At 40.8% G+C, this 72,089-nt stretch overlaps 1 protein-coding gene and 1 long non-coding RNA gene across 3 annotated transcripts in view; both read left to right on the top strand.

The window, feature by feature from the left end:
* The window catches only part of TNFSF15 (TNF superfamily member 15), a 20,014-nt gene extending 2,523 nt beyond the window's left edge, over positions 1 to 17,491 (top strand). Inside the window, exons 2-5 of one of the 2 annotated variants that reach the window (XM_082400880.1) lie at positions 7,373 to 7,415; positions 8,371 to 8,418; positions 11,892 to 12,139; positions 13,841 to 17,491. In XM_082400880.1, coding sequence (XP_082257006.1) covers positions 7,373 to 7,415; positions 8,371 to 8,418; positions 11,892 to 12,139; positions 13,841 to 13,933 — 432 coding nt within the window. In that variant the 3' untranslated portion in view covers positions 13,934 to 17,491. Of the gene's footprint in view, positions 1 to 7,372; positions 7,416 to 8,370; positions 8,419 to 11,891 lie in introns of both variants that reach the window. The other variant, XM_082400879.1, reaches the window with a different exon arrangement.
* Positions 17,492 to 44,538: 27,047 nt separating this feature from the next.
* Positions 44,539 to 70,328, top strand: LOC309633347. The gene is made up of 2 exons (XR_014247450.1): positions 44,539 to 56,194; positions 69,161 to 70,328. It is a non-coding gene; the product is annotated as an uncharacterized lncRNA (long non-coding RNA).
* Positions 70,329 to 72,089: the final 1,761 nt, after the last annotated feature.

The raw sequence follows: 72,089 nt of genomic DNA, 5'->3' as shown, positions 1-72,089 counted from the left end.
CAAGTGGGAAAACCAGGTCACCGGGACAGCTTGGGGACATAACAATGAAATGGCAGGACTCTGAGTCACCTGAGTTTGACCTCCAGCTGTGTAAATAAGCATATGGCTTCTTTTTTTTTTTTTTTTTTTTTTTGGAGTCTGTTTCTCTTTCTACCAAAAAAAGATACTAACATAAGTACTCTGACAGCACTAATAAGGTATGTGCAGGAGCAGTTTATATGTTGGGAATGTGGGGAGAGCTACAAGTACGCGGTAACAGGACTCGACAGCACCATTTGTCACGCAGAGTTCATCCAAACTTCTCCTTGTAATTGAAGTGACCATCTGTGTTAGGTAATTGGCTTTCTCCAGAGGAAAAACCAACTTCTAATTTCTTTATGATAGTTTTGCAACTTGGAGCAAGGTGCCCACCTAAATTAGGCACCTGTCTTCCTACAGAAACTGGGAGATGGGGGCATTACCTCTCCTGATGTTTACATTTCAGAGAGATTCTCCCAGGTCATGGGGGTGGGGGGGAGCAGGAAGAAAAGGCCTATCTGTTCTTCAAAAGGATTTATATACATTTCAAAGCAAGAAGAAAGTACTTACAAGTTTTCTAACCTAAATGCTCTAGGAAAAAGGAAGGGAAAGAAATCTCGTCCCTTATTTTCAACAGGGGGAACTAAGCCTCTTATTTTTCATTTGCACTTGTCCTTATGATCTAGATCCCACAGTTAGTAAGACCTAGATCCAGAACTCAAACTCAGATCTGTCTCCCTCAAAGCCTGGAACATTCCACAAGCCCTGCAAATACAAAGCCCCACTATGAACTGCCCGAGTGGACTCCCCCAGACTCACCTAGGGGCCAATAACCACCTTCGCCGCCACCCACACCCGCTTCCCCTCTGTGTCCCAGCCTTGCTCCCTCCTCCTCTTCCCCTCCCGCACGCAGCCCCACAGTCCTCCTCTTCTGCCCACAGCCTTCAGGAGATCCATGGAATCTGAGATTGTTTATGGAATGAGTTTTCCATTCCCACAGTGGCCAGGCAAAAGGCAATTCAATTCTAACACAAGAAGAATTGAGCGAGGAGGGTCTCACAGACCTTCAGATACATTCACAGGCCTGAAGAGAAGGCTCAGCAGCAGCAGAGGATAAGCTGATGATAATAATGACAGTAGGGGCTTCCCTGGTGGCGCAGTGGTTGAGAATCTACCTGCCAATGCAGGGGACACGGGTTCGAGCCCTGGTCTGGGAGGATCCCACATGCCGCGGAGCAACTAGGCCCGTAAGCCACAACTACTGAGCCTGCGCGTCTGGAGCCTGTGCTCCGCAACAAGAGAGGCCGCAATGGTGAGAGGCCCGTGCACCGCGATGAAGAGTGGTCCCCACTTGCCACAACTAGAGAAAGCCCTCGCGCAGAAACGAAGACTCAACACAGTCATAAATAAATAAATAAATAAATAAATAAATAAATAAATAAATAAATAAATAAAAGAACGTGAATTAAAAAAAAAAAAAAAAAAAAGAGTCATGTACCACAATGTTCACTGCAGCACTATTTACAATAGCCAAGACATGGAAGCAACCTAAATGTCCATTGACAGATGAATGGATAAAGAAGATGTGGCACATATATACAATGGAATAATACTCAGCCATAAAAAGGAATGAAATTGGGTTATTTGTAGTGAGGTGGATGGACCTAGAGTCCGTCATACACAGTGAAGTCAGAAAGAAAAACAAATACCGTATGCTAATGTATATATGTGGAATCTATAAAAACGGTACTGATGAACCTCGTGGCAGGGCAGGAATAAGGACAGATGTAGAGAATGGACTTGAGGACATGGGGGCGAAGGGGAAGCTGGGATGAAGTGAGAGAGTAGCATTGACATATATACACTACCAAATGGAAAATGGATGGCTAGTGAGAAGCAGCCGCATAGCACAGGGAGATCAGCTCGGTGCTTTGTGACCACCTAGAGGGGTGGGATAGGGAGGGTGGGAGGGAGGCTCAAGAGGGAGGGGATATGGGGATATATGTATACATATAGCTGATTCACTTTGTTGTACAGCAGAAACTAACACAACATTGTAAAGCAATTGTACTCCAATAAAGATGTGGGGGGAAAAAAAACCACACCGTCCAGTGCACCTTAGAGGAGGATGAAATGAAACAACCTTGGAATCAAACAGGTCCAGGTTGGATTTATCCTTGTGCAAGTACAAACAGGAAATTGCAAGAGAAAAAGGCAAAGGCAAATGTCTGTGTATTTCTCCTAGAAGTGCTGGGAGGATGTTATGGATCATAAAACATTTATGCCTTTGCAATTGTGGCATTTATGATGGCAAGAAATAGATATCTCTTCCTGTTTATGAATATACTAGAGAGTGAGTACAGAATATGGGAGAAAGGCTAAATGGGTCATTAGTTAAAATACTGGGGAAATGCCAATAAGAGAATCTCAAAGACCACATCGCTTCAGGCTCATCCATTATGTAGTCAGCTAATGTTTATGGGGCTCCTGATATGTGCCAGTCTGTACTTGGTCTAAAGGTTTAGCTCCCAGGCCTTTCATGTACTCTTTGCCTTTGGCTTACAAAGACTGTAATCAGGTGATAAGCTCTTTTAAGTGCAGCTGGAGTACTTACTAGATGAGGAGCACACATAAACACCAGTAGGACCTGGCCCCGGGAAACCCTCAGCTAGACAGTAGTCTCCTCCTTCCCTCCATCCTTCTTTCTTCCCTGTTGGAAGTATTAGAGAATTCCCAAAATGCTTAAAGTAATAGGTCATGGTTAGTTTGAGTTGGGGTTTACCAATCTATATGCAGCCCCCACCCCAAAAAAAAAGCCAGAAGAAAAAAGGAAATAAAATCAAGTGAGAGTGAAAATTCCCTGACCTATAAGAAGTAAGGGGTGAAAAGCACCAGCTTACTTTGCTCGGGGTTAATAAATACCAGGGCGGCAGGCAACCCACTCTCCCACTAATATGTATGCCCATCGGCAGACACATTTGCCTTTTCTGGCTCTGATCCTGGCCAACTGTCACAACTCGCAACAAACCTTTCTAGAGCCATGGCTATGCTCCAAGCAGAGCCTGATGAAAAACTTTGGAGGCCCCAGTACTAAAAGATTATGGCTACCCACCTCTACATAATCAAGTTTTTTAATTTAAACAAAAACCCAAAACTTTGCATGTATTCTTTTTTTTTTTTTTTTTATAAATAGGTATTTTTTATAGTGGGTAATGTGAAGACTTCAGATGAAATAGATTGAGAAACTGATTGGAAATTGAATGCAAACTAAGACCACTTGACTGTTACTGAAATGAATAGCCCAGTTTGCTTTTTTTTTTTAAAGAAATTCACGTTCTTTTATTTATTTATTTATGACTGTGTTGAGTCTTCGTTTCTGTGTGAGGGCTTTCTCTAGTTGCGGCAAGTGGGGACCACTCTTCATCGCGGTGCGCGGGCCTCTCACCATCGCGGCCTCTCTTGTCGCGGAGCACAGGCTCCAGACGCGCAGGCTCAGTAATTGTGGCTCACGGGCCCAGTTGCTCCGTGGCATGTGGGATCTTCCCAGACCAGGGCTCGAACCCGTGTCCCCTGCATTGGCAGGCAGATTCTCAACCACTGCGCCACCAGGGAAGCCCTGCATGTATTCTAAAATGAAAGGGTCTCTTTCCTAGTTTTTTTAATTGTAAAACTCTGGCTGAAGTCACTGAAGCTGAATCTTACTCCATCTTCTGCTCTGTTTTCTGCCTGTCTTACTGGTGCCTGGGCATCAGTGTATTTTGACAATTGGATAATCCAGTGGGAGTGCCAGGCACAGTCTAAGGTGCTACAAATATAGTGGTGAGCAAGACAGGCAGAATTCTACAGGCAGCTGGAATTCTGCTAGAGAGAGAAAATCAATAGCATACAAATAAGTCATATCACTTGAGGGAGTAATAAATGCTCCGAAGGGGAAATAAAATTGGACCCTAGTTCTCAGCCAGTGATTTGAGAAGGTATTTAAGGGGAAATAAATCACATCCTTCAGGGGTGTTCTTGGACTCCATGTCTATTCAGATTTGGAAGCTAATGTTGCAGTGACCAGCATCTCTCGGGAGCCATCATCTCCTTGGTATCCCAGAATAATCAGAAGTGATGGAGACGAGTCAGAGTTGGAAGACAGTAAGCCATTTATTGACTTTTTTTTATAAGCAACCATCTTGAGAGCAGGCATTGAGCCAGCTCACATGCATAAACCTTTCCTCAAAGACCTACTAGTTCATCCTCTCAAATCTCCTCTTCATTCATTCCTGCTTCTTATCACAATAATCTTCCTCGCATGATAAACAGAGTGATTATTAAGAGAAACAGCAATGGAAGGCTTTAGATATTGTTCTTGGAAATAGAGTCCCAGCTGATGTTCTTCTTGGAGACTCTTGGAATGTTGTGTTCTTCAAACCTGCCAACAGGCACTATCGTAGCCTCCAGATGTTTAGTAGTATTCTGGTTGGGCCACTTAAAACCCACACACATTCCATCCATATATGAAAATAAAATGTGTGTCCAAGTTACAGAAATCCAGCAGAGCAAATAGGGAAATGTGTTCACTCCCAAATTCTTGCTAATGACAATGGGACTCTGAGCCAAAAGAAATGCTCCAGACTCTTAGCTGAGGGTCTGCTTAGACAAAAAGAAGTAGGATGTTCAAGAAGGTTTCTCAGCAGAGAACTAAATGAAGTAGAAGGTGGCCAACCAGGGCAGCCATTTCCTACACAAGGGGATGCCACCAGGCTCTCCCAAATTCTTTTTGAGAGTTCACCTTCAGTTTTCTGCCTTGCCAAAGGATCGAGTCCTTTGTCAGCTCTGTCAATAGCAAGTAAGGAAACAGCCTACAGAATAAGGCCATTTCTAGGCTGCTTCTCCACCTCCCAAGCTCATCAAAGTGATTGATGCTGGATAAGTAGTCATGTCGATTGGGTTTAGGTTTTCAAAGACTATGGTACTCATGACCCTATGCTAAAAGCGTATAATATATTCACTTGGCAGCAGAAATGCTTGCAGTTTCCCAACTGCTTCTGTGCGCTGTTGGGCCTCCTTACTCTTGCACAAGCTTTTGGCCTTGTCTGGAATGGTCATTATCTTTATTACCTGGTTAATACCTGTGAGTATTATATACCTGTGAGTATATATAAGACGCAGTTCAGGCGTAATTCCCCCTGATTCTCCCACTTCTGGGCCAGGTTCCTGTTTTCTGGTCTCTGTGTTTCCCCCACTGTCACAGTGCATGGAACCACTAGTACTTATCCATCCACCTCAGCAGATGAGGGGCTTGCCTAGAAGTTATAAGGAGCAATGTTTGAGGGCTTGGGATTCTGGAGTCAGTTGACCTGGGTTAAAATCCTGCTCCTCCACTTTCCAGGTATAAGACACTGGGCAAGTTTCTTAATGTCCTAAGCCTAATTTTCAGTATGAGGATATAAATAGCATCCACCGTGGAGAGTCATTGCCAGGCTGAAGGAGATAATGCATGTGAAGGGCTTAGCACAGCCCAGTGCCACTACTCAGAGAATAAACGGTAGCTACATTTACTGCCTTTTTCATGTCCCTTGAATCATTCACTGTGGTTGCCTCTTATGGCTGGAGTACAGAGAACTTGGAGAAGGATAAATAGTAGGTAACAGGACTGGGATGGCGGTTGGGACTCTGAATGCCAACATAAGTATTTGGGACTGTGTTAAAGGTTGTGGGGAGCCATTGAGGGTTTATGAACAGAGACGTGTCTCAAAGTGATGCTTTAGAAAAAGCCCTCTGAAGGCAGGCTAAGGGATGGGTTCAAGAAAAGGAGGAACCAGGTGGAGGAAGTTCTGTTAGGAGCCTATGGGAAGAATCCAGGAGAGCAGCGTGCTGAGGCCTGGAGTAGAGGCATGAATGAGAAAAACCCCAAAATAGAAATGACAGCGTGGGTTTGTGGAAGAAGAAAGAAAGAAATTGCAGGCTTGGTAACTGAGGAGAGGCAGTAGTGCTGCCATCAACAGAATTAGGGAGTGGAAAGAAGAGCACTGGAAAGGGGAGAAAGGCAGTTAGTCATTCAAAGACAAGATCTCTGCCTTCAAGAGGGCTTCCAATAGCGGTTAGGTAACATGTCTTGGAGTAAAAAGAGCCTGGTGGTCTGGGCTCTAATAAGATCACTGTTATCACAGGACTGCTCACAGACCTAGACTCACCAATGACACAGCTGCATCCACACAACCACACATGCATGTAGAGAATCCATGCACACAACACCAGACCATAGATACATGTAGACACACAGATGCAAAAACACATTGACTCATACCCTCTTCCACTGATGACGCTGTCTTCTCTCATACTCACATGGACATACAATTTCGCATTCACAAGTACACACACACACACACTCACACAAACACACATGAATTTTAAGACGTAAAACTGACAAGTGTTCATGGTGACATGAGGATCAGTGGTCTTGGGGGACTGTGTAGTTATGAGGATCAAATCGGAAGACTCTGGGTTGAGTCAAAATTGTACCAGGGAAGAGAACATTGGAAAATGTAAGAGAGTGATGTCACTCCTAAACTAAGAGCTTAGTTTTGCTCCTGAGTTTATATGCAGGTCTTGTGAAGGGTGGTTCTTCATTTTCCACGCATTCTTTGCATTGACTGATACATTTTCTTCATCTCAAATCTGGGAGTTATCTATCGCTGGGGTTGTTATTATTCCCATTTTTCAAATGAAGACACCACAACTCAGAGCGGAAGTGTCTTGCTCAAGATCATATTGTTAATAAATGGTGGAACCAGGATTCAAATTCAGGTCCGTCTACCCCCAAAGCAGTTACTCTTTAACTACCATGTGGTATCTGAAATGGCTCACAAACTAGGGTTGCAAGAATAAAAAAGTCTTCATATATTGCATGGAAACAAAGCAGAATTTTGGAGGTTGATGAGAAAGAGAGCATAGTCGTTATTTATTTTTTGGTATCACTTTTTGCAATAGTTCCAATTTTTAAATTGTGCTGAAGAAAAGAAAATAAAGCAAGTGAGGCTGTTTGTTCAAATAATAGAAGCAATGATAAGATGACAGAGCGCCCTAGAATGGAACAGGAAAAGCTCTCAGGACAAAACTTTAAAGTTGAGCTTCAGAGACAAGCATAGGAGAGAGAAAGGTCATTGGGGTGCTGGAAGATGAAAGAAGAGAGCTTGGGTGCAAGATTCCCATCAACCCAATATTCTCATTCCCATTTCCCTTATCTCTGAGTACCAAGGCTGGGTAGCAGCAGCATATTAAACAGGCCCATAACATGGGCAGCTGCATGGGTGTGGGGTCAAAAGGACCACAAGATAATATGAACCGTATCTTTCTTTCCCAATAGACTCCAAAAGGACAGGAGCTTGGACCTTCACATCAGCGATCTTGTAAGTGTGTTCATATTTTATGCCTTTTCTTGTGGGGAACAAGAACATTTCTCATAGTCTGATACATGGGAAGTTAAGATGCAGACCCAGAGGAAAAGAGAGGCTCCTCCCCAGTCACTAAGAAGGCAAAATGGTGCCATGGCCAAGTGCATGGCCTGTGGAGATGACAGCCTTTAGGCAAATAATTTCACCTTTCTCTGTCTCAGTTTACTCACCAATAAAAGTGGTTATAATAGTACTTACCTCCCAGGGTTAGTGTGGATTAAATTAGTTAATTCCTTTAAAGATATTAGAACAATACCTAGCACATCAAAAGTATGCAATAATTTTTCCTTTTAGCATCAATAACATCATCTTTATCACTGTAGTTAGAACACACTTGTCCAGTATAATCATCTCTGAGAACCAAAAGGAAATGCTGAAGCCTTCTGGAGGACTGATAGGGAAACAGAGGTCCAGAGAGGGAAAGGGATTTGCCAAGGTCATACAGCTACAGAGTAGTCCCCACCTAGTTCTGTTAGGACATCCAGATGGCTCAGTGGATATGGTTAAAGGGACTATGAAGAAGGCAAAAGGCCAACCAGCTCCCACAGAACCAATAGAAGCAAAGGAGAGGCAAGGTGAGCTTTGCTGAACACCAAGCATGTGCCAGGAATCATTCTGAGCATCCATCATCCCTAGTAGGAATTGATGTACCCATGTTAGATGCGAGAAAACAGAGTCTCAGACAGGATGGATAACTTGTCCAAAGTCATGGGACCAAGGTTCATTTGTGTTCAAGATTATTTCTCCTGAGGCTGCCTTGTCCCTGCCCCCCCCCCAAAAAAAGACCTGGACCAAACTGGAGGAGAGGAATGTTTCCCTCCAGCTGCAGGCACCACGCAGCTCACCAAAGGCTGTCTTCACTCCAGTCACCCTCTGACTCATAGAAAGCATTTTTCTCCTTTCCTTACAGACGCACCTCCTGGAGCCGGTGGGGATAAGCCAAGGGCACACCTGACAGGTAATTCTTCCGGGTGTGTTTTCCAGGAGACTATGGGCCCTGGGCCTGAGATTTCTTTCAGTGTTTGCCAAACTCATTCTTGTAGCTTTAAACTGGAAACCACACCCTTTGGTAACAGACCTCTCCTCTCAGTCAGGGTTTTCAGATGTCTTCCTCCCTCGAAGTGTCAAAGCCCCATGTTTCTTGGGCATTTTCGTCCAGATTCTATCAGCTCTCTTCCTTATCTACTGTTTCTCTCTTTCATTCTCACACTCAGTCATTCAGAAATGGCTTTCCTCAGATTCAGAGATTCATGTAATTTTGAATCTAGTCAAAGATGAAAGCTCCCCTAAGCCAATTTATTGAGTCCATTCAAGAAGTTATTGGACACTTACCATTCAGGTAGGTATTTCTAAAGAATTTTCATTGATGTAAAGAGATTATGAGCAATCTCTTAACATCACCAGTTGGCCAGATTCCCAGGTCTAGTGTCAAAATTCCTGACACCTCATATCTGGAGTCACATATACCTCTACGACTCCAGAGAAAAGAGCAAGACAGTGCAGAAATACGTGTTAAAAATCCATTGATACTACATATAAAATAGATAACTAATGAGAACCTACTGTATAGCTCAGGGAACTCTACTCAGTGCTCTGTGGTGACCTAAATGGGAAGGAATCCAACAAAGAGGGGATATATGTATACGTATAGCTGATTCACTTGGCTGTACAGTAGAAACTAACACAATATTGTAAAGCAACTATACTCCAATACAAATTTTAAAATAAATAAATAAACTTTGCTGATTTTTCAAAAAAAAATCCATTGAAAAACTAGAAAGTTAAAAAACAAGCATATTCTTCTGATCTGTAAGAAAATTTGCAACCCACAAGGGGATATCCTTGTGGCCCACAACATTTGTCTTAACGTTTGACCAAGAGGGAACCGTGGTGAGTCCTGAGTGAGGATTAGGGCCAGGGAGATGCCAGTCACTATTACTTACCATTTGCCTATAAGAATGGGAGTTATTGAACAGGCTGGGCACGAAAATCCTAGAAACTGAGTATGGAGATGCCAATCCTCTTCCTACTGAATGGGGGGAGTGGAAATTGGGAAAGGAATCTAGGTTCTACTGAGCTTTTAATATGTACCAAGCACTGTGGTCGGCATTTTACGTCCAGGATCTCTTTTAATCTGCATATAAGCCCAACAGGATGGGGAAACGGAGGCTCAGACAACTAAATTCACTTGTCCCAAGTCACAGGACTAGGAAGGTTGAGGTTTGAGACTGACTCCAACTGTTTCCATTACAAGTACTTCCTACCCAAACTCCTACTTGCTGCTGTGTTAGCCTAATTGCATACCAAGTTAATAGAACTTGCTTTGTCTAGAAAATACATGATTTTTGCTTTTAATCATCTGAGATGAATTTTTTAAATCTATTGCATCACCCACAAAGAAGGAGTAGAGACTATAAGAGGTGACTAATAAAAATGCCCTTTACAGATTTTGCAAAGAAGCAACAGAGCTCTCCAGGGGTCACTTAGTGCAGGGGTCAGGGGATCCACACACATTCTGAACATGTGTCATAATTGCAAAAGAAGCCATAGTCTAGTCAGCAATGGGAAAGACACTTTAGAAAATCCAGGAACCAGGTTTTTGGTCAATTACCAGGTGAGAAGTTTGCTGAACACTTATTTAAATATGACCTATCCCAAAACTATGGCCAGCAGTGCATAATGGTAATTGCTGTGGATTTCAAAAGCGGTTGTAGGAAATTAAAATGTGTTTTAATTTTTTCTGAAAAGTATTAGTTTTATTGCAGGTTATCTTATTTGAAATCAATGGTTTGAATCAATGGTGTGATTCTATTCATTTTTTTCTGCTATAGATATAACCTCATAAAAAGCATTCATTCATATGTTCTATATAACATATACTTGTAAATAATGCAAACATAAAAACATATAAAAATACATAAAATGAAGCAGGCTTATTTTTTAATCTGTCAAAATGAAAGATGTTAGTTTATTTGAGGAAAGAAAATAAATATGTATTGAGTAACACTGTATCCAGCCATCATGATAAATATGTCCATGTCTCTTTCACTCATTTGATCTTCAGAACAAGACTATAAGGGAGCTTTGTCTCCAGTTCACAGACAGGAAAATGAGACTCAGAGAGAAGAACCTACATGATACAGAGGCGGGATTGGAACTGGGCCTACGTGGCCTGGAGCCCCAGTCCCTTTCACTCCACAACTCAATTATATTCTGTCTTACATTTTGGCCCTGTTGATGGGAGAGAAGCATTTGCAAAATCTTCTGGATCTCTGGTGTTCTGCATGCTAATTTTTTATTAACTACTGCCTGTGTTTCATGTGGCTTTGGACCATGCATTGGAAGGGAGTAACAAGGAACATGACTCTCTCTCTCTGCAATGCCCTCTTTCTGTAGCAGAGCATTTCTGAAACCAGAAGCCTAATAAAAGTAAATGTAGTTTAGAGGATATTCCTAATTCCACATTTAAAAAAAAAAATTAACCATCTCTTAATCCTTTCCACAGGTATTATTATCTCCTTTTCCTTTCCTTTTTTTTTTTTTTCTTATTTGTTTGTTTTTTAAGGAAAGGTACGTCAAAAAAACAAATCTTCGCTTAGTGAAGAAATACTTTAAGCAAAAGGATTATCACAAGGCGGGGAGGTAGGGGAGGGAAGGGACTATTGCGGTCAGGGGAACCTCTGACCATAAAGTCTGCAAGTGTCTCAAGAGTTAGGCTAAAAGGGTTTTTCTTTTATAGAGAGGAGGACACAAAGCTGAAAAGAATCAGGTGTGGGGAAGTGGGATGAAAGGTTGGCTTGATAAGCTCAGAGAATGTTTTACCCTGAGGCCAGCCTATTTTCAGGAGGCTGGTTCAGGTTGAGGGTCAGGTTGAGGGTGGGCCGAAGTTCAGGGGCCTGGAGGAAGGAGAGAAACTTACCTAAAGTTTGGTTAAAAAACATTTTGTTCTGATGAATCAGTGAGGATAAAACAGTCCAGCTAATCATTTATGAAGCAAAGAATTGGGAGGGTCTGGTGTCTGGCCTTGGCACAGATAAACAAGGGAGGTCATCCATCAGTTTTATCTAAGTCACTGGGGAAGAGTAGTTCTTTGTTGTAAGCTGTTTTCCAAAACACAAAGGAGTAAGGAGATTTTTTAACCTTAACTCTTTTCCAGGATCACAGGGCTCAGGAAAAATTCCAACTTTTCAAATAAGAAAACTCAGGCTCAGAGAGGCAAAGCGATTTGCTTGAGGTCACCTACCTAAGATGCTACTCTCTGAACAGATGTGTATGTCCACTCACATATCCTCTACTCATTCCTCCTCAAAGAACTTGACAGCTGTTGGTTTTATCCAATCTCTTTACTCTTTGAAACTGATGTAAGACTCTTTTTAGCAAATTCCACAGGTTCTGACACAAGCAAATGAAACCTCCCTCTTGTCTTTGCAGTTGTGAGACAAACTCCCACGCAGTCCTTGAAAAATCAGTTCCCAGCTCTGCATTGGGAACATGAACTTGGCTTGGCCTTCACCAAGAACAGGATGAACTACACCAACAAATTCCTGGTGATTCCAGAGTCAGGAGACTACTTCATTTACTCCCAGGTCACATTCCGAGGGACCACATCCAAGTATGGTGAAATCAGCCAAGGGAGCAGACTAAACAAGCCAGACTCCATCATCGTGGTCATCACCAAGGTAACGGACAGCTACCCTGAGCCGACCCAGCTCCTAATGGGGACCAAGTCAGTGTGTGAAATAGGCAGCAACTGGTTCCAACCCATCTACCTAGGGGCCATGTTCTTCTTGAATGAAGGGGACAAGTTGATGGTTAACGTCAGTGACATCTCTTTGGTGGATTACACAAAAGAAGATAAAACCTTCTTCGGAGCCTTCTTGCTATAGTGGCAAGGCAGATGTCATTGTGTGAAGGTCCTCTGCCTCTTAGCTCCTAATTTTCCTCATTCATATGTAATTATAACTAGAAGGTTTTTTGGGAACATCCATAGAGACAGTGGTTAAGCCATGAAATTTAGGGACCCAAAGTTCACACTTTATGCGCCTTACTGATGAGACTACTAATTGGAAAAAGGCATAAGAGAACAGACCTATTATCATGGTTGCTTGGAAGAGTGGTGAGTTTCTAAACATTAAAACACTGATCACCAAATGAATGGAACATTTCCACGACTTCCTACTACACATTTGTCACTAGAGGGCCCAGATACTGTTCAATTTTATTATGAAGCATTTGCTTCGGTTCAGGAAACTTAAAAACAAAATCTAATGCCCTAGAAAACAGTGTAAACCCTTCAGAGGCAAAATCCTACGTCAGTTCCTCTAAACACATACTTTAATGCCTTACCTAAAAAAATGAAAAGAGAGCTGATATTTCTCATAAATGTTCTCAAAAAAAACATTGATTTTCACGCCATCTATGGCAAGTGAGGAAAAACTACCTTTCTCTTTATTATGTACACATGCATCAAAACAAGCAAGTGTGAGTTCCACATGTATATGTGGAAATACATATAACAATAGCATCTATTCAGAACAGTGTTCTTGAGCACCTTTTATGTGTGTGCTACCTTAACCCAAAAGACACTATGAAGAATGAGACAGACTCTACCCAAATGTATATGAATACCACTAGATGGCTTCTGGTCAAATATCGCTCAACATATTCCAAGGACTAATTCTAAGTCCTAACAAATCAGACACTGTTACAGAGGATTTCTGAAGCTCTCCTGACTATGTAATATAACCAGCTGATTAGGTCACTCAAAAAACTTGAAGACAGAGTTCTAGCTAACAGACCAATTATATAACAAACTTGATTGATGCCAAGAGACAATGGACTTATTCCCTGGGGGGCAAAATATCAGTCACCAAATCTGGAGATGTTAACCGAGATCTGCTTTGAGGTTTGATTCACAACTTTATATGCAGAGTGTTATATGGGTATTTTTCTCTTAAAATATTCAAAGGGATTTAAATGTGGAATTGGCTAATCAGCCCAGCCAAGGCATCTTTCCTGAAGAAGAGGCTGAACATTGAGAAGGTCCTTCCATTGCTTCAATGATTTCATATCCTCTAATCTGTTTGAGTTTCCTGCACTCATATGTCAAGGGTTGGAGAGGCATTTCTGCTCTCTTAGCCTCTGTTGACTTGTCTGTAAAGGAGGAATCCACCAATCTGTTTCCCAGGATCAAATGAGCTCATGGGGATGAAACATGCTAACTTCGAGCATTCTGTGAACTCTGAGAGCGTGTCAGTGTGACATGAGGAGTGATCTCCGGCACCTTGGCCTCTATAATAAAGATTCCCTATTGTGAGAGACCTCACAGGTTGGTCCGAAAGCAAATTTGGCAATGACATCACTCTTACTCTTTTTACCAGGAGACTACAGCAGCAGAGACAAGCATTATGGGGTTCCTGAACATGATGACTGGTGTAGCAGTACTTGATCAATATCTGTTGAGTTATAATTAAATAAAAATTAATTTCTAATTTCTTAGTTGGGAGGTTAAGGCTCTAAAGCCCTCAGCTTCTCAAAACAGTCAGCACAGGCCCAGCATGAGCACAGAGCAGGGTACGGTCACCTCCACCTGGTTCAGAAGTGACTTCACAAGGGAAGTGAAGCCTGAGTGACTCCTGAAAGGAGGTGGGCAGGCAGCGGATGGCCTCAGGGAAAGGGCATCTCAGACAGACTATTACCCTTTGCTTAAAGCAGAAAGGAAAGGTTTCTCAGTAACTACAAACCCAGCTTGATGAGAGAATGTTTCCTCAACCAACTCCTAGAACAATATTTATTGCTAAATCAGGAATGCTTTATCAATGACTCCAGTCTGGCTCCAAGATCAGAACTAACACCCTATTAAGGAAATAAAATGCTCTGCCTGCATCTGCATGAGCGCACCCAGCAACCTGGGATATGGGAGAGGATCTGCATGCATAGAAGGGTCCAGAGTGGCCTACTCACTTTCCCCTCCACTGAAAGGCACCCCTATACCAAGGGCCCTCAAACCTTCCCTCTGTTCCATAGGGAATCTGGTGAATTTGTAAGTTTATCCAACAAATAGGAATTTCCTACTATCCTAGAAGACTTGAGGCTTTGGAAAAATCCCTGCCACGTATTTATTTCGTTCCTGTCATAATCCTGTTTATTGAAGATTGTATTGTGCTCAAGTCTTCACTGCTGAATTTGTTCAATTCTCTCTGATATTTCTTTTACTGTTCAGATAGGCCCAGCCAGACATTCCTAGTGGAACTCAAGTCAGAACTTCTGTTTCCTAGGCATTATGTCCATAGCAAAAATTAGCATACTAGTTGGCAGAATGAGGTGGGAGAGTGCTTTTTAAGAATGTGATGGTCCCCTAAAAGGAGTAAATGGGGTGCATCCAAAGATTTGGAAGGGAAAAAGGAGCATGCTTATGTGCTTTAGAAAATAGTTAATGTAGGGAGAAAATGTTTTACTGATTCAATGTCTCTGAAAAGGCTGAATTCAAATCAATTCCACAAACACTTACTGAGTACCTACTTGCCCTGGGGATACAAAGATAAATTATTTTAGTTTCAGACATATTCATTCTAACTGCTTAGCAGCTCCATTGTCTGCAGATCCTTTAATTTATTTTGGTTGTATTAGCTAATTAATTAGCTAACTTTAGACACATGGATATTTTCTCATTACAAAAATGGGTGCCATTTGATGAAGGATGATCATTAACAAAATGACTTGTGTATACTCTAAGTGGTTTTTTAAATAGCTATTCAAGGATAGTTCTCCATAAATAAAAGGGGAGAAAATAAAGATACTTTCTATGGTAAAATCCATTACTTAAGCCACATGTAGAGAAAGGTTTATTATCTCCTGGACTAGAGTTTGGCCATCAACACCCATGAAAATATTAGAACTTTATGGATAACCCAGATGTCTTGAAAAGCCTGTGTTTCTCAGCCAATACAGGAGCCATGATCAAAATGCATGGGGTCACTAGTATTTTGACCCTGGTTTAGATCTATTTGGAACAAAATTGCTTAAGCTACTAAAATTCCTAGATTTTTTTGACTAACATACTGTAGAATGTGAAAAGGTACACTTTCACATCCTGGAAGGTGTCTGGTTCAGTTCAATAACTAGGCATGCCACAGCCCTTGGCTCTATTTCAGTCTAGGCTATGTCACCCCAGAGGAAATTCCACCTCTGTGATCGTCAATAACCCCTCTGGATTATAAAAGTTCAACTAGCTCACTGTGCACACGGCAGGTCTGTTGCCAAGTTTCTCTTGCAAGGTATTTTCCCAAGTCCTCTCCCAGTCGTGTTTCCATGATTGTGACATTGGGGATTAATTCTTCAGCACAGGACTCTTTACATGCTACACCTTGCAAAACACATGCAGAAGCCACTCGCCTCAAGACTTCTTACTCTCCCAGGACCCAGAGTCCTGGAAGTATTCTGCCATTTTTAGAAGAAATTTTTTAAATGATGTACCGCTGTCCTGGATATTAAGAGCTATTGCATCACACTGGCAGCTGGGACTGGGAAGAATTCAGTGGACTATTAACCCCTGAATGCTTTTGCTCCAGCAGTGAGAGAGTGAGGGTCAGAGTAGTCACATCTATGCCCTGCTCCACTCTGTTAACCATATTTACAACTTTCCAAGCTCTGAGACACATTTGCCCCCTGCCATCCCTTCCATCACCCATTTTAACAAAAAAATACCATACCAGCCCAGACAGAACTTACTTGTTCAGGACCACACAATGAGTTATTGGTGATCTAGAGCTAGGATACTATCCCCCTGAATCATAATCCTAGGCTCACCCAATTACCGTCTGCTCTTATTAAATAAAAATAAATAATAACTGGAGGAGAAGTTGGAGGAAGACACGAGAAATATTATCAAATATCTATGGGGTGATGTAGAAAGGGGGAAGAAATTTCTTCCATGTCTCCCTAGAGGAAAAAGCTAGGGCTAGTAAGTTGAAGTTACAGGGTTACCATTTCTGGCTTGATATCCAAATGAACTTTCCATCCCAAAATAGAATGTTCCCAGATAGTGATTGCTCAGTCCCAGGAGACATTCAAGCAAAGGGCTCATCTCAAGGCTTTTGTAGAAACCATTCCTTCATTGAGGTGAGAGAAAGGATTGAGCCAAAGGATTTCTGAGGTCTTTTCCAAATCTTTGATTTCATGGCCATTTTTCAATTGACTTCTGTGTGTTCTATTTGATCATTAAGAACCTGGCAGGTCTCGTCAGGAGTTCAGGACTTCTAGCCTAGAAGTGGTTGCCATTTCCCACTTGTTCAGAAATTGTCCAACACAAGTGACTCTGAGATCTTGACCAATAGAGCCCGTCATGGAATTTTAGAGCTGACAGGATCTGCAGAGCTTATCTGCTGCAAGTTACATCATTTTAAGGATGAAGGAAGCAAGGCTCAGAAAAGTGACGTAAATGGCCCAATGCCAGACAGTAGCTAGTAGCAATGTGAGGCTAGAATGCATATCTCCTGACACCCAGCCCAGCAATCTTTCCATGTCATCCATGACTCAGTTATTTTCTTGAGCGTACGTCACATGGCAGCACTTGCCTAGATGCTGGAGAGCCAAGGCAAGAGGGAGTATGACAGGCAAGTCCCACTATCATGTTGCATATGCGTTCAGGAGGAAGGAGACACACAATGCTGAGTAAATAAAGTAGCTGAAATTAATCAGATGACTTTATTTGTAAAGTCATTAAAATATGTAACTTCCCCCCTTTTGTTTCAGGGGTGAAAAGATTAAACAAGTATAGGTGTTTATGTGGTTTTAGTGATAAGCCCCATGTGTTTTTATTGATTTTATGTTTTATGTTAAAACATCACAAACCCAAGGTAAATTGCGTATTGTATGTTGTTGGATATGTATTTAACTGATATGCATGCCCTGTCTTCCAGCACTACTGTATGAATTCCAGTCACTGTGAATGAAATGTTGTACGTGTTTAAAGTATTTAATAGATGTAACTTAATAAATTGGCATTGAAAGCTGCAGAATTTTAATAATTAGATCAATTCTTTTGTCCATCTGTTCATTTATCTTTCTTTCTAGATTAAGGTCTAAGGATAACCTCTTGGGGTTTTAAAATGCCTCTAGTTCTCCATGTATTTGAATTCAAAATGGCAACTGATTTTCACAGGTTATAATAAATCCTATGACAAATTGACTATGAAACCCCACAGATAGTGTCACTCTAGTCAGATGAGGGAAAGGAAGAGAAGGAGGGAATATACTTAGTTCCTTTTATGAATTAGGAGACTCTGTGGTTAAGTGGCTTAAACTCACACCAAACAACCCTAAAAAAAGAGAAAGAAAGGCCAGAGAGAGTCATATTAGTACTTGATGGAGCCAGAATTTGGACCCAGGTCTCTCTGAAACTACATGCTGCCACTCATGAAATGGCAATCAGCAAGAATTAAACGGGTTCAACTCATCCATCTCTTTCCATTTCCCAGAGCAGTAGTTGGAGTCACCATTGATGCTCAGCCAATAATAGGGTGGGACCATATTAAATTGCCATTTCTGTGGGTCAAAGAGGGTCACATTGAAATTTCACTTGTTTCCAGCTAATAGCTGTAGGTAAAATGAGACATGGATTAAGGGAGAAGAGGATAACGCTCTCCTCCAAAAACTCAGTCTCAAAATTTCCCCTCCCAGTGGGAAATCTAAGCATATAGTGGTGTCCTTCTGAAATTCAGTTCTCACATTTAGCTTGTACCCAACTCCTGGGAGTGATAAGAACAAAAGATTTTTTACCCTTATGTAAAGAAATGAATTATTTGCCCTGAATTTATTAAAAGCCAAATGTCTACAAAAGTCATAATGCCAGTTCTCCAGATGAAAAATATTGTTCCCCTAATCCAGCTCACCAAACACAACTTTTGCACTCAGTTCTCAAAGGGACTCTTCATCCCTAGGAACTTTAGATCAAGGAGACAAAACTGACCAATTTTTAGATAGTTTGACTACCATCCCTGTTCACATTGCTTCCACTCACCCACATGTACACACCAGAATAATAGTAATAATAATAATAATAATGCTCCAGGGTGGAATTGTAGAAAACACAGTGGATTGGAGTCAACAGATCTTTGTTCCAGGCCCAGGTCTGCCAGCTGGCAAATTCTGAGGCCTTGGGCCAACCACTTCACTTCTATGAATCTCAACGTCCTCCTGTGAGAATCATGAGTAGCAGTGGATAAAGTGAGCTAAAGCCCCTTCCGTTTGTAGTTTAGAAACTGGTCTCAATATTCTATGCTTATAATGCTTGACTTTCAAACGAGCTTCCCTTTTTCAGTGTGTGGGGGGAGAGGAGAGGTTTTCTGCAAGAGAAAGCAAAATTCCCCATGTACTGTACACTTCGTGTATCTTACACTTGGCACACAGGGACTTTTTACCCCTTCGGGGCATGAAACGGAAAGGTAGCTGGAATTGAGACCTAAACTCCAGGGTCGGTGAATGCTGTTCCATGCTGGCAACACTCTCCATGCCCCTCTGCTCCCCCCACCTCTCTGATTCTCCACCGGATTTGGCAGCCCACTCACCATCCCACATAACAGGGATGGCCCCTCACGGGCTGAGGTTGGACTTTAACACTAGTGCTTAGAGCAGGCATTTTTTGTGTTCTTACCTTATGTCAGACATTGAACTCAACTCTTCAGACAGTTCATCTTACTTCCCAATGTGATGAGATTGCACTATTATCCCATTTCCCATATGAGGGAAATGAAGCCTAAAAGATTAAGTTTACCTGCCCAGAATTACTCAGCTAAGTCAACATTTGAACCCAGGCAGGATAAAAGTGCCCAACTCTCAGGGTTTATTGTTAGCAGTAAATAACAATCACTGACATTTAGTGGGCACTTAGATAAGCACTGCATCATCTCATTTAATCCTCAGTCAGAGGCTGATTTCCTAGTCTCAAAACAGTAAAATACATCTGCTCCCACAGAGATTGGCATTCTCAGGAACGGACCTCCAAATCCTCCAGAGATGACTGGGTCTTCCGTTCAGTGTAATACCACTGATTGAACAACCACTCTAACCTGAGAAGGGATCCAAGGATGGCCTCCCTTGCTGAATACCACGTCCCACTTGATGTCCTAATCCTGGTACCTGGAATAGGAACACTGGCAGCAACACTGTCCTGTCAGCCCAAACTTACCCCGGCTGGGACGCCCTAAATCTGGCCACACTCATCCCTCACACCAGCTCCAGCTCACTTGATTTCCTTCTCTACTGGCCCCAGGGTCTTGGCAATATCACCACCTACCACTAGAGCCCCATTTTGCCTTTGTCTTGATTCTCCATTCTGCTTTTGTCAACCCCAGAAAGATTTAAGCACCTACCCAGGGCCAAGCACGACGCTAAGCATGTTGCAAACACAATTTCCTTTTAGCATCACAAAACACTAGAGGGTAGATACTATTACCACTATGGCTAGTTTGTAAATGAGGAATCTGAGGCTCAGTGAAGCACAGTGACTTTCTCAAAGGCACACAGCCAGAGTGATAAATCTGGATTTGGATCCATCAGTCAGTCTAATCCCAACCTCTTATCCACTGTCATGTTCTGCTTCTCTGTTTTCCCCACGTCTCTACCTCTTACCCACTGCGTGGCCTTGGCCAAGCCATCTAACGTCTCTGGGCCACAATGTGAATTTCTAAGTTCACTTGCAGCCTAAGATTCTCGGAATCCCAGCTGAGCAATGCCAGAATTGTCATCTTCCCCATATTATAGATGAGTAAGATCAGGTCTTGCTTTTTTTTTTTTTTTTTCACACACACACACTGTATTTTATTTTACAAGAGATAAATAGACTGACACCAAGCATTGTACATGGATGACCACAACAAAAGCAACAATGATTGCAATTACCAAACATGAAACACACTCATACTATGTCATAATATTGACATTCAGTCCAGTAATCCTCCACTGTAACAGCTCCTTTACTTTGCAGTGAAATTTGATTTGTATATTCTTTGCCTCTGAGTCCTTGTGGGAATTTTTTTTTTTTTAATTCAGACAGAAAGTCACAAAAATTATACTCATCCTCATCAGTTCACTCAGTCCCATGTAATTAATTTTTTTTTTCATCTTGATCTTTTGTTAGCACTTTAATGAGTTCATCAGTTTTTCATTAGAGTTCTGAAAATGCTTATTCATTCAGTTCAGCAGTACAGTCAGTTACCAGAAACCTGTACTTGTCAGAGTCTTTTCCATGAATTTCTTGAAGATGAAACCCTTTTATAGGAACATATTTGCAAAAGCATCAGAGTACACCCAGAACTGTCTGTAAATGACAAAAGACTTAAAAATGACCACGGTTAAAGATTTGATGAAAGTTCATAATAACGCAGTTGACAAGAAAATTAGTTATTTCTGAGATATACATTTTAAAGTAATAACTAGGATTATTACTTGTAACATTATACCAGAACATATAAGATTTTTAGAAATTTCATGTAATGTCTGAAACATTTATATTAACATATTTCCATACATATTTCCATACAAATACAAATATAAGATTTCTAGAAATTTCATGTAATGTCTGAAACATTTTATATTAACATATTTCCATACATATTTCCATACAAATACAAGATTTTTAGAAATTTCATGTAATGTCTGAAACATTTATATTAACATATTTCCATACAAATAACCCAATGAAAGTTTAGTATTAGTTGTTTTGTTTGTTTTTTTATACTGCAGGTTCTTATTAGGCATCAATTTTATACACATCAGTGTATACATGTCAGTAGGTCTTGCTTTTTAAGGGGACATCCTACCCAGAGCCCTCTCCTCTCCAGGTTGTGCGTTCATCCCAGGGGACCATGATGAACCGTCATCAAAGCCTTTCCCAGGGAGCTCTGCCCCCAAGCAAAGCGGCTTGACTGGCTTTGTGTTTATCTCATGCTTTTCAGGGCAATAGTTCTCAATTTTGACTACACTTTGGCCAGAGTTGGGGTGGCGGATGGGGCTAGATTAAAAAACCTGATGTCCAGGCAGTACCCCAGACTGATTAAATCAGAATCTCCAACAATGCAAGACAAGCAACTATTTTTTTAACTCCTAGGTAATTCCAATGTGCAGCCAGAGAGTTGAACCAGAATTTTTGAAGCACTGGCATATGAAGCAAAAAGCAAGGCCCTGAAGCTAGACAGATCTGCCTTATGTTCTCAACTCCACCCTGCTCCAGCTGTGAGACCTCAGACAGATTAGTCTAGCTGAGCCTGACTTTCCTCATCTGCAAAATGAGAATGACGATAGTGCATGCCTCAGGTGCCCTTGTGAAGATAAAATGCGATATTGCCCATGAAGGTGCATGGCCCCTGGTCAGAGCTTAATAAATGGCGACTGTCATTCTGTCAGAAAATGACCTGGAGATTCTGCTCCCTGTATTTCTTTTCTTCCGCATTTAAGGAAGCAAAACCAAATTACGGAAATTATATGATCATAATGAAATGGGGTAAGATAAATGATGAGCTGCAGATTTGGTTATTCATTCATTCAACTGATATTTAATAAGCACCCTCAATGTGTTAGGCTCCTGCTGGGAGTTGTGAGTGAAATCGACATGGCTATTGAGCTCACCAAGCTTCCAAGCTATTGAGTTGAAATTGTGAGGGAGGTACAATAAAGGAATTAAAAAATGATAATACATTCTGATAAGCCATCATCTAAAGGAAACAAACAGGGTGCGAAGATAGAGAACAAGAGGGACCCATGTAGGTGATTCAGTGTGTCTGATTTAGTAACATTTGGACTGATGACTCCACAACACAATTACTGACTGCTAGCAAGCATGACTCACCCAGCGGGTATTGCTAATTACTAGGACTTTCAGGGGCAAAGAACAAGATGACTGAGCCCTGGCCAGCGGCCAGCTGTCCCTGAGCCAAAAGCAAATGAGCTGCACCTTGGACTCTTCTGGCATGGCTGGTAACAACCACCCTACCAATCCCTAGAACTCCATTCCATGCTCTCAGATGGGAAACATTTCTCCTGTACCACTGCATGGGGATCGAGAGCGCTTCTTGGCACTCTCTGCGGTTTTTTAGAAATGACACCCAACTGGACTTTGCTTCCTGTGCTAGGGAACTCTCCCAGTTATTGCCCTGGCACTAAGAAACACAATCTGACACCATAAAAAAAATTAGTGGCATGTATCCCTTCTCCTAAGAGTTCCATGGAGAGGAGAAGAGGGTCTGGATGACAGTAACCATTTTATAGAGAAGTAAACTGAGGCCTAGAGAGGAAACCATCAGGCCCAAGGATTCATAGGAATAAAGGGAGCCATGTCTGGTCAACACCAATACAGTGTTCCCAGCCCCTATAGTGCCTCCCTAGAGGGTGTGGTCCCTGAGCAAAAGGGCCAGACATGTCCCACTCTGGAAGTCTACACAGCAAAATTAAATCCCTGTAAGTGCTTGAGATATGATGCAGGCAGGAACAGAGAAGTAAGGACCAACACACTGGGACCTTCTCACGTCTCCACGACCTTGTCCAGTATTTTCACTGTGAGCATTTCTGCCATAGACATCTTTGCTGCAAGCATTTTTGCCACACAGCCAATTGGTTGTAAGGCAATTTTGCCATAAAAATAAAATAATAAAAAAAGAGGGACATTTAAAAGGACATGACATGTATACACTGATGTGTATAAAATGGATGACTAATAAGAACCTGCTGTGTAAAAAAATAAATAAAATTCAGAAATTCAAAAACACCAAAAAAAGCCTAAAAAAAAAAAAGGACATAATGACTTATTTACAAAACAGAAACAGACTCACAGACTTAGAGAACATACTTATGGTTACCAGAGGGAAGGGTGGGAGGCAGGGAGGTAGATTGGGAGTTTGGGATTGACATGTACACACTGCTATATTTAAAAAGGATAACCAACAAGGACCTACTGTATACCACATGGAACTCTGCTCAATATTCTGTAATAACCTAAATGGGTAAAGAATTTAAAAAAGAACAGATACATGTATATGTATAACTGAATCACTCTGATGCACACCTGAAACTAACAGAGCATTGTTAATCAACTATCCTCCAATATAAAATAAAAATTTCAAAACAACTCAAATCTTAAAAAAGGACATAATGAAACATGAAAAATGAATAACAAAGTTAAAGACTTTATTGCAAAATACAAAATATTTGAATACATTTAAAATGTGCGTAGATTCATGGCAATACTGCACAAAGAACTGATTTTATTTTGTGGGTTGTACCTAAGCACTTGTCTTCCAAGTCTTCCATTCACAGTAATATACATTTTTTGGCTTATTAATTCGTCTCCTCGTTCAGCACATCATACATTTTCCTTTTTGCTAAAATTTCTTCTGTCATTAAGAGAGATTTCCAAATACTAGGATGCATATTTGTAACCGAGCTCTGTATTGTATGGTGAAAGCCTGTTGCTTATTCTTGACATACTGGCACATGTCCGTTGATAGACATCCCATGGGAAAGGTGGGTTCAACTCTGTGCCTTCAAAGCCCTTGGCCCATTTCATCTCCAATGTAGGGTGTTTCAAAATAAGAAACCAACTCTTGGGGCAAACCATCATGCTCTGTCAACTTGATAAAGCCATCAATAACGTCGCTAACTGGGAAGAACGCTATTCATTCCAACCACTTGAAACCAAACTGTCAAGCCAAACTGTCAACCAGTTATTTTATCTTTCACAGCAGAATTGCCTTACCATCAATTTGTTATGCGGCAAAAATATTTTCGGCAAAAAGTCTCATGGCAAAGATGTTTATGGCAAAGAAGCTCACAGCAAAAATACCTAGAACCCCCTAGGATATTCTCCCTGTCCATATATTCATGAGCCCTAGCACTTCAGAGGCACCGCCATCCTCCACCAAGTGTCCAAAAGAAGAAAGAAGGAAGGACGGGAAGGGGGAAGGGGAGGGGAGGGAAAGGGAAGGATATCTGCTATCACTGAGCACCTCCCCTGAGGCAGGCGTGACACAAGGTGCTTTACCCTTGTTAACTCATTTAACCTTACCTAGAAGATAGGTATTAATATTCCCGTTTTACACATGAAGGAACTGAGGCTTAGAAAGCTGTAAGAAAATTGACCACTGCTGTTCACCTCGTAAGTAATAGAACTCAGCTTTCAGAGGCCTTCTTCCTTCCAGGGTTTACATTTCTGACCCGACGCAATCTTCTAACCCGATTTCCCCCACGGTCACTCCCAGGAAATGGCTTAAATAGCAATTGATGGCTCAGCGTTAACTCAAAAGAGTGTGAGCCAGTCAACAGTTGCTCCAGATGGACCAGGCTAATCATTAGGATTATTCAGGAAGACAGAAAAGTAGCCCCCGATTGAATCAGACAGACGCTCTAAGCAATGTTCCATGGCTTTGGTAAATGAAGAAGGAAGCTATGAAGAGAGTACTGAAAAACACTGGACATTTGCCTGTGCTTTCCCCATAGTCCCCCAAAGTGAATCCTGAAAGGTTAAAAGTGGTTTCATCACAAGTGTGCTTGTCAATTTCATAAAACGGGGAAGAAAAAGTCATTCGTGGGGAACTTAAGCCTTCTTTCTGCAAAGGTGAACACCGGGCCCCAATTCATAACCACAGAGGGAAGAAAATGAAGCCCCTTACAGTACAGCATAGAAAAGCAAGAGCAAGAGGCTAGAGACATGGGGTCCCTGTAATGCCCCACCGCATGCCCTTATCCAGGTCACTTAACAAAATTACTGTGCACTCATTCAACCAACATCAGCACCTAGTTCTAAGCACTACCCTGAGAGAACAAAGATAAAGAAGACATTGCGGGGCTTCCCTGGTGGTGCAGTGGTTGAGAATCTGCCTGCCAGTGCAGGGGACGCGGGTTCGAGCCCTGGTCTGGGAAGATCCCACATGCCGCGGAGCAACTGGGCCCGTGAGCCACAGCTACTGAGCCTGCGCGTCTGGAGCCTGTGCTCCGCAACAAGAGAGGCCGCGATAGTGAGAGGCCCGCGCACCGCGATGAAGAGTGGCCCCCGCTCGCCGCAACTAGAGAAAGCCCTCGCACAGAAACGAAGACCCAACACAGCCAAAAATAAATAAATAATAAATAAATTTAAAAAAAAAACAAATATTACTTATACTTGAAAAATACTGAATTAAAAAAAAAGTTGAAAAAAAAAAAAAAGGAGACATTGGGACTTCCAGTTCTAGCCATACAGAGTAATGACTAAAAGACTTCCTGTCATAACAGCTATAAAACTGGACTAAGTATATGAAGCAACTGCTTTTGGGCATTGGACAACATAGGGCTGTGATCTTGAGAGAAAGGAAATATGTGAGATGCGCTCCACATTCATCTCAGCTTCCTGCCTGTGCAGTTTGCAAACAGTGACCCAGGGAAGTGGTGCCCAAAGAGAAAGCAGCAGTCTTACAAAGTAGAGGAAACAGCAGGTTTGGGGACAGCTAGCATTTGTGCGGAAGGATACAGGAAAGAAGGATGTTGTGTAGAGAAGCTGCAGAAATCTTCATGCAGGTCCCTTTGGTTGAATATTAAACTGTGCAAACGCAGAAGCATCACAGCAAACAGCTACAGGGAGCTTAAGAGCTGAATGGAGATTACAGAAGTCACACACTATTGTGATATGATGGAATTCTGACCAACCACAGTAGAGACAGATGACTGTAAGCCCAGGCATTCAGCTGAGACCCTAGAAAGACCACATTTAGGAATAGGATAAATGTTAGTAGACATTAGTCTCATCCTAACAAGCCCTTTGAACATGCCTTGACAGGATCAAGACTTCCAGAAACAAAACAAAACAAAACAAAACAAAACAAAACAAACAAAAGAAAACACAAAAAAGCTCAACATTTTTCAAAGTAAGACAACAAAAATCCAGGCTCTCAACAACCTAGCATCCATAATATCCAGCATACAATAAAAATTACCAGACATGGGCAAAAGTCAGGAAAAATGTGACTTGCAGCCAGAAAGAAAAAAAAAAATCACTGAAACATACCCAGAGATGGCAGAGCTGTTGGAAATAGGGGACAATATCTATTTGATATTACATATATGGTCATTGTTTTAAGTCAAAAGATGGACATGACAAGTAAACATCTGGACTCTCAGTAAATAACTGGAAACTATAAAAACAATCAAAAGAAGATTCTAGCACTGAAAAATACCACATCATAAATTTCAAAATTTGCTGGATGGGTTTAACAGCTTAATGGACATTGCAGAAAAAAAAATATTGGTGAACTCTAAGACAGGTTAATAGAAATTAACCAAATTAAGACAGAAGAAGAAAAAGTACTGAAAATATTAACAGAAACCCAGTGACCTGAGGGACAAAATCAGGTCCAATATATGTTTAATGAGAGTCCCCAAAAGAGAGAAGAAAATTCATTGAAGCAGAAAATATACATGAAATAATAGCAAAATTTTTCCAAATTAGATGGAAAAAAAACAACACATGAACCAAAGAAACTTAAAGCCACCAACAGGATATGTTTTTTAAAAAGAAAGAAAGAACACCAAACGAGGGTTATCATATTCAAATGAATGGAGAAGAGAAAAATCTTAAAGCAGTCAGAGAAAAATACACATTACATTCAGGGAAACAATGATAGGAATGACATCCGATTTCTCAACAGAAACAAGACAATGGAATAACATCTTTAAATTGCTGACGGAAAAAATATATCAACACACAATTCTGTATTCAGTGAAACTCTCCTTCAGAAATGAAGGCAAAATAGAGATTAGATTGCAGCATGGGAGACCCGAGAGAATTTCAGTAGTCTAGGTTTGCCTGTGGATGAAATGAATCGCGACTCTCAAGCTCTGAGGTTAAAATCTCAGGGAATGAAAGAGATGATGATAACTTTACTGACCCACCATGAGAAGGGCAATTTCTTCTAGTTGTTCACCCAGAAATAGCTTTTGACTAGCAAAATTTTTTGAAAACTTTTTCTATGGAAAAAGATTCTTTGGGAACCTTAACAAAAGCCACAAAAAGGCACATTTCTTGGGGGACAATGAATGAAGAGAGACTGCATGGGAAACTTCTCATCATTCAGTGTTCCAGCTTATGGTACAGAGAAAATCTGGACAGGGTTTTTTTCATGGAAACAATGAAGTAAATGTGATACTGCCTCTGTGATCAGAAAGCATTGTGTGAACTGAGTAACTAGGATTCCCTTTTTAAAATACCCCAGAGAATTTCACTAGGGTAATTTTCCTGTGATTGACAACATATCAACAGAAAGGACCTATGGGCTTGATATCGTTTTAGGAGGCCAATGCATTCAGCTCATTCATTCACCCAGTATTTGTTGAGTGCTTACCTTGTACCAGACAGTGTTCTATGTGTCATGACTATAACCATTAACAACATAGGCATGGTCTCTGCTCTCAAGAAGCTAACATTCTAGTAGGGTGGGAGTGGAGAATCTTTTAAAAACACAATTTGGATAGTACACATGCTCTATATGGGCAATAGGAGCCATGGAGAGAGTGATGGAGTTGGGGACAGAGATCTTAAAAAAGGAGATGATGATGATGATTCCGGGGGGTCGGGGAGAGGGATAGATTGGGAGTTTGGGACTGACATGTACACACTGCTATATTTAGAATAGATAACCAACAAGGACCTACTGTAAAAAAATAAATTAAAAATTTAAAACAAAAACAAAAAATAAATAAAATAAATTTTAAAAATCTATCAAATGGAATGGAGGTTAATTGCAAAGATTTACGTGTACTCCTAGAAGTCATCAAGTCTCTCAACTGAAGTAGTTGAGCACCTGGGCCCCAGTGCTAATCCCCCAGGTGAATTGTGGCCTCTTCCTAATTCTATAGGTAATAAAGCCCTAGTTGAAGAATTTTCAAATGCTGAAACACAGAATCTGGACACCTGGAACAAGTTGATCTGGACTTTTTATAGTTGACAGTCTTGGTATTCAGGTACCAGTGGACTCTTCAGAAGCTACCCTAGGTCTTTTGGACCACAATTCCCAGCAGCAGCTCTTTCAGGGCACTGATGAACTAACATTTCAGCAGGTAATACAGCTCAGCTGTAGCAATAGGCAATAGCTCCAGTTCAGCAGCCATACATAGGAACACTTCGAAGCCTGAACGAAAGGCAACTAGATTCCATATGGCTACAAGTAAACTGAAAAGAATCTACTGTTGTCTCAGATGGCCCATAGAGACCATCCTTCTCACCCATGTTTTTATCAGTCATTATTCAAAGTCATCCAATTCATTGATTACCTCATTAGTGAAGATTTCCCTGAAACTCTACATATAGCCCTGCATCTCTTTTGTTTCCTTCATATCACCTTGCATAGTTTATTTTTAAGTGCTTATAAGGCAGAACATCTGCATTTTTACTGCAGAATCCCAGCAGTTAACACAGTGCCCTAACTATAGTGACTATGTAACAAAAATGTGTTGAATGAATACTCAACTGGAAAATAGCTTACTGAAAGGCAGAAATGCAGATATTATACATCTTTAAATATTTACACTAAGTAGTTTTATAGTTTTTAATTATAGCCAGTCTGTAAGATAAAATTTTAAGTTGAAATTGAAGTATAAAGGTATAAACATTCTACAAAGAACGTTAATTCTATTCCTGAGGTATACGAAAACTATGAAACATATAAAAATATTTCAGCTTAAACTTGATCACCAAAAAAAGTCTTTAAAGCCACAATATATCTGCACTTTCTTCTCCTTAATGGAGAGTTCCATATGCTGAATTTTAAGCACACATGAATTTCATTTTGGTAACCTTAAGAATTTGAATTTTCATCTAACTGAATAACTTCAATTGGTTGATAGTTATAAAAAAAGAGTTAAATTGAGAGCAGAGGAATATAATGTTTTTGGAATTAAAGCAGACCTTAGCTTTCACGAAGACTTGATGAAGATGGAGACAACTGAGAGGGTGTAACACAGAAGAAGATCCAGAAAAGAGGAACTCCAGATTTTCTTGACATTTGTAAACTTTTGGGTAGAGGACCAAAACATGCATGCACATACCACACACATACACCTATTTACACACACCTCTTGAGATGTGCATTATCACATAAACAATTGTACCAGCATCATGTTGGAACTAAAGAAAGGAGAAAAATGTATCTAATAAGCAGTGTGAATGCTAATTGGAAATTAATAGTATTGGATATTTTGATGGCCAAGATGGAATATAAATGAGTGATTACAGAATAGAACTACAAATTGCTTCTCATTTCCTTAAAATGTTATTAATATTGTCATTATTTGGTGTACTGCCTTTTTTTTTTTGTCTTTGTGAAAATAAAAATACTTAAATGGGCATAATGGGGACTTCCCTGGCAGTCCAGTGGTTGAGACTTCACCTGCCAGTGTGGGGACAGGGCAGGAGGGTCGATCCCAGGTCAGGGAGCTGGGATCCCACCTGCCTCACACCCAAGGAGCCAAGGCATGGAACAGGAGCGGTATTGTTACAAATTCAGTAGAGACTGTAAAAATGGTCCACATCCAAAAAAAAAGGGGGGAGGGGAATAATGAAGGCAAAATAAACCATTTAAAATATACAGAAACTGAGAATTTATCAGTAGTAGATCTGCACTGAAAGAAATATTAAAGGAATTTCTTCAGGTTTGTGGGAGATGAAACCACAGGAAACAAAGATCTGTGCAAAGAAATGAAAACACCAGAAATGGCAAATATAAGAGGGAATATAAAAGAAATTTTCCCTTATTTGTTAATCTTTTAAAAGACCGTTGACAGCTCAGTGCTCTGTGATGGCCTAGTTGGGTGGGATGGGGAGGGGAGGGAGGTCCAAGAGGGAGGGGGTGTGTGTATGCATATGGATGATTCACTTCGCTGTGAGGCAGAAACTAACACAACATTGTAAAGCAATTATACGCCAATTAAAAAAAAAAAGACAATTGACTTTAAAGTAGAGCTCGTCAAGCTACAACAAGCAGGTCATATCTGGCTTGCTGTCTATTTTTGTACAGCCCACAAGGTAAAATGCCTTGTTAAAGATAAAAATTTTTTAATGTTGCATGGCTGAAAATAAATCAACACAGTAATAACGTTTCACAACATGTGGAAAATTATATGAAATTCAAATTTCACTGTCCATAAAAACACTCACTGCATAGAACACAGCTAAGCTCATTTGCTTAGGCAGCATCTATGGCTGCTTTTGCACAATAATGGCACAGTAGACCAACAGAACCGGTATTTGCCCCTCCCGTCACCTCTCACTGCTGTGTAGTAAACTGCAAATCACAGTAACGCAGTCATAACTTAAGAGCATTTTGAGTTTCATACTTATACCTGTAATGCAACTTTTCTTAATATTACCAATGCAAATCTGTCATGTTAAAAAAAAAAAAGTGGACTTCCGATGTCTCGCTTTAAGGTACTGTGGAGTGTGGATTATTTTTTTGCCAAATAGATGGCAATATAGTCTGTTTATTATGCAATGGCACTGTAACTGTGTGAAAAGAATACAATATATGTTAACATTACCAGACTAAGCATTTGTCACAATATTCCCCATTCGTGAGCTAGCAATGGTCAGAAGAACTAGAAAATTTAGAAATAACAAATGTCCTCACAACACAATCTCCTCACAAAAATGAGAAACGGAAATGAAGCCACAGTAAAATAAGTTCCAAAGGGCTCATATGTTACCCAAGCAAGGACAAATCACTCATCAATGGTGAGTTAATTTTTTTTTTGATTACTTAGAAAGCAATTTTATTTATTTTTAACATCTCTATTGGAGTATAATTGCTTTACAATGGTGTGTTAGTTTCTGCTTTATAAAAAAGTGAATCAGCTATACATATACATATATCGCCATATCTCCTCCCTCTTGCGTCTCCTCTCACCCTCCCTATCCCACCCCTCTAGGTGGTCACAAAGCACCCAGCTGTTCTCCCTGTGCTATGCGGCTGCTTCCCACTAGCTATCTATTTTACATTTGGTAGTGTATATATGTCCTTGCCACTCTCTCACTTTGTCCCAGCTTACCCTTCCCCCTCCCCATGTCCTCAAGTCCATTCTCTACGCCTGTGTCTTTATTCCTGTGCTGCCCCTAGGTTTTTCAGGACCACTTTTTTTTTTTTTTAGATTCCGTATATATGTGTTAGCATACAGTATTTGTTTTTCTCTTTCTCACTTACTTCACTCTGTATGACAGACTCTAGGTCCATCCACCTCACTACAAATAACTCAATTTTGTTTCTTTTTATGGCTGAGTTATATTCCATTGTATATATGTACCACACCTCCTTTATCCATTCGTCTGTCAATGGACACTTAGGTTGCTTCCATGTCCTGGCTATTATAAATAGAGCTGAAATGAACATTGTGGTACATGACTCTTTTTGAATTATGGTTTTCTCAGGGTATATGCCCAATAGTGGGATTGCTGGGTTGTATGGTAATTCTATTATTAGTTTTTCAAGGAACCTCCATACTGTTCTCCATAGTGGTTGTATCAATTTACATTCCCATCAACAGTGCAAGAGGGTTCCCTTTTCTCCACACCCTCTCCAGCATTTATTGTTTCTAGATTTTTTGATGATGGCCATTCTGACTGGTGTGAGGAGATACCTCATTATAGTTTTGATTTGCATTTCTCTAATGATTAGTGATGTTGAGCATCCTTTCATGTGTTTGTTGGCAATCTGTATATCTTCTCTGGAGAAATGTCTATTTAGGTCTTCTGCCCATTTTTGGATTGGGTTATTTGTTTTTTTGATATTGAGCTGCATGAGCTGCTTGTATATTTTGGAGATGAATCCTTTGTCAGTTGCTTCATTTGCAAATATTTTCTCCCATTCCGAGGTTTGTCTTTTCGTCTTCTTTATGGTTTCCTTTGCTGTGCAAAAGCTTTTAAGTTTCATTAGGTTCCATTTGTTTATTTTTGTTTTTATTTCCATTTCTCTAGGAGGTGGGTCAAAAAGGATCTTGCTGTGATTTATGTCATAGAGCGTTCTGCCTATGTTCTCCTCTAAGAGTTTTATAGTGTCTGGCCTTACATTTAGGTCTTTAATCCATTTTGAGTGGATTTTTGTGTATGGTGTTAGGGAGTGTTCTAATTTCATTCTTTTACATGCAGCTGTCCAGTTTGCGCAGCACCACTAATTGAAGAGGTTGTCTTATCTCCATTGTATGTTCTTGCCACCTTTATCAAAATTAAGATGACCATATGTGCGTGGGTTTATCTCTGGGCTTTCTGTCCTGTTCCATTGATCTATATTTCTGTTTTTGTACCAGTACCATACTGTCTTAATTACTGTAGCACTGTAGTATAGTCTAAAGTCAGGGACCCTGATTCCTCCAGCTCTGTTTTTCTTTCTCAAGATTGCTTTGACTATTCAGGGTCTTTTGTGTTTCCATACAAATTGTGAAATTTTTTGTTCTAGTTCTGCCAAAAATGCCATTGGTAGTTTCACAGCGATTGCACTGAATCTGTACATTGCTTTGGGTAGCACAGTCATTTTCACAATGTTGATTTTTCCAATCCAAGAACAAGGTATACCTCTCCATCTGTTTGTATCATCTTTAATTTCTTTCATCAGTGTCTAATAGTTTTCTGCATACAGGTCTTTTGTCTCCTTAGTTAGGTTTTTTCCTAGGTATTTTATTCTTTTTGTTGCAATGGTAAATGAGAGTGTTTCCTTAATTCCCCTTTCAGATTTTTCACCATTAGTGTATAGGAATGCAAGAGATTCCCGTGCATTAATTGTGTATCCTGCTACTTTACCAAATTCATTGATTAGCGCTGGTAGTTTTCTAGTAGCATCTTTAGGATTCTCTATTTATAGTATCATGTCATCTGCAAACAGTGACAGCTTTACCTCTTCTTTTCCAATTTGGATTTCTTTTATTTCTTTTTCTTCTCTGATTCCTGTGGCTAACACTTCCAAAACTATGTTGAATAATAGTGGTAAGAGTGGACAACATTGTCTTGTTCCTAATCTTAGAGGAAATGTTTTCAGTTTTTCACCACTGAGAACGAAGTTGGCTGTGGGTTTGTCATATATGGCCTTTATTATGTTGAGGTAAGTTCCCTCTATGCCTACTTTCTGGAGGGTTTTTATCATAAATGGGTGTTGAATTTTGTCGAAAGCTTTCTCTTCATCTATTGAGATGATCATATGGTTTTTCTCCTTCAGTTTGTTAATATGGTTTATCACATTGATTGATTTGCGTATATTGAAGAATCCTTGCATTCCTGGGATAAACCCCACTTGATCATGGTGTATGATCCTTTGAATGTGCTGTTGGATTCTGTTTGCGAGTATTTTGTTGAGGATTTTTGCATCTATGTTCATCAGTGATATTGGCCTGCAGTTTTCTTTCTTTGTGACATCTTTGTCTAGTTTTGGTATCAGGGTGATGGTGGCTTTGTAGAATGAGTTTGGGAGTGTTCCTCCCTCTGCTATATTTTGGAAGAGTTTGAGAAGGATAGGTGTCAGCTCTTCTCTAAGTGTTTGATAGAATTCGCCTGTGAAGCCATCTGGTCCTGGGATTTTGTTTGTTGGAAGATGTTTAATCACAGTCTCAATTTCAGTGCTTGTGATTGGTCTGTTTATATTTTCTATTTCTTCTTGGTTCAGTCTCAGAAGGTTGAGCTTTTCTAAGAATTTGTCCATTTCTTCCAGGTTGTCCATTTTATTGGCATATAGTTGCCTGTAGTAATCTCTCATGATCCTTTGTATTTCTGCAGTGTCACTTGTTACTTCTTTTTCATTTCTAATTCTATTGATTTGAGTCTTCCTTTTTTTCTTGATGATTCTGGCTAATGGTTTATGAATTTTTTTATCTTCTTAAAGAACCAGCTGTTAGCTTTATTAACCTTTGCTATTGTTTCCTTCAATTCTTTTTCATTGATTTCTGATCTGATCTTTATGATTTCTTTCCTTCCACTAACTTTGGGTTTTTTTGGTTCTTCCTTCTCTAATTGCTTTAGGTGTAAGGTTAGGTTGTTTATTTGAGATATTTCTTGTTTCTTGAGGTAGGATTGTATTGCTATAAACTTCCCTCTTAGAACTGCTTTTGCTGCATCTCACAGGTTTTGGGTCGTCGTGTTTTCATTGTCATTTCTTTCTAGGTATTTTTTGATTTCCTCTTTGATTTCTTCAATGATCTCTTGGTTTTTTAGTAGTGTATTGTTTAGCGTCCATGTGTTTGCATTTTTTACAGATTTTTTTCCTGTAATTGATATCTAGTCTCATAGCGTTTTGGTCAAAAAAGATACTTGATATCATTTCAATGTTCTTAAATTTACCAGGGTTGATTTGTGACCCAAGATATGATCTATCCTGGAGAGTGTTCCATGAGCACTTGAGAAGAAAGTGTATTCTGTTGTTTTTGTATGGAATGTCCTATAAATATCAATTAAGTCCATCTTGTTTAATGTATCATTTAAAGCTTGTGTTTCCTTATTTATTTTCATTTTGGATGATCTGTCCATTGGTGAAAGGGGGGTGTTAAAGTCCCCTACTATGATTGTGTTACTGTCGATTTCCCCTCTTACGGCTGTTATCATTTGTCTTATGTATTCAGGTACTCCTAGGTTGGGTGCACAAATATTTACAACTGTTATATCTTCTTCTTGGATTGATCCCTTGATCATTATGTAGTGTCCTTCTTTGTCTCTTGTAATAGTCTTTATTTTAAAGTCTATTTTGTCTGATATGAGAATCGCTACTCCATCTTTCTTTTGATTTCCATTTGCATGGAATATCTTTTTTCAACTCCTCATTTTCAGTCTGTATGTGTCCCTAGGTCTGAAGTGGGTCTCTTGTAGACAGCATTTATATGGGTCTTGTTTTTGTATCCATTCAGCCAGTCTATGTCTTTTGGTTGGAGCATTTAATCCATTTACATTTAAGGTAGTTTTCAGTATGTATGTTCTTATTACCATTTTCTTAATCGTTTTGGGTTTGTTATTGTAGGTCTTTTCCTCCTCTTGTGTTTCCTGCCTAGAGAAGTTCCTTTAGCATTTGTTGTAAAGCTGGTTTGCTGGTGCTGAATTCTCTTAGCCTTTGCTTGTCTGTAAAGGTTTTAATTTCTCCACTGAATCTGCATGAGATCCTTGCTGGGTAGAGTAATCTTGGTTGTACGTTTTTCCCTTTCATCACTTTAAATATGTCCTGCCACTCCCTTCTGCCTAGCAGAGTTTCTGCTGAAAGATCAGCTGTTAACCTTATGGGGATTCCCTTGTATGTTATTTGTTGTTTTTCCCTTGCTGCTTTTAATATTTTTTCTTTGTATTTAATTTTTGATACTTTGATTAATATGTGTCTTGGGCTTCCCTGGTGGCGCAGTGGTTGAGAATCTGCCTGCTAATGCAGGGGACACGGGTTTGTGCCCTGGTCTGGGAAGATCCCACATGCCGCGGAGCAACTAGGCCCGTGAGCCACAACTACTGAGCCTGCGCGTCTGGAGCCTGTGTTCCACAACAAGAGAGGCCGTGATAGTGAAGAGGCCCATGCACCGTGATGAAGAGTGGCCACCGCTTGCCGCAACTAGAGGAAGCCCTCGCACAGAAATGAAGACCCAACACAGCCAAAAATAAATATAAAAAATAAACAAATAAATAAAAGAGCCTTCCCTAAAAATTTAAAATATATATATATATATGTGTCTTGACGTGTTTCTCCTTGGTTTTATCCTATATGGGACTTTCTGCGCTTCCTGGACTTGACTATTTCCTTTCCCATATTAGGGAAGTTTCCAACTATAATCTCTTCGAATATTTTCTCAGTCCCTTTCTTTTTTCTCTTCTTCTGGGACCCCTATAATTCGAATGTTGGTGCGTTTAATGTTGTCCCAGAGTTCTCTGAGACTGTCCTCAAGTCTGTTCATTCTTTTTTCTTTCTTCTGCTCTGCAGTAGTTATTTCCATTATTTTATCTTCCAGGTCACTTACCCGTTCTTCTGCCTCAGTTATTCTGCTATTGATTACTTTCAGAGAATTTTTAATTTGATTTATTGTGTTGTTCATCATTGTTTGTTTGCTCTTTAGTTCTTCTAGGTCCTTGTTGAACGTTTCTTGTATTTTCTCCATTTTATTTCCAAGATTTTGGATCATCTTTACTCTCATTACTCTGAATTCTTTTTCAGGTAGACTGCCTATTTCCTCTTCATTTGTTTGGTCTGGTGGGTTTTGACCTTGCTCCTTCATCTGCTGTGTGTTTCTCTGTCTTCTCATTTTGCTAACTTACTGTGTTTGGGGTCTCCTTTTCGCAGGCTGCAGGTTCGTAGTTCCCGTTGTTTTTGGTGTCTGTCCCCAGTGGCTAAGGTTGGTTCAGTGGGTTGTGTAGGCTTCCTGGTGGAGGGGGCTGGTGCCTGTGTTCTGGTGGATGAGGATGGATCTTGTCTTTCTGGTGGGCAGAACCACATCCAGTGGTGTGTTTTGGGGTGTCTGTGACCTTATTATGATTTTAGGCAGCCCCTCTGATAATGGGTGGGGCTGTGTTCCTGTCTTGCTAGTTGTTTGGCATAGGGTGTCCAGCACTGTAGCTTGCTGGTCGTTGAGTGGAGCTGGGTCTTAGCATTGAGATGGAGATCTCTGGGAGACCTTTTGCCATTTGATATTTCTTGGAGCTGGGAGGTCTCTGGTGGACCAATGTCCTGAACTTGGCTCTCCCACCTCAGAGACACAGGCCTGACACCTGGCCGGAGCACCAAGGCCCTGTCAGTCACACAGCTTCTGTTCCAAGTGCTTGGCTCACGGATGAGAGCCTCCAAAACTCTGGGGGTTCATTGATCCCTATAGACAGTGCCCTTGGTCAGGAAATCGATTTCAGGAAGTGTCTGCAGGCTCCATTGACTGTTCCACCAGGCAGACAAGTTCCCATAGGACCTGCAGGTCTTGGAGGGTCTCCTGGGGAGGTGGGGGTGGCTGTGACTCATTGTGGGGACAAAGACACTAGTGGCAGAAGTTCCAGAAAATATTCCTCCGTGTGAGGTCTCCTGGAGGCTGCCATTTTCTCCCTTGTAGCTTATTTTATACCTAATAGTTTGTTCCCCTTAACCCCTTACCTCTATATTGCCCCTTCCCCCTTCCTTCTCCCCACCAGTAACCACTAGTTTGTTCCTATATCTGTGAATCTGCTTTTTTTCATTATGCTCACTAGTTTGTTGTATTTTTTAGATTCCACATATAAGTGATATCATACCATGTTTGTCTTTCTCTCTCTGACTTATTTCACTTAGCATAACATCCTCCAAGTCCATCCATGTTGGTGCAAATAGCAAAATTTTATTACTTTTATGGCTGAATAGTATTCTACTGTGCGTGTATATACATATACATATACATACACACACACACACACACACACACACACACCCCACATCTTCTTTATCCATTCATCTTTCGATGGTCACTTAGGTTACTTCCTTATCTTAGCAATTGTAAATAACACTGCTATGAACATTGGGATGCATGTATCTTTTTGAATTAGTGTTTTGTTTTGTTTTTTAATATATACTCAGGAGTGGAATTGCTGGGTCATATGGTAGTTCTATTTTTAGTTTTTTTGAGAAACCTCCATACTGTTTTCCCCAGTGGCTACACTAATTTACATTCTCAGCAACAATGCACAAGGGTTCCTTTTTCTCCACGTCCTCGCCAATGTTTATTATTTGTGTTCTTTCTGATGATAGCCATTCTGACAGGTGTGAGCTGATATCTCACTGTGGTTTTAACTTGCATCTCTGATTAACGATGTTGAGCATCTTTTCGCGTGCCTGTTGGCCATCTGCATGTCCTCTTTGGAAAAATGTCTATTCAGTTCTCTTGCCCATTTCGTAATTGGGCTGAAAAACAAACAAACATGATTTTGGATAGTGGTACATGCTCTGTATGGACAACAGGAACCACGGAGAGAGTGGTGGGAGCAGGGGTAGGGTTCAGGCTTGCTAGGGTTGGGGGAAGCCTCTTCAAGAAGGTGACATTTGAGCTGAGACTGATAGGAAGGAGTGAGGCACAAAAAATTCTGGGAAGAACATTATGAGCACAAGGACAGCCAGTACAAAGTCCCTGAGAATCCCTGGAGGAGAGTGGTTAAAGGCAGGTGGGGTCCTGTTATGCAGGGCCTTGTAGATCACAGTCAGCAAATCGCCACAGTGGACATTTAATTCTAATTGCAATGGGAAGCCATTGGAAGGTTTTAAGCAAGAGAATGGGATCATTCATTATTTGCTTGCTGCGTCAGCTTATTCCCCTGCAAAAGGAAGGATTAGATCAGAGATTCTGAATCACCTCACATAGAAAGATTTAAAGTAATACTTATCCAGGCCCAATCTTAGAGATTCCGATTTATAAGGCTTTTGGAAATTGGAATGTTGAGCCTTTCCTCGTGTTTCTGCTGTGCAACTTCTCCATATGATCCCCTTTTGCCTCAAGTGTTTACAAGTAGGGAAATTAAGATCATAGGTTATTAATGATATATTTTCCTTCTTGGATGGGAATGAAGCTTACAATTAAATAAGTGCAAAAGAGTGGTTAAATTTAGAAAAGATAGCAGAAACTTAAAACCACTACCATTGTTTTGTTGAGCACCTGCTATATTTCAGGTACTGGGCTAGTGCTTTATGCACCTTATCACATTTATACCTTGTAAGAAGCATGTGAGACAGCAGATAAAGTCCCAGGTCCTATGGCCAGAATATGTTTGGCTGAGCCTCCAGGTGAGAATAAAATTTTCACAAAAATGGGCCATCAGACAGGACTAGATGGTTCCTTACTCTTGTACACAGAGGGACCCATCATTTCCCCAATGGATTTAAGACTTATTTCATACATTCCTTAGCACTTATCAAATAGAAAAAAGCCTCTCTCTATTTTTAGATGATCTGAATTGATATTGGTGTACGGTTTTAGAATTTCCAAGCCCTAAAGCTTGTAGATTTCATTTCCAAGGCTGAGCTGTCTTCATTAGTGCTAAGAGGAATTCGTATATTCACCCAAAAATCCTTTAAAATTTTTAGTTTTTGTAATGCTCTTGGCCACTTCTTTAACATTTTTAATGGGGGAAGTATAGTGACTGAGCTCCCAAAGGCACAGCAGTCCCTGAAATACAGCTTCACTCTTCTTCCTGAATTGGCCCCAGGTAAAGAGCATCTTCTCCTTGGTTCTTAAAGATATCGTTGCTAACTGTGAGACTCTGCTCTTGTGAGCTAAGTAAGTGAAGGTTTCCAAATCACTTGCAAAAGAATTCTTTCCTTGATTTTTAAATGTCGTCCCTTTTAGAGCCTCAATTTTAGTCCATTTTACATGGAAATTCTAGCCCTGTTCCACCAGGTAGAACTTCTTGCTCCTCTTAGGTTACTTCCAGAGCTCTGCCCTTCACGCTCATCTACTCCAAATTCCTTGCCATGGTCTTTGAGGCCCCCTACCCACCTCTCTCTCCTTCCCCACTGCTCTGCCCTCCCCAGTCCCCTCCAGGTCCAGGTCCAGCCACACTGTCCTCCTTGCTGTTCCCGGAAGATGTTAAGCTCCTTCCCTCCTTGGGACATTTGTACCTGTTGTTGCCTCTGCTTGGCATGCTCTTCCCTCTGATCTTAACCTGGCTGGCTCCTTCCCTTCATTCAGATCTCAGTTCAAACATCACCTTCTCAAAAAGACCTTCTCTGCTCACATGAGCCAAACAACATCCTCACTGAAGGTGAGCAAACAATAATAAACTATTACTCTTTATCATATTAATTTTTTTCCTCCATGGACATATCATTATGTGAAAATTATTCTGATTATTTCTTATTTGCCTGTGTTCCTGCCCAAGAATGTAAGCTCCATGAGGGATGGAATTTTGCCATTTTTGTGCCCTGCTATTTTCCCCAGTGCCTAGAATAGTGCTGGGCTCAATAAACGTTTATTCAGAGAAAGAATCTAATGTAATTGTTTTCAATCTATTTCCCCCCCTCCACCCTCTGCCATGTTCTGTATCAAATGTTAGACAGAATGTCAAAATATAAAGCAAGTCAAAGTGAGGTGTCCCAACAGAGACAGTGGCAGGGCACCCCACATCCAGTTAGTGCAGTGTCCCCTCCTGCTCCACAGAGGCCGAGAAAGTGCTCTGTGGCCACTGAGGGCTCCACGGAACTCAGTGTGAGAACCAGTGCTTAGTCCAACCCTTTGACTGTGCAGAAAGGAAAGCTAAGACTCAGGCAGGAGATGGGACTTGCCGAGGTTCAAACAGTAAATTCACGACCTAGAGAAAACTAGAACCCTGGATTTTTTATTCCTATAGGCCAGGACTTTCTACAGCGTTCTTCACTTCCTGGCAGTGCTATTCACTTCATTCATCCATTTACTCATTTATTAAATGCATTTTAGGTCCTAGGCATCAAAAAGAGATTTAACTATTTAAGATTTAACCCAAAGGGGTGTCTTCAGATGATGCCACTTAGTGTTTCCAAGTCTCAAGCCCGGAGATCCTCATGTTTTTTGATCCAAACACATCAGAACAAAATTTGCCAGAAAGTGGTCATGCACCATGCTCCGTATTTCTTGTTAACCTCTGTGAATAACAAGATGCACATTCCATAAATGTGCAGTGGGTCTCTGCCATGTGAAAGACACGGGGACACAGAGATGAAACAAGCAGAGTCCCTGCCCTCACAGAGCTTACCATCCAGGGAAAGAGGACAAATCAATGCAAATGACACAGCAGAGTGGGCAAGTGTTATGGGTGACGTAAGCCCTGCTAGGGAGAAAAGAGGGAAAAGCTGACCCAGTGGCACATGTGGAGTCAGCAAAGGCTTCCTGGAAGAGGAGACATTTCATCTGGGTCCCAAACAATGAGTAAGAGTGAGCCAGAGGAGACTGAGGAAGGGGAGAGGGCTGAAGATGGGAAAAGGTTTTCCAGACCTTTGCAACATCCCGTGCAAAGCATTGAGTTATCAAGGAGCTTTTCAGGGATCTTTAAGTGGCTCAGAGTGGCCAAATGTTCTGGGAACAGAGTACAATGGGCACTTTGGGAATAAAGACTGTGCACTTTCATTCTAACCCTTAGTTCTATCGATATTATATCAGAATTGATGTGGCCGAGGACAATGATCCTTAGATCCAACTTTCAAATTAGTTTTACTCCTTCACTTGATTGGCACCACCCAATGGCATCCTTTGAACCCCCAAAGCAAGGGCAAAAGCAACAAGACTGATAAGGTGGGGCTTTCCTGCTCCCTCTCCAAATGTAGAGGACGGTGAGGCCACTGGTGTGGAGGACTGGTCCTCTATGAGGAAGAGCAAAGGGATCCTCAGTCTGCGTGTGTGTGTGTGTGTGTGTGTACACACGCAAGTGTAAATGTGTGTGAGAATATGTGTATGTGTGTGTGCGAGCATAGGGGACCAATGCGTGTGTGTGCGTTGTGTGTCTGCAATTGGAATGAGACTGAGGGAGGGCTGGGAGCTAACACAATGAAACAATAATGAATATCTTTTCTGAGGTGTCGCTTTGTTTCAGAAGCTAAGGGGTTAATACTGATTTCACAGAACAGTAGCTTTGTCTGGAGAAGCACATGGCAGCTTATCTCACTCTCTGGAGGATTCTTGTTTCACTCCTGTAGGAACATTTATTTATTTATTTATTTATTTATTTATTTAGAATTTAAATATTTTATTATATAAAGTTATACCCAAAATTGTGCCTCATTTTTTCACTATATACTTTAACTCAAGGACATTTGTAAAAGCAGTACATTTCAGAAATCCCCGAAGAAATTCCACTAGCTATAGGCTATTTAAATACTGCTTACAGAAAGTATTAAATTAACTTGTTTTGACAGTCTTGAGTCCACATGGCAGACAACACAAGATAGAAATGTGCTCACATTACCTAAAAAGAAAAAAAAAAATCTGCGGGTTTGCCCACAACAGCTTACTCAAACCATTTGTGAGCTGATACCCTTTAAGAGAATTTTGACTTTCCTTCTTGAATATTTTGCACAAATGGGAGAAGGGCACTGAAAACGTTAGATAGTGTTCAGCCCAAGGGAACAGAATTCTGAGATAAAGATAATAGTAATAGATAACACTCCTGGAGAACTCAGAGAATGCTGAGCAGTTTATACATGGGGTCTCATTTAATGCTCATGATTTAATCTAATGTGGAGGCATAATTATCCTCATCCTCACGTTGCTGATGAAGAGGCTGATGCTCTGAGCCGCTGCCCATGGTCATGCAGCTCATGGAACTTGGAGACCCTAAGTCGCTTGCCCACAGTTACTCAGCAGGTGAGGAGTAGAGTTCAGAGCAGGACCCCAGCTGGTTGACTCCACTTTGCACTCCTAACCATGGTGAATATGACGTCCCAGGGTTGATTCCTTGTTTAACTTTTTCTAAGGTTTACAATCACAATGGGGCCTCATTTGGAAAGATGCTCACTTGTCTGCTTTTTAATGGACTAGAGTGAAAATTTTTCTTTACAGAAAAACACTCAAGGACCCACATCTTCTGGAGACTTTGGTTTTGAAACGGACTGTGAAATCAAGCACTTAGAGTGGTTCTAAATTCAGCTGCTGCTGAGTCCATGGACCACTTGGAGCTCATTAAAACATTCCAAGTAGAATGATCAATGTGCAAAATCAGAGCTAAGGAACTCAAGTCGACTGTGAGACAGTTTGCAAAGGGAGGGTGGTGTGAGGTGAGCTAGATCACACAGGATCATGCCTGGGAGGAGATGGAACTTACCCTAGGGGCCCTACAGAGTGACACTGGAATATTTCTATTTCAGACTGATTGCTGACTGCAGTGCGGGGGACTCACTGGAGAGGTCGGGCTGTAGATGGGGAATCTGGTTCGGAGCGTCAACTACTGTGGAGAAATGAGGCTGCAGTTGAAACGGATGGAATGGAGAGATGATAAGGAAGGATTCCATTCATGTCCTGAAGGAACTTGCAGATAAGAGGGTGAACCTCTTTAGGACAATGTCAAGGTCTTTTTTTAAAAAAATTGAAGTCTAATTTACATACAGTGAAATGCACAGAACGTGTGCAGTTTCATATGTATTGACAAATACATACAGCTATGTAACCCACATCCCTATCAAGATATAGAAAAATTCTACCATTCCAGAAAGTTCCCTAAAAGCCCTTCTCAGTCAATCCATGGCTCTCCCCTGTCCAGAGGAAACCATTGTTCTGATTGTATCACTGTGGATTAGTTTGGCCTATTCTACAGCTTCACATGAACGGAATCATACAGTGTGTACTCTCTTGCATCTTGCTTTTTCATTCAACACAATGTTTTTGAGATTCATACCTGTGGTTGCATCCTGAGTAGTATCCTGCTGTGTGCATATACTACAGTTTATTTATCCATTCTCTTGCTGATGGATGTTTGGGTTGTTTCCAGTTTTTGGCTATTATGAGTAAGTCTTTTCAATACATTCTTTTTGGGGATATATATTTTAATTGCTCTTGAAAATTACCTAAGAGTGAAATTACTGGGTCATAGGTAGATATATAAGGTAACTGTATAAGACACTGCAAACGGGTCTTCAATGTGATTGTACCATTTGCCACTCCATCCAGCAGTGTGTGAGTGTTACAGTTGTTCCATATCTTGGACCTAAGTGTCCATTGACAGATGAATGGATAAAGAAGATGTGGCACATATATACAATGGAATAATACTCAGCCATAAAAAGAAACGAAATTGAGTTGTTTGTAGTGAGGTGGATGGACCTAGAGTCTGTCATACAGAGTGAAGTAAGTCAGAAAGAGAAAAACAAATACCGTATGCTAACACATATATATGGAATCTAAAAAACAAACAAAAAAATGGTCATGAAGAACCTAAGGGCAAGACGGGGATAAAGACGCAGACCTACTAGAGAATGGACTTGAGGATACAGGGAGGAGGAAGGGTAAGCTGGGACAAAGTGAGAGAGTGGCATGGACATATATACACTACCAAATGTAAAATCGATAGCTAGTGGGAAGCAGCCCCATAGCACAGGGAGATCAGCTCGATGCTTTGTGACCACATAGAGGGGTAGGATAGGGAGGGTGGGAGGGAGATGCAAGAGGGAGGAGATATGGGGATATATGTATATGTATAGCTGATTCACTTTGTTATAAAGCAGAAACTAACACACCATTGTAAAGCAATTATACTCCAATAAAGATGTTCAAAAACAAAAACAAAAACAAAACATATCTTGGACAATACTGTTTTTAATATTAACCATTCCAGTGGGTGTACTGTGGTTTCTCATTGTGCTTTTATCTGTATTATCCTAATGACCAATGATCTTAAGCTCTTTTTCATGTGCTTATTGGCCACTTAAATATCACCTTTGGTGATATGTATGTTCAAGTTTTAGCCTATTTTCATATTGGTTTGTCTAATTTTTTTTTTATTGAAGTGTAGGAATTCTTCATATATTCTGAAGTCCAATTTATTATTTTTTCTTTATGGTTAGTGTTTCCTGTGCCCTGTCTAAAAGATCTTGCCTGCCCCAAGGTAGGGAAGATATGTTCCTTTACTTTCAGGTTTTATATTTAGGCCTATGACTCATTTCCAATAATTCTCGGGTGCATGGTGTGATTTACTATCTTTCATATACACATCTAGTTGTTCCTGCATCATCTGTAGAAAAGACTTTCCTTTCCCCTTTGAATTATTTGGCCCTTCATAAAAAATCAATACAAGGTATAAATATAGGAGTATTTTGGACTCTATTCTATTCCATTGATCTATCTTTGTATCCTTGTCTTGATTACCATAGCTTTATCATAAGTCAAAATCAGATAGGATAAATCCTCCAACTATTTTCTTTCAGAGGATTGCATTGAATATTCTAAGTCATTTGCAATTCCTTATGCATTAGAATCAATCTATCAATTTCTATTAAAAAAAACCCATGGGATTTTAATTGGGATTATATTGGATTTATCAATCAATTATAGGGAGAAATGACATTTTTTAAAATTAATTTAACTTATTTTATTTATTTTTGGCTGCATTGGGTCTTCGTTGCTGCACGCGGGCTTTCTCTAGTTGCGGCAAGCAGGGGCTACTCTTCCTTGCGGTACGCAGGCTTCTCATTGCGGTGGCTTCTCTCGTTGCAGAGCACGGGCTCTAGGCACACGGGCTTCAGTAGTTGTGGCACATGGGCTCAGTAGCTGTGGCTCATGGGCTCAAGAACGCAGGCTCAGTAGTTGTGGCACACGGGCTTAGTTGCTCCGCGGCATGTGGGATCTTCCCGGACCAGGGCTCGAACCCATGTCCCCTGCATTAGCAGGCGGATTCTTAACCACTGCGCCACCAGGGAAGTCCCTGACATCTTAATAATATTGAGTTTTATGATCCAAGAAGTGGTAATTCTCTCTACTTTTTAAGGTCTTCTAAATATTGTTTACTAGTTTTCAGTGTAGAGCAGAGGTTGGCAAACTTTTTTGGTAAAGGGCAAGATACTAAATATTTTAGACTCTGTGAGCCAACAGGCAAAATCAGATATTATATAAGTTCTCATATAACAAAAGAGAAAACAAATTTCAACAAATTTTCATTGACAAAATTATAAATATTGAGTACAATTTTTTCTGTAATATAGGTCTACTAATGAGAAGAATGGAATTCTTTTTTTTGAGGGATAACATTTCGTCTAACTGGAGTTCAGAGTTAGTATTCTCTATCATCAAATTCAATTGCAAATGTTCCTCTGTGAATCCTGATCTGTAATGAGATTTTATGTATTTTATTTCTGAAAAATGTTTTAATCACACAGGTGGTACTGGGAATACCAACACCAAATTGTTAGCATATGACTATAATTGAACATACTCACCACCTGGAAGGCATTTTAAAATTTTACTAGATGCTTCTCTTGATATTTTCCTTTTAGCATGTCATTACAATGCAGATTAACCACTTTCAATTGAAATTTAGGGGGAATCTCCTCAACTGCCCACTTTAATGGATTTTGAAAGTGAACATTTTGTTTGCACTTGCATTAGGGTTTCAAAAACAATGCTGGAACTGTAGTTTGAGCTCAGAAAATATGTATGTTGTAAACTGGCCTGAGAATAGAGATTTTGCTTCTTGTTTTAAGTTTTGACAGCATGGGTTGCACCAAGCAGCTTGACATTATTTGTGACTCAAATGATGTTAGCTGTAGTCAAGTGACTTTGTTGCAGGACACGATCCACAAATACATGCTGTGTTGTCTTGTAATTTTCAGTTGAATTCAGTAAGAAACATGACGGACTCTGCAGCAAAAGCTAATTTCCTGTCTTTCAAAGGTTGGTTAACAGGAGTTTAGGGAAGTTCTTCTCATTCAGAAAAATTTCAATCTCATCCCTGAGCTTAAAAAGGAAATTGCAATAAATGTTTACCACTACTAAGCCATCAGACTGCTATGTGGTAGGGCAAGTAAAGATATTCACTTTTATTGTTGACAAAAATTCATAGAACTGATATGAACTTCATTCACTCCCGTATGAACTCACCATTAACACTACTGGTTTAATAACACATGAAAGATTTAAATATTTTCAGCAAAGTACCTACTGATGAATAACATAATGAATAAACCACTGGTCTCAAACACCTCACATTTTCACAACCTTTGTAAATTTGCACAACTAAGAGTTTTTCTTCACACACATTTCTACCACCATCAGTTGTAACACATCTTAGCAGATCCCGCTTCAAGTTGTACTGAACTCGAGTTTTCTCAGCCTCTCTGAAAATATTCTTACCTGTAGTTTTTCCACAAAGACTATTCATAGAGACTGATTCTTTAGTCATTTCAAATGGCAGTGACTTCTAGAATAAACAACAACCGAGCAGTATTGGTAACATCTGTCAACTCATCAACAGCCAAGGAAAATAGCTGAAATCATTTGCCTTGTTTTTTAACTGACTACTGATGTTGCTCCCAATGTCCTCAGCTTTTCAAGCAACTCTTCTTGCCAAAAGGTTAATAGTCTTAAATAAGTATATTTCCTCTGGACACATTTCTTTAGCTGCTGTAAGCATGATTTAATTAACTCACCATGAGAGACTTTCAAAATGGCAGAGGAGGAACACATGGAGATCACCTTCCTCCCCACAAATACATCAGAAATACATCTACATGTGTAACAACTCCTACAGAACACCTACTGAATGCTGGCAGAAGACCTCTGACTTCCCAAAAGGCAAGAAACTCCCCATGTACCTCGGTAGGGCAAAAGAAAAAAGAAAAAACAGAGACAAAAGAATAGGGACGGGACCTGCACCACTGGGAGGGAGCTGTGAAGGAGGAAAGGTCTCCACACACTAGGAAGGCCCTTCACTGGTGGAGACGGGGGGAGGCGGGGGAAGCTTCGGAGCCACGGAGGAGAGCGCAGCAACAGGGGTGCGGAGGGCAAAGCAGAGAGATTCCCGCACAGAGGATCGGTGCCGACCAGCACTCACCCGACCGAGAGGCTTGTCTGCTCACCCGCCGGGGCAGGCAGGGGCTGGGAGCTGAGGCTCCGGCTTTGGAGGTCAGATCCCAGGGAGAGGACTGGGGGTGGCTGCGTGAACACAGCCTGAAGGGAGCTAGTGCGCCATGGCTAGCCGGGAGGGAGTCCGGGAAAAAGTCTGGACCTGCCTAAGAGGCAAGAGACCATTGTTTCAGGGTGCGCAAGGAGAGGGGGTTCAGAGCACCGCCTAAACGAGCTCCAGAGACGGGCGCGAGCCGTGGCTATCAGCGCGGACCCCAGAGACGGGCATGAGATGCTAAGGCCGCTGCTGCAGCCACCAAGAAGCCTGTGTGCGAGCACAGGTCACTCTCCACACCTCCCCTCCCGGGAGCCTGTGCAGCCTGCCACTGCCAGGGTCCTGTGATCCAGGGACAACTTCCACAGGAGAAGGCACGGCGCGTCTCAGGCTGGTGCAGCATCACGCTGGCCTCTGCCGCCGCAGGCTCGCCCCGCATCCGTACCCCTCCCTCTCCCTGGCCTGAGTGAGCCAGAGCCCCTGAATCAGCAGCTCATTTAACCCCGTCCTGTCTGAGCGAAGAACATACACCCTCAGCCAACCTACACGCAGAGGCGGGTCCAAATCCAAAGCTGAACCCCGGGAACTGTGCGAGCAGAAGAGAAAGGGAAATCTCTCCCAGAGCCTCAGGAGCAGTGGATTAAATCTCCACAATCAACATGATGTACCCTGCATCTGTGGACTACCTAAATCGAGAACGAATCATCCCAAAATTGAGGTGGTGGACTTTGGGAGCAACTGTACACTTGGGGTTTGCTTCCTGCATCTACTTTGTTTCTGGTTTTATGATTATCTTAGTTTAGTATTTAGAGATTATAATCATTGGTAGATTTGTTTATTGATTTGGTTGCTCTCTTCCTCTTTTTTGTATATATATATATATTTTTTTTCCTTTTTCTCTTTTTGTGACTGTGCATGTGTATGTTTCTTTGTGTGATTTTCTCTGGATACATTTGCTTTTACCATTTGTCCTAGGGTTCTGTCTGTCAGTTTATTTTTTGGTTTTTTTTTTTTAGTATAGATTTTAGTGCTTCTTATCATTGGTGGATTTGTTTTTTGGTTTGGTTGCTCTCTTCTTTCTTTCTTTCTTCTTTATTTATTGCTTTTTAATTTTTTTATTTTTAATAATTTTTTTCTTTTTTATTTTAATAACTTCATTTTCCTTCATTTTAGTTTTTCCTTCATTCTTTCTTTCTCCCCTTTCTTCTGAGCTGTGTGACTGACAGGGTCTGGGTGCTCGGGCCAGGTGTCAGGCCTGTGTCTCTGAGGTGGGAGAGCCGAGTTCAGGACATTGGTCCACCAGAGACCTCCCAGCTCCAAGTAAAATCAAATGGCAAAAGCTCTCCCAGAGATCTCCATCTCAACATTAAGACCCAGCTCCACTCAACGACTAGCAAGCTACAGTGCTGGACACCCTATGCCAAACAACTAGCAAGACAGGAACACAAACCCACCCATTATCAGAGGGGCTGCCTAAAATCATAATAAGGTCACAGACACCCCAAAACACACCACTGGATGTGGTTCTGCCCACCAGAAAGACAAGATCCATCCTCATCCACCAGAACACAGGCACCAGACCCCTCCACCAGGAAGCTTACACAACCCACTGAACCAACCTTAGCCACTGGGGACAGACCCCAAAAACAACAGGAACTACGAACCTGCAGCCTGCGAAAAGGAGACCCCCAAACACAGTAAGTAAAGCAAAATGAGAAGACAAAGAAATACACAGCAGATGAAGGAGCAAGGTCAAAACCCACCAGACCAAACAAATGAAGAGGAAATAGGCAGTCTACCTGAAAAAGAATTCAGAGTAATGATAGTAAAGATGATCCAAAATCTTGGAAATAGAATGGGGAAAATACAAGAAGCGTTCAACAAGGACCTAGAAGAACTAAAGAGCAAACAAACAATGATGAACAACACAATAAATCACATCAAAAATTCTCTAAAAGGAATCAATAGCAGAATAACTGAGGCAGAAGAACGGATAAGTGACCTGGAAGATAAAATAATGGAAATAACTACCACAAAGCAGAAAAAAGAAAAAAGAATGAACAGACTTGAGGACAGTCTCAGAGACCTCTGGGACACCATTAAACGCACCAACATTAGAATTATAGGGGTCCCAAAAGAAGAGAGAAAAGAAAGGGACTGAGAAAATATTTGAAGAGATTATAGTTGGAAACTTCCCTAATATGGGAAAGGAAATAGTCAGTCAAGTCCAGGAAGTGCAGAGAGTCCCAAACAAGATAAAACCAAGGAGAAACACGCCAAGACACATATTAATCAAAGTATCAAAAATTAAATACAAAGAAAAAATATTAAAAGCAGCAAGGGAAAAACAACAAATAACATACAAGGGAATCCCCATAAGGTTAACAGCTGATCTTTCAGCAGAAACTCTGCTAGCCAGAAGGGAGTGGCAGGACATATTTAAAGTGATGAAAGGGAAAAACGTACAACCAAGATTACTCTACCCAGCAAGGATCTCATGCAGATTCAGTGGAGAAATTAAAACCTTTACAGACAAGCAAAAGCTAAGAGAATTCAGCACCAGCAAACCAGCTTTACAACAAATGTTAAAGGAACTTCTCTAGGCAGGAAACACAAGAGAAGGAAAAGACCTACAATAACAAACCCAAAACGATTAACAAAATGGTAATAAGAACATACATACTGAAAACTACCTTAAATGTAAATGGATTAAATGCTCCAACCAAAAGACATAGACTGGCTGAATGGATACAAAAACAAGACCCGTATATATGCTGTCTACAAGAGACCCACTTCAGACCTAGGGGCACATACAGACTGAAAATGAGGGGATGGAAAAAGATATTCCATGCAAATGGAAATCAAAAGAAAGATGGAGTAGCAATTCTCATATCAGACAAGTAGACTTTAAAATAAAGACTATTACAAGAGACAAAGAAGGACACTACATAATGATCAAGGGATCAATCCAAGAAGAAGACATAACAATTGTAAACATTTATGCACCCAACGTAGGAGCACCTCAATACATAAGGCAAAAGCTAACAGCCATAAAAGGGGAAATCAACAGTAACACAATCATAGGAGGGGACTTTAACACCCTCCTTTCACCAATGGACAGATCATCTAAAATGAAAATAAATAAGGAAACACAAGCTTTAAATGATACATTAAACAAGATGGACTTAATTGATATTTATAGGACATTCCATCCAAAAACAACAGAATACACTTTCTTCTCAAGTGCTCATGGAACATTCTCCAGGATAGATTATATCTTGGGTCACAAATCAAGCCTTGGTAAATTCAAGAAAACTGAAATCATATCAAGTATCTTTTTTGACCACAATGCTATGAGACTAGATATCAATCACAGGAAAAAACCTGTAAAAAATACAAACACATGGAGGCTAAACAATACACTACTAAATAACCAACAGATCACTGAAGAAATCAAAGAGGAAATCAAAAAATACCTAGAAACAAATGACAATGAAAACACGATGACCCAAAACCTGTGAGATGCAGCAAAAGCAGTTCTAAGAGGGAAGTTTATAGCAATACAATCCTACCTCAAGAAACAAGAAACATCTCAAATAAACAACCTAACCTTACACCTAAAGCAATGAGAGAAAGAAGAACAAAAAAAAACTAAAGTTAGCAGAAGGAAAGAAGTCATAAAGATCAGATCAGAAATAAATGAAAAAGAAATGAGGGGAACAATAGTAAAGATCAATAAAACTAAAAGCTGGTTCTTTGAGAAGGTAAAAAAATTCATAAACCATTAGCCAGACTCATCAAGAAAACAAGGGAGAAGACTCAAATCAATAGAATTAGAAGAAGGAGAAGTAACAACTGACACTGCAGAAATACAAAGGATCATGAGAGATTGCTACAAGCAACTATATGCCAATAAAATGGACAACCTGGAAGAAATGGACAAATTCTTAGAAAAGCACAACCTTCTGAGACTGAACCAGGAAGAAATAGAAAAAATAAACAGACCAATCACAAGCACTGAAATTGAGACTGTGATTAAAAATCTTCCAAGAAACAAAATCCCAGGACCAGATGGCTTCACAGGCAAATTCTATCAGACATTTAGAGAAGAGCTAATACCTGTCCTTCTCAAACTCTTCCAATACATAGCAGAGGGAGGAACACTCCCAAACTCATTCTACAAGGCCACCATACCCTGATACCAAAACCAGACAAAGATGTCACAAAGAAAGAAAACTATAGGCCAATATCACTGATGAACATAGATGCAAAAATCCTCAACAAAATACTAGCAAACAGAATCCAACAGCACATTCAAAGGATCATACAACATGGTCAAGTGGGGTTTATCCTAGGAATGCAAGGATTCTTCAATATACGCAAATCAATCAATGTGATAAACCATATTAACAAACTGAAGGAGAAAAACCATATGATTATCTCAATAGATGCAGAAAAAGCTTTTGACAAAATTCAACACCCATTTATGATAAAAACCCTCCAGAAAGTAGGCATAGAGGGAACTTACCTCAACATAATAAAGGCCATATATGACAAACCCACAGCCAACATCGTTCTCAATGGTGAAAAACTGAAACCATTTCCTCTAAGATCAGGAACAAGACAAGGATGTCCACTCTCACCACTATTATTCAACATAGTTTTGGAAGTTTTAGCCACAGCAATCAGAGAAGAAAAAGAAATAAAAGGAATCCAAATCGGAAAAGAAGAAGTAAAGCTGTCACTGTTTGCAGATGACATGATACTGTACATAGAGAATCCTAAAGTTTCTACCAGAAAACTACAAGAGCTAATCAATGAATCTGGTAAGGTAGCAGGATACAAAATTAATGCACAGAAATCTCTTACATTCCTATACACTAATGATGAAAAATCTGAAAGAGAAATTAAGGAAACACTCTCATTTACCACTGCAACATAAAGAATAAAATACCTAGGAATAAACCTACCTAAGGTGGCAAAAGACCTGTACCCAGAAAATTATAAAACACTGATGAAAGAAATCAAAGATGACATAAACAGAAGGAAAGATATACCACGTTCGTGGATTCGAAGAATGAATATTGTGAAAATGACTATACTACCCAAAGCAATCTACAGATTCAATGCAATCCTTATCAAACTATCAATGGCATTTTTGGCAGAACTAGAACAAAAAATTTCACAATTTGTATGGAAACACAAAAGACCCTGAAGAGCCAAAGCAATCTTGAGAAAGAAAAACGGAGCTGGAGCAATCAGGCTTGTGGACTTCAGACTATACTAGAAAGCTACAGTAATCAAGACAATATGGTACTGGCACAAACACAGAAATATAGATCGATGGAACAGGATAGAAAGCCCAGAGATAAACCCACACACATATGGTCACCTTATTTTTGATAAAGGAGGCAAGAATATATAATGGAGATAAGACAGCCTCTTCAATAAGTGGTGCTGCACAAATTGGACAGCTACATGTAAAAGAATGAAATTAGAACACTCCCTAACACCATACACAAAAATCCACTCAAAATGGATTAAAGACCTAAATGTAAGGCCAAACACTATAAAACTCTTAGAGGAAACCATAGGCAGAACACTCTATGACATAAATCACAGCAAGATCCTTTTTGACCCACCTCCTAGAGAAATGGAAATTAAAACAAAAATAAACAAATGGGACCTAATGAAACTTAAAAGCTTTTGCACAGCAAAGGAAACCATAAAGAAGACGAAAAGACAACCCTCAGAATGGGAGAAAATATTTGCAAATGAAGCAACTGACAAAGGATTCATCTCCAAAATATACAAGCAGCTCATGCAGCTCAGTATCAAAAAAACAAACAACCCAGTCCAAAAGTGGGCAGAAGACCTAAATAGACATTTCTCCAAAGAAGATATACAGATTGCCAACAAACACATGAAAGGATGCTCAACATCACTAATCATTAGAGAAATGCAAATCAAAACTACAGTGAGGTATCACCTCACACCAGTCAGAATGGACATCATCCAAAAATCTGCAAACAATAAATGCTGGAGAGGGTGTAGAGAAAAGGGAACCCTCTTGCACTGTTGGTGGGAATGTAAATTGATACAGCTACTATGGAGAACAGTATGGAGGTTCCTTAAAGAACTAAAAAATAGAACTACCATACGACCCAGCAATGCCACTACTGGGCATATACCCTCAGAAAACCGTAATTCAAAAAGAGTCTTGTACCACAATGTTCATTTCAGCTCTATTTACAATAGCCAGGACATGGAAGCAACCTAAGTGTCCATCGACAGATGAATGGATAAAGAAGATGTGGTGCATATATACAATGGAACATTACTCAGCCATAAAAAGAAACGAAATTGAGTTATTTGCAGTGAGGTGGATGGACCTAGAGTCTGTCATACAGAGTGAAGTAATTCAGAAAGAGAAAAACAAATACTGTATGCTAACATATATATATGGAATCTAAAAAAAAAAAAAAAAAAGGTCTGAAGAACCTAGGGGCAGCACAGGAACAAAGACACAGACATAGAGAATGGACTTGACGACACAGGGAGGGGGAAGGGTAAACTGGGACGAAGTGAGAGAGTGGCATGGACATATATACACTACCAAATGTAAAATCAATAGCTAGTGGGAGGCAGCCGCATTGCACAGGGAGATCAGCTCGGTGCTTTGTGACCACCTAGAGGGATGGGAGAGAGACACAAGAGGGAGGTGATATGGGGATATATGTGTATGTATAGCTGATTCACTTTGTTATAAAGCAGAAACTAACACACCATTGTAAAGCAATTATACTCCAATAAAGATGTTTAAAAAAAATAAGCTACAAGGATATATTGTATAACACAGGGAATATAGCCAATATTTTATAATAACTATAAGTGGAGTATAACCTTTAAAAATTGTGAATCACTCTATTGTACACTTGTAACTTACGTAATATTTTACGTCAACTGTAGTTCAATTTTAAAAAATCATGTTTGTTTGTTTTTATTGCCTCTCTCCGTCTCCACTAGAATGTAAGCACCTTGAGAGCTGAGACCCTGCCCATTTGTTAATGGTTATAGCCTAATGCGTATAGAACACTGCCTGGCACAGGTAAGCACTCAACAAATATTGGGTGAATGAAGAACTGAATGCATTGGCCTCCTAAAATGCATAGTCAAGCCCATCATCAAGTCCTTTCTGTTGATATGTTGTAAATTTCAGGGAAATTTCCCTCCTGAAAGTCACTGAGGTATTTTAATGAGATTGGAAATCCTAATTACTCAGTTCACACAATGCTTAGTGAAGCTGCTTTCAATTTATTCAATTGAGAACCTTTTTTTCTCTTGACCTTGCTGATTTAATAACCTTACATTCTAAGAATTTAGAATAAAAAGGAAAAAAAGCACCTCGATAGCACTCTTTTTAGCCAAAACAGCTGGATTTAATCCTATGTATCCACATTTCTCATGGCTGTACTTATAGCACAAGGTGATGAATTCCCTGCTCCCATAATTTGAAAGCAATAATTTCACTGTGGGCCTCAGATCACCTCCAAGACATACTACATATGCATAGTGCAAATTCAGCAATTTGCTGAAGTACAGCTATCAACATGTGGTTGCAACATGTTAATAGCAGAGCCCTATATTTAAATGAAACATAAGATGCTTTGAAAGCAAGGCAGTCACTGGGCAAGATCCCAAACTACTTTGGTTACTGCCCACAAACACAAGATCAGCAAGTCTGATCGTGTGGGGTTCTGCCAGTCATTCCACCAGGTGAGCAGCTGTGATGCTGCTGGACCCGTGGGGCAGGGGGTGGTCTCAGCCCACGCTTCCTTGAAGAGTGTGAGCTGAAGGTAGCTCCATCATTTAAAGGTATAGATATGCACTGTCCATAAATCATGCCCAGTAAGCGGAGGACAGTGCTGCCCAGCTAAAGGGACAGCGGCTCTACCGGAGATAACACTGGCTGTTCAGTGCTTAAGGAGAGTTTCTCTCCAGAGCCATGCCTTCTGAATGGGTTTGCACAGGCTGACTTTAAAATCTCACCCTGGTTAGGATCAGATTCTACTATACCACAGATAAAGCAGAGTGGCTCTGATGAAGTGACATGGGAGAAACTCCAAGAGCCTCCCCCTCCCCGATGCAGCTTCCCCTGACTCTCTTCACCTGTCTAGAGACCAAGTCCTGGGCCATCTGTCAAATGCAGGTGAGGTGTGGCTGCCACTGTGAGTCTGCCCGACATCAGTGACTAAACAGGCCTGACCTGTGGTGAGAGCTCAAAAAAGGTGTGCCAACCTGCTGAGGTGGGGCTGAGGATGGATTTGGCAGGATATGTTGAGACAAAAGGAACAGGCATTTCGGTTTGGGGACCAATGGGAAAAATACAGAAACAGGGAGAAGAATTGGCTATTTAGGGAAGAAGATGAGTTTACTGGGGAGAGAGAGTGACACACAGCAGCAATGGTGGATAAGATCGAAGTGGCAGGTGGAACTGGGTGTGGCCCTCCTTGATTCGGGGCTTTGTTGGGGGAGTTATGAGAGTCAAGGCAAGATGGTGCTTCCAGGAGATTCCCTTCTTCTAGTGAGCTCTCTGCCCTGGCAGCTTACTGCTGTTTTCCTTTTTAAACAGCATTTTATTTATCTCTGGCTCAAAGGGAGCAGAGAAAAATGAAAAAATGAAAAAGAAGAGTTATTTTAATGAATATTTGTTGAGTATCTACTATATGCCAGATATTAGTGGAAGTACTGGAGACACCATAGTGAGAAGGACAGATAACATCTGTGCTCTCATGGAGATAATATTCTAGTGGGGGAAACTGGTAACAAAGCAGCCACTACAAGGAGAGCTAAGAATGATGATGGATTGAATCAGGAGTGATTGAGTGGGCAGAAAGGAACTGATTAGAGTTGATCAAACAAGAGACAATTCCAGGCACAGAGAATAACTAGTGCAAAGACTTTAAGCATGATGAGCTTGAAGTGTTCAAGGAGCCAAGAGAAAGCCAGGGCAGCCCTAGAAGAATGAGGAGGAGGGAGGCAATGCAGTGGGAGATAGGGTCAAAGAGGAAGATAGGGGCCAGATCATGTAGGGCTCTGTATAAGGAAAAAGAGTTGGGCTTTAATCTATAGGCAGTTGGAATCCATTAACAGTAAACAAGGTAGTGACATAATCTGAGTTATATTTTCAAAGAGCAATCTGTCTGCAATTTAGAGAATAGATGATAGAGGTGCAAGAGTAGGAGAAAAAGGGCACCAGTTAGGAGATCATTTGGATGATCCAAGGCAAGAGAAAATGGGGCCATAGTCTATAGATGTAGATTCAAGAGAAGTGGATTCTTTTGGATCACGTTTTTCAAATAGATCCCACATGACTTAACACTGGATTGGATGTGGGCGTTGAAAGGAAGAGAAAAGTCAAGGTTAACATCTAGTTTTCTGGGCTTTAGCATCTGGGTGGCTGTTGCTGCCATTTCCTAGAGTCAACAGATGGAGGAATGGCCTTGGCTGTGGGGAGAATCCAGAGTTATATTCCACTGTGTAAGTTTGGGGACGCTTACTGAACAGCCAGGTGGAGGTGGCAGACAAGCAACGGGCAATATGAATCTACAGTCCCAGGGAGAAACCAACACCAGTCTATATGTCGGGGAGCCATCAGCACAGAGATAGTTTTTAAGCCATAGGGCTAAATGAGGTCACCTAGAGAGACTCATATAGATATAGATGGAGAAAGAAGCCCAAGACTACTCTGAGACATCCCAAGATTTAGAGGTTGAGTGAAAGAGAAGGCAAAAGAAACAGAACTGTCAGCCAGTCAGGTAGGGAAAAAGCCAGGAAGTGAGAGGTCACAGAAGCCAAGGGAATAAAGCGTTTCAAGAAGGGATACTTCTGGGAGACCACACAATGTAAAACCCAAGAAATGACCACCACTGGATCTGACAACATGAAGATCGTTGGTACACTTGAAAAGCAGTCTCTCAGTGTGGTGGTGGGAATCTGTTTCAGTTGTCTGGCACTAAGTAACAGGTCACCAAAGTACTTAAAAACAACTTGAAAAGAACAGTTTATTATTTCTCACCATTCTGTGGGTTGACTGGCAGTTCCTCTCTTCCACGTAGCATCGGGTGGTGAGCTGGAATGATTACAGTCATCTGGAATCAGTCAAGCTGGAACATCCAGCGTGGATGGAATTTAATGCTGGCAGTCAGCTGGGAGCTCCACTTGAGCTATGGACCATACTGACTACATGTGGCCTCTCCACGTAGCTTGGGCTTCTCACGGCATCTCAGTTCTGAGAAGGAGTGTCGCAAGAGGGACCAGACCATGAGACCCACCCAGGCAGAAACTGCAGGGATTCTGATGAGCTAGCTTCAGAAGTCATGAAGCACCGCTTCTACAATGTCCTACTAATCAAAGGAAGCCCAGAATCAAGGGGAGGGGAAATAGCCTTCACTTTCCAATAGGAGGTTAGCAGAGAAACTGTGGCCATCTTTAATCTTCCACAGGACCATAGCCTGATGGAAGTGAGTTGAGAGGAGAATTTGAGGTAAGGAAGGGGAGAGAGAAACCACAAACAACTCAAAATTACCTGCACTCAAGTTCACAAACTTGGCTTTAAAAAGAAAAAGAAAAAAAGGCAAGGCCTTCATTATGACCCTACTAGTAATTCTGCTAAGTTTAACTTTCAATTTTACAAACCTACCAAAACTAAGAAATATAAAATTAGGTAGGGATAAAATATAAAACAGCAAAAGTACTAGGAGAAAATAGGGATAAAGTCATATGAAGATAAAGCTGGCGACCTTCCTATAAACTCTGACAATAGGAGCCATAAAGTGAAAGACATTTTGACTAGATGAATATTTTAAATTTCTATTCATCAAAAACTAGAATTTAAAAAATCAACCAAAAACTAGGAAATTTATTAGTAACATCACTATTTAAATAATTCTTACAAATCAAGAAGAAAAACAAACACCCCAATGGAAAATGGGCAAAAGATATATATATACAAGAGAAAAAATAAAATAGCCAATAAACAGATTAATAAAACATTTCAACTTCATTGGCAATCAGAGAATGCAAAATAAAATGCTGAGATGGCATTTTTTGAAAATCTCATGGGCAATTTCTTTTATGTGAACACCCAAAATAGGCAAGGTTAGTGGGAAAAGGCACCTCCATACATTGCCAGAGAAAAGTATGGAGAGAAATTTAGCAAATACTTATCAAAAATCCAGCTGCATAAGATATACTGTTGCTCTACAAACACAGACCATTGTTCTTCGGCATCATCCGACCTTTGCCAGACCCCCTCCACCTCTCTGGGTTTCCTGACTCCAGCACCCTCCATTGCAGGAAAATCCTATTCCTCACTCTAAATCCAGCTTAGATGTTAATTCTTCCAGCAGACCTTCCTTAAACCCACTCCCCTCCGAGATAGGAGCAATCCCACCTTGTGCCTTTCTCCAGTCTGTGTTGCTGTCACACTGTAATATGATTATCCACCTTTCAGCTGGGCGATCTTCAGCAAGTCACTTAAATGACTCTCAATTTCTATCTCTGGAAATGAAGGCGATAATACCTATGCTGCAGGGCTTTTGGAAGGATTAAGAGACTCTCGATTTATTGGTACATACACAGTGAAAGATTTTAGTTTTCAAATTCTTGCTACTTTTATACTCTGTACAGCTTTCCCTTCCCTTTGGATAATGAGCTTCCTTAAATATGGTTCACTTCTGTTCTACTACTTCTCAGTCACCTTAAATATTAAACACAGTCTAGTTTCTATTTTTACAGCCTGGTCCATCTGTTTTTGAAGCCATCTCATAAAAGTTCTCTTCCTGGGCCCCAGCCCAGGTTGTGCTTGTGGTTTCAGTAGCGTGGGGCAGGAGGAGTTGGATACGGTACGTACTCTGCTCTTCCTTCTTCCCTGGCTTTCTTCCTCTGTTGGGGTGGGAAGGAGGGAGAAAGAAGTTGATGTTTGTTCTCACCCAACTATTGGTGGGGGAGTGGCTCTTCTCTTCTCTTCTTCATTGCTCATAACTCTTGTTCCCTTTTGTGAGCAAACCCACAGGGATCTTTCGAGGTGAAGGTGGGTGACCTTCTTTTTGGTGACCCTTCTTTTTGGTTTTCTCTGCTTCTCAGTCTGATTCTGGAAATGCTGGCTGTTCCTCTCTAGGGGCCAGTGTCCAAATGCAGGCTCTCTTGTACAGGCTGTTTGTAGTTCTTTGGGGGGGGCTCTCTGGGGACTGCTCTCTACCCAGGCCCCTGGCTGGGAGGCCCAGGTGAGGCTTGACATCTTCCTCTTCTTTCAACCCTCTCACCCCCGGGTAAGTCCATCCTACAGCCCCTGTGGGCAGAGGCCCCTTCCCCTACCAGTGGTCCACCTAGAGGAATCAGCAGGAAGGTTTAAGCCCCAGGCACCTTTCTGAGGTTCACTCCACCCACGAGAGAATCCCCTATCGTTACAGTGAGAACGCAGCTCACCCACACTTCCTCTCTCCGATCCACCAACTCTCACCTACCCCTTTCTCTACAACCAACAGCATCAGCCTTTGAGTTCTAAGTTCTATACAGTCCAGATGTTCAAAGATTTCAGAAGTGAAATAAACTGTCCTCCCAACTTTGAGAGGAGGGTGAGGGAAAAGATGTTGGGCTTTCCCAGTATTTTAGGAAGGAGAGGAACAAGTCAAATGGCCTTCCATGACAAGGGGAAGAGGAAGGAGAGCTGAGAGTACACAGAATCAAGATTCCCCTCCCAGTACCTCTGCTGACTCTATGCCCCATCCCTTCACTTCTCACTGATGAAGGCCATCGGACTTGCTCTGCTCTGGCACCTGGAAGCACACGGGAAGTCCTTCACCAAGAACTAAACTTTCTTGAAACAAGGTTTGGAGGAATCTAGCAGCTCAACAGGGTGCTCTCTCTACTGCAAACCCCATGTTACCTGGCAACTTCCAGTGACATGAAAATATGCTGTTTCAGACCAATCTGCTTCATTCAGAAAGAGAAAACAAGTACCGAGCACAGTGTTAGCGTATGATCATTACCACCAGCAGCTATTGTCCTTGTCTTGACTGGGGACCCTTTCAGAAAAGAGACTATACGTTGTTAAATTCATTTCAGTTCACGCTAACAATTATCAGTTCAAGACCTTATGTGCCCTAGACACACGGCTAGCCATGACCTCAAGGGGCTTTTGCCCTAGTGTGGGAGATAACAAGGAACCAGATGATTCGGGAAAGAGTGAAGGGAGCATCACAGGCAAGTTTCCCAGCAGAAGGGACCATGAGCTAGTCCTCCCAGCCTGAATAAGAGTTAGCCTGGCAAAGAGAGGTTTAAGTAGAGGAGAGAGCCCAGCCAAAGGCCTAGAGGTACAAGGCAGGCTGGTGTGTTTGGGAAACTGACAGGGATTCAATCTGACTGAGAGAAGAGCACTGGGGTGAGAGGCGGAGATTGAGGGCACAAAGAAAGAGGAGGCTGAAGAGGCAGATGGAACCAGGGATGAGAAGTACTGTGGGCCATGTCAATGATTGTGGACTTTTTCTAGGAGTCCTAGGAAGCCATGAACGGACTTGAAACAGGGGTAGAACTTGATATGATTTCCAGCTTGGGAAGATTATCCTAGCTGCACTCAGGAGAAAAGAATTGGTTAGGAACAAGAGTAGAGTCAGGAAGATCTATTTGGAGGCTAGTGGCCTGGACTAAAGTATCGTCAGAGAGACCAAGCAAAGCATGAAGACCAGAGACATGCAGAAGGCGCATTCAGCAGCCTTTGACAACTGATAGAATGTAGTGATTGGAGGAGAAGAATATGCAAGTATGATGCCCAGGTTCTGGCTGGAGCAATTGAAGCATAGTAGTGCTACTTTCAAAGCTAGATGATGCCAGGGGTAAAACACGTTTGGCTCAGGGAATAACAAGGTGGTGTATTTAATATCGTACATTATTTATATACCACTCACAACAACCCTGTAAGATAGATAACACTCTTCCCATCGCATAAATGGAGACACTAACAGTCCGTGAGGCGAAAAGTCATAAAGTCAGGAGGACGTGGAGCTGGGACAGAACTCCTCTTGACTGTAGGAGCCCCCAGGAACAAGGGATCCCCAACAGGCCAAATTGCCAAGATCACCTTGGGGTTGGTCCTCATTAACATCACCCTGGAAGCTCGCACTTCCTCTTTAGGGGAACAAAGGAAGAAAATCCAAGAGAGATCACCCAGAGTCATTTCTGTCCAGCTCAAATTCCCCAACAGACTGGGTTGGAGCCTGGACTTTCTTTATCTCCACCACACAATTTGCCAGCCCTTCACCCACAGTTAAAACAGTCCCTGTACATAGGGAGGAAACATCAGGCAAAAGGTAGCATTTCCTCTTATGGGAGAATTGTCCCCACCTACTCCCTAGCCTCGCCTTGCACACCCATGGTTCCTTGGTCACTGTGGTCTTGGTGTCACAGCAATGTTCACTCCCCTTGCTTCTTCAGGCAAGCATGCCAAAAAGAAGTAACATGCCACCACAATTATTAAACCGCTTCTCTCTGCTCAGAGCTGGGCTTAGATCAACTAATGCTCTCTGATGTCTGTAACTTCTGGACTTTTGGAGTTTGCAGGCCTCAACCTTCTCCCTTTCTCAGCAAATGCAATGAACTACCAGATCTGTATCAAACACCTACCATATGCCAGTCATCGTGCCTGGCACAATGGAAAGCTCAAGGATAAAGAAGACTCATTATCAGCCAGGGCAGTTTTGTCTACAGAACCCAAATTAAAGCCATAAATTCAAAAGATGGGGAAACCAAACATTTTTGAGCACCCACTATACTCCAGATACTATATTAGTGCTTTCCATGTGGCATCTCATTCAATCCTCACAACAAGCCATGAAATAGAAATTATTTTCCATATTTTATATACAGTGGGAGAAGAAACTCAGTGTAGCAAAGACTGACAAATCTTGAAAAAACTCGGGCTTCCCTGGTGGCGCAGTGGTTGAGAATCCGCCTGCCAATGCAGGGGACACGTGTTCGAGCCCTGTCTGGGAGGATCCCACATGCCGCGGAGCAACTGGGCCCGTGAGCCACAGCTACTGAGCCTGCGCGTCTGGAGCCTGTGCTCCGCAACAAAGAGAGGCCGCGATAGTGAGAGGCCCACGCACCGCGATGAAGAGTGGCCCCCGCTCGCCGCAACTAGAGAAAGCCCTCGCACAGAAACGAAGACCCAACACAGCCAAAAAATAAATAAATAAATGTAGTCATTAAAAAAAAAAAAAAAAATCTAGAAAAACAAAATAATATTTAAAAAAAAACAAAAAAAGAACCTTGAAGAAACTCATTTCTCTTTTACCTGTTCATACATGTAGACTACATTTCCCAAAATCCCTTGCAGGTATGGCTATGGGTACGAGTCCTGACCAACAGGAACTCTGGTCCACAAAAACTCTGTGTGATCCTTCATTTTCCCTCATCTCTATGTCACAGCCAGAATAATCCTGGAAGTCACATGTTGAAGATGACAGAGACACTTTGGGTCTGATTCCTGGAATCTTTGCATGGTTAGTGAGAAAATTCTATTGTCATAAACCACCAAAGTTCAGGGGTTTATCCATTACTGTAGCTAACATTTGTTAATGAATACAAAAGATTTCAAAGACATCAAATTACCTGCACAAAGTCAACCAACTTGTTAGTGGCAGAAAACAGATTTAAATTTAGGTTTACCTTAAATTTAGGTTTACCAAAACCACATATTTTACCTATGGTTTGGGTGGTCTGGAGAGGTTTCCTGAAAGAGGTATAACTTCATCATGGCCATAGCAAATAAGGATGATTTAAAAAGACAGAAAGAAGGGTGGCAAAGGGTCAGAGAAAGGAGGCTATAAAGTATTCTTAAGGAATACGAATGGAGTAAAGGTTCTACAATGGAAAATTACGGGAGGGAAAACTGGAAATGTAGACTGAGCTGTAACCATCAATAAATTAGGCTACATTGCATTAACAAACAGAATCAGAATCTCAATGGCTTAACACAGCCAGAGTTTATTTCTGGTTCACACTACATGTTAAGTGTGGATCCGCAGGAGTCTGACATGCATCACTTCTGGTCATATTTCTTTGGTCAAAGAAAGTAATATCCACATTTAAACTCAAAGTTAGAGGAAATATAATTCCACCATACACCCAGAAAGCAAAGATCTGGAAATATTTGATAAATAGCACTAATGGCTACTAAAAAATAAGAAGGTCCTAGATATCAAAGTAGAGAAATATATGTTCCTTTGGGAAATATTTTTATTAGAGGATTAACCATGTAAGTTTTATCAGAAGCAGGAATTCTTATTTTTGCCAGATATGTAGCAGAATTATAGACAGAAAGACTGGATAGAGCTTATAGAAAGGTAGTTTGGATATGGATATGTACGGGGAATTTTAGGAATGTGTACATATCTTTTTCCCTTCAAATTCCTTTTTTATACAAGAATTGCACCCAGGGATGCAAGGATTCTTCAATGTATGCAAATCAATCGATGTGATACACCATATTAACAAATTGAAGAATAAAAACCACTTGATGATCTCAATAGATGCAGAAAAGGCTTTTGACAAAATTCAACACCAATTTATGATTAAAAACTCTCCAGAAAGTGGGCATAGAGGGAACCTACCTCAACATAATAAAGGCTATATATGACAAACCCACAGCAAACATCATTCTCAATGGTGAAAAACTGAAAGCATTTCCTCTAAGATCAGGAACAAGGGTGTCCACCCTTGCCACTATTATTCAACATAGTCTTGGAAGTCCTAGCCATGGCAGTCAGAGAAGAAAAAGAAATAAAAGGAATCCACATTGGAAAAGAAGAAGTAAAACTGTCACTGTTTGCAGATGACATGATACTATACATAGAAAATCCTAAAGATGCCACCAGAAAACTACTAGAGCTAATCAATAAATTTAGTAAAGTTGCAGGATACAAAACTAACACACAGAAATCTTTTGCATTCCTATACACTAATAATGAAAGATCAGAAAGAGAAATTAAGGAAACAATCCCATTTACCATTGCAACAAAAAGAATAAAATACCTAGGAATAAACCTACCTAAGGTGGCAAAAGACCTGTACACAGAAAACTATAAAACACTGATGAAAGAAATCAAAGATGACACAAACAGATGGAGAGATATACCACGTTCTTGGATTCGAAGAATCAATATTGTGAAAATGACTATACTACCCAAAGCAATCTACAGATTCAGTGCAATCCCTATCAAATTACCAATGGCATTTTTCACAGAACTAGAACAGAAAATTTTACAATTTGTATAGAAACACAAAAGACCCCGAATAGCCAAAGCCATCTCGAGAATAAAAGCAGAGCTGGAGGAATCAGGCTCCCTGACGTCAGACTATACTACAAAGCTACAGTAATCAAGACAGTATGGTACTGGCACAAAAACAGAAATACAGACCAATGGAACAGGATAGAAGGCCCAGAGATAAACCCACACACCTATGGTCACCTAATCTATGACAAAGGGGGCAAGAATATACAATGGAGAAAAGCCAGCCTCTTCAATAAGTGGTGCTGGGAAAACTGGACAGCAATAATGTAAAAGAATGAAATTAGAATTCCCTAACACCATACACAAAAATAAACTCAAAGTGGATTAAAGACCTGAATGTAAGGCCAGATACTATAAAATTCTTAGAGGAAAACATAGGCAGAACACTCTGACATAAATCGCAGCAAGATCTTCTTTGACCCACCTCCCAGAGTAATGAAAATAAAAACAAAAGTAAACAAATGGGACCTAATGAAACCTAAAAGCTTTTGCACAGCAAAGGAAACCATAAATAAGATGAAAAGACAACCCTCAGAATAGGAGGAAGTATTTGCAAACGAAGCAACTGGCCAAGGATTAATATCCAAAATTTACAAGTAGCTCATGCAGCTCAATATCAAAAAACAAACAACCCAATCCAAAAATGGGCGGAAGACCTAAATAGACATTTCTCCAAAGAAGACATACAGATGGCCAACAAACACATGAAAGGATGCTCAACATCACTAATCATTAGAGAAATGCAAATCAAAACTACAATGAGGTATCACCTCACACCGGTCAGAATGGCCATCACCAAAAAAATCTACAAACAAATGCTGGAGAGGATGTGGAGAAAAGGGAACCCTCTTGCACTGTTGGTGGGAAAGAAAACTGATATAGCCACTATTGAGAACAGTATGGAAGTGCCTTAAAAAACTAAAAATAGAACAACCATATCACCCAGCATTCCCACTCCTGGGCATATACCCAGAGAAAACCATAATTCAAAAAGACACGTGCACCCCAATGTTCATTGCAGCACTATTTACAATAGCCAGGACATGGAAGCAACCTAAATGTCCATCAACAGAGGAATGGATAAAGAAGATGTGGTACATATATACAATGGAACATTACTCAGCCATAAAAAGGAACGAAATTGGGTCATTTGTAGAGATGTGGATGGACTTAGAGACTGTCATACAGAGTGAAGTAGGTCAGAAAGAGAAAAGTAGATATCATATATTAACACATATATGTGGAATCTAGAAAAATGGTATAGATGATCTTATTTGCAAAGTAGAAATAGAGACACAGCCGTAGAGAACAAACGTATGGATACCAAGGGGGAAACGGGGTGGGTGGGATGAATTGGGAGATTGCGACTGACATATATGTACTATTGATACTATGTATAAAATAGATAAATAATGAGAACCTACTGTATATCTCAGGGAACTCTAGTCAATGCTCTGTGGTGACCTAAATGGGAAGGAAATCCAAAAAAGAGGGGATATATGTATATGTATAGCTGATTCACTTTGCTGTACAGTAGAAACTAACACAACATTGTAAAGCAACTATACTCCAATAAAAATTAATTTTAAAAAAGCTATAAAAAAAAGAATTGCATATTTAAGTCTTTGGTTCTGGACTCAGACAAATCCAGACTCTGCCCCCTACCAAGTAGGTCATATTGAAGAAGTTACCTGGCCTATCTTAGGCTTTATCATCTGTAAGATGAGAATGATAGTAACTGCTATCTTATAAACTTGTTTGAGATTAAATATGATTTAATACATGTAAAATCCCTTAGTAAATTCTTTTAAAAAATATTAGCCACTGCTAATATTATTATTTGTGGGAAAGCCACAATCTTACTATGTGACTTTGAGCAGTTAATTTCCTGCTCTGGGCCTCATTTTCCTGATTAATAAACTAACGGGATTGGATGGGTCTCTGTCATGGTCTTTTCCAAGTCAAACAACTTTTTATTCAAAGAGAGTCAGATCCAAGCAATGCCTATAGAGTATCAAGTGGGAAATACTCCCTTCCTTTGGGGCTATTTCTATTCGTCAGAAAGACCAGAGGCACAAGGGGATAAAATAAATAGAAAAGGAGAATTTAACATTCTTTTTTGTTCTTCTTCTTCCACATTACTAGAAAACAAAAGCATTACAAAGGCAGTGGGAAACACCAGGAATATCTCTCTTCTCCTGTAATCATCCTCTCAGGACTGGGAGTAGAACCTAACTCTAGTCTAATGTCTATATCCTCTCATTCTGTTTGAGTCCAGACTTTGAAGTCAGAGAGGCCTGGGTTTGATTGAGCAAGTATGGGTAAATGAGAGATAATGATACCAGTCCTGCAGGACCAATTGAGATAAGGTATATACCCTGTACATAGAAGGGGCTCAATCAGTGGTAATTCCTGTGGTGGTACCCAGTCCCAAGTACCAAGTAGCCAAGCAGTGGTGGCAGTGGTTTTTTCCTAGAAAAGCCCCCACGGTGTACTTGGTCATGGTTTTGGCTACATTTTTGGATTCTTGCTCTCTGGCCCTCCTGGAGAGTCTGAGAGTTTCCTAAAACCCTTTCAAAAATTCCTTTGCTACTTAAATGAGCCAGAGTGGATTCTGCTGTCTGCAACGCAGAACCAGGACTGTAATAGCTTCTGTCAGCCACCACGTTTTATAAATCATTTGGTCTAAATCCCAAAAGAAGAGTTTTATTGGAAAGAAGCTTTAGTCTACCCATGCAGCTCAGCTCCTATCCTTGACTCTATCGAATATGGATTCAAATTCTGCCCTGGTCAACTTGTGTGTAAATTGTCTTCTCAGCTCAACAGAAGCCCCTCAGAAACAGAGGCAGCCTGTTGAAGCCCAGTGGAAAATGACCAGAGGAATGAGTGGGGATGAGGAGATAAGGTCCTGAGTCCACCACTGAAAATCCATGTAGCCCAAGGCACATCTTTTCAATACTGTGGGCCTTGGTTCCCCAGTCCGTGAAATGGGAAGATAGCATCTAGCCCAGGGAACTGATAAGAAATCAAAAGGACAAATAGATATGAAGACCCCTTGTCAACTGAAGACCTAAGGGACACTTTAAATAGTGTCTTTTTCCATCTACCTCCCATGAAAGGCAGGGACTGGGTCAGACTTTCCTCTTTCTGGACACTTAGCTTGGTGATCAGGTCTCTCAGACCAGGGGCAGGGCCAAAACATGAGTCATATCGCCCTCTGGTGGATTTAAAGGGAAAGGGTATGGTTTTCAAACGGGTGACAAAGCTACTAAAACAGAACTCACAGAATCCTAAAATTCCAGAACTGAAAGGGCTCTTTGAGACCCTTTAATCTAACATCCTTATTTAAATATGGCACACTAATAAAGGGCCAAGAGGAAAAGTGACTTTCCTGAGGTCATACCAAGAACAAAGGTCAGAGCCAGGGCCAGATTCCAGCCCCTAATGACCATCCAGAGCAGAGGTCATCCTCTCTGACATGAAACACAGAAACCCTCAGTGGTCAGTGTCCACATGACCTTGAACCCTCGGCACAGCTCAGCTATGCTGTCAGCAAGTACAGCTTTAGCTGAACTCTGACCAAGATTGGGTAATTTCCCCACCCAGTTATACTGTCAAAAAGTTTTACTTCTTTTTAAAACCTACCATGTCAATGTTTTGATTTTGATACAAACAAACCAAGCTCTAACTATGGCAACTTCTTAGAAACTTAGAAAATATTCTCAAGCATGACTGGATAACTCTAAGAGAAAAGAACAGCAGAATGTCTGATTTCTCCATGAACTAGAGAAACCCTTTTTTTCAGACACCAGTCTCTCCTACAGGTGACTGTCTATGAAGACAGAACAGTCCAGAGGAATTGAATGCAAATCACCTTCACATCAACACAACTGCCAACCTGAGTTTGACTTATATAAGACGCCACATTCTAATGGTGCCCAATTAGTCATCGTAATAAATGCTAAAAGAAGTGGGTCATGTTGGGTCTTTGCAATGGAGAGAAAAGTTCCCATTCAAGGCAATTCTTAGAAGTCTTATTTTTAGCCTCTAAATCCCTTTGGAACCTGAACCAGCCACAGGGAAGACTTCATTCAAGGTAGGGCTCAAATAAGCCACCTGAGTTCTGTCCCCAGAGAGAGCAGGTGGGATTTTGAGTGAGTCACCCTCCCCCCAGCTCTCTCATGGGTAGCAGGGGGCCATCCAGTAGGACCTGCCAGCCTTGCAGGGTTACTGAGAGGATCTAGTGGACTTCATCCCAGATCACACATTTTAATCCCCCACACGGAAGAGCCTGAGTATTCGTACCATGTCTAGACAGGATCCTGAAGCTTAGCCTGATTCAATCCTCTATTTATTATTTTTACTCAACAATAACAATATCTGGTATTGAGTGATTACAGTAACACTGTTCTAAGAGGTTCGCATGGCTTAACCCAACTCCCACTAAAACTCTGTACAGAAGGCACTATTAATTATCCCCATTTTCGAGATAGAAAAGTTGAGGCTCACAGAGGTTAAGTAACTCATCCAAGATCAAACAGCTAATGAGTGAAAGAGTCAGAATTTGAAACCAAGCCCACCTGACTTCATAGTCCATTCTCTTAAATTCAACCCCACTCGGAAGGTTATCTTTACCATCCATTAGCTAAATCCTAGTAGGGAGTGGGACTTCAATCCAGAATTGAAGGTCAAAGTCACAAAAGGTGGGCTTCCCTGGTGGTGCAGTGGTTGAGAGTCTGCCTGCCAATGCAGGGGACACGGGTTCAAGCCCTGGTCTGGGAGGATCCCACATGCCGCGGAGCAACCAGGCCCGTGAGCCACAACTACTGAGCCTGCGCGTCTGGAGCCTGTGCTCCGCAACAAGAGAGGCCGCGATAGTGAGAGGCCCGCGCACCGCGATGAAGAGTGGCCCCCACTTGCCGCAACTAGAGAAAACCCTCGCACAGAAACGAAGACCCAACACAGCCAAAAATAAATAAATAAATAAATAAATTTATTTAAAAAAAAAAAAATCACAAAAGGTTCTGTGTCAGTTTGAGCCCAGTGTCCTCCCAAAGGCACCTCTAAAATGAATTTCCATGCTCATTCTAAGCATTTTTGTCCTCACTGTTTCCTTCTAGCAACATAAGTATATATCTATAATAACAGCCAGATCGGAAGGGACACCACGTTGGGAGCCCATTAGGTGTTTCCTCCTTCTGAAGGCAATATGAAATTTTTAGGAAGAATAAAGGCTTTGGAGTAAGACAGGCCTGGATTTCAGACCCAACTCTGCCATCTCTGCTACCTGCTTGTCCTTGGATATTCACAGTGGTCCCCCCTTATCCATGGTGGATACATTCCAAGACCCCAGTGGGTGCCTGAAACCACTGATAGTACTGAACCTTTTTTCTGTTCATGTCTTCCACCCACAAATTTAATGCCTTTTCCATCTTGACTAAGTACTTATCACACACTGTGGCCGTAACTTCTGCAGTCTGAGGTGCTACAGCAAAACTAGCACAAATTTCTTTTTCCTTCTTCACAATTTCACAGGTAAGATTCTGTCTTACCATAGATCTTAGCAATGTCAGTGTATGATTTTTTTTTTCCTTGTTAAGTCAGGAACTTTCTCCTTTTCACCTATAGGAAGCACTTTACAGTTTCTCTTTGGCAGAGCCAAATTGCCAGCATTACTCCTCTTGTGCTTTGAGCCATTATTAAGTAAAATAAGGGTTCCTTGAACACAAGCACTGTGATACCATGACAGTCAATCTGATAACCAAGAGGTGCTACTAACTGACTAATAGACGGGAATGAGAATGGCTGGACAAAGGGATGATTCACATCCTGGGCAGATTCACGTCCTGGACAGGTCAAGGCAGACAGCTCGAGTTTTTATCACATTGAAGTCTAAAACTTATGGACTGTTTATTTCTGGAATTTTCCATTTAACATTTTTGGATCATGGTTGACCATGGATAACTGAAACCGCTGAAAGCAAAACCACAGATAGAGTGGGGATTACTGTATTCCCTCTGGGCCTCATTCTCATCTTGGAAAATGTGGATAATAATATCAACATTATACTGGTGTTATGAGAATTAGTTCAAACCCATCTATGAATACCTAGCAGTGTCTGGCAGGCACACAGTAAGCATACAAAACATAGTGGCAATTAGCAGACAATCAACCTGCATTCAGAGACTTATTTTCTTCCTATGCCAACCCCAGTAGCAAGAGGTGACGGTGGACATCCGGGTAGGAGGATGCACACCTGTGACCTGCAGCATCACAGTGAGATGTGCATTGGCTTTAGATGGATTCCCAGTTCTGCCACGTTAAGCAGATTGCTTAATTTTGCTGAGACTCAGTTTTCTTCCCCATAAAGAGAGGCAATAAATTCTCATTATATTTTATGTATCTTCATGATACTTACCATCCAGTCAGGAAACCAGGGTACAGACATAAAAATAAAAGGAAGATTAGAGCATCTCAAATAAAAAATGTTAGAAGTCCTTCAATGGTGTAAGCTACTGAGTTAAATATTCTGAACTACCTTTATTTATTTTAAGAAATGAGATATTTATAAGAAATACTAATAATACAATAAAATATCTGCCCTCTGGATGTCCTAAAACTGGGGTGTTATAGTTAAGATATTTAGATTGTTTCAGACAAAAGAAATCCATTTGTTTAATTTTAATCAAATAGAGTAGAATTATTTTCAAGAATATTTCACATTTCTACACATTCTTTAAATTTTTTTAACTG

This window comes from Balaenoptera borealis (genome assembly GCF_965194805.1).
Source record: "Balaenoptera borealis genome assembly, chromosome: 8".
Taxonomy (NCBI): domain Eukaryota; kingdom Metazoa; phylum Chordata; class Mammalia; order Artiodactyla; family Balaenopteridae; genus Balaenoptera; species Balaenoptera borealis.
The sequence above is the reverse complement of the archived record's forward strand: the minus strand, read 5'-3'. Positions and strand labels throughout refer to the sequence as shown.